The sequence below is a fragment of the Dermacentor silvarum genome, chromosome 8 (assembly GCF_013339745.2).
Source record: "Dermacentor silvarum isolate Dsil-2018 chromosome 8, BIME_Dsil_1.4, whole genome shotgun sequence".
NCBI lineage: Eukaryota > Metazoa > Arthropoda > Arachnida > Ixodida > Ixodidae > Dermacentor > Dermacentor silvarum.
In genome coordinates this window covers 100,761,419-100,822,366 of record NC_051161.1, presented here as the reverse complement: position 1 = coordinate 100,822,366, position 60,948 = coordinate 100,761,419, and the positions used below count along the sequence as shown (strand labels likewise).

The window sequence follows — 60,948 nt, the reverse complement described above, 5'->3', positions numbered from 1 at the left end:
TACATCGAGAAGGTTTGCCTTGAAGTGCCCTCAAAATCTGGCGTAAAGAGAGTATTCAGGATATTAAGAATATTTTTCGCTCCAAGGGCGTCAATGCCGCAGTTGTACATGCCGAGCTTGTGTGTTCTGACTTACCAAATCAGAGAACAAAGAAGTACAGGTTGAAAGAAAATTCATGTGTCAATTATCTTCCCATGTGGGAAGCAGAACACGTGTGGCTTTGAATCAGAGATGCATAGCGCTTTTATTTACGAGAAATATTTGCGCATATCCAAGCACAGTAGCCGGACACAGTGCTTTCTTTCTCTTCGCCCTTCAAAGGTCGTCCACGTCATTCTGGCAAAGCTCTTTCGAGTACTCTTCCTCAGATACATCACAAATATCTTCGAGATGATCCAAGCAGTGCTGAGGAACGTTTTCTTTCACTTCCTTTGCAACCCAAAGCTGGCATTCTGTTGATAACAAAAGCACTGTTCACTGCATCAAGCCCTGGTCGGTATTCGCTAATGGTCGGTCTTAGTAAAAACACTAAATTATACCTCCACGACAGTGAGCAAACAACAGAGTGCGTTGCACATTGAATATTTATATTTTTTCAGCGCATCTATGTTGTGTATCACTGACTCGTGAGCTCCAAACTTGACTCGTTCGTTGATGCACACTCCCACATGCATATGAGCACCACAAAGCGCAAGGCCCCGAATCTTGTTTCTCGTGCACTGTGCAGTATTTCTATAGTGATGACATAAAACCAGTTGTGATTATGAGAAGTGGAGGGCTCCAGATTAATTTTGACCGCTTGGGGTTATTTAAGGTTCACTACAACGCTGAATTGTATATATATATATATATATATATATATATATATATATATATATATATATATATAGGGTGTTTCAGCGAACACTTTCAAAAATTCTTAAAGGTTGCCTGTGGCAGATAGCACAATTATAGTTCATGAGTTGGTCTACTCGAAGAGGCGGACATCACATGCACAGAAAATTGAAATTGATAATCAAATAATTAACAGAAATTTACTACTTAAGTTTTTAACTAATTACCTGGTGGCCCATATTGCAATTTACAAATTGTAGCCGTGGAGTGCGCAAGGCGGATCCACTTGGAACGAATTCTCGAGATGACACCAGTGTCGAGATATTAATTCCCGAACTTTGCAGATAAATGCATTGGCGTTCCAGTTAGGTTCTTAACAAAACGTCGCTTTATACAATGAAGCAGAAAATTAACTGGAACGCCAATGCATTTCTCCGCAAAGTTCGGGAATTCATATCTCGAAACTGGTGTCATCCTGAGAATTAATTATAAGTGAATCCGCCTTGCGAACTCCACGGCTACAATTTGTAAATTGCAATATTCAGGTAATTAGATAAAAACTTAATTACCAAAATTTTGTTAATTAGTCGATTATGCATTTCATTTTTTGTGCAAGCAATGTCAGCCTCTTCGAGTAGACCAGATCATTAACTAGAATTGGGCTATCTGCCACAGGCAACCTTAAATAAATTTTGAAAGTGTTCGCTGAAACACCCTGTATATATATATATATATATATATATATATATATATATATATATATATATATGCATGTACACACATACATGCTCTTCTAGGCCCTCCAATTCCCTTTCTACCTTGCCCACGTGACCGGATTCGCCCACTTCAAAGACACACACTTTTTCCACTTTGTTACTCCAATGCTAACCGATGAATGGGATCAAAATGAATTTTCGGGCCAGTGCTTGATAATACGCATCAGAGAAGGCTTCAACAGTTGTATGAGAACGAGTTCCATTGCCCCACAATGGAAAGGCTGCATAAGCTAAAATCGAAATGTTTTTAACTGCTCAGATCGTGTGTATTATAAAATTCCTTCATAATGTGTAATTATTTCGATTAGTAAAAGGCGGTCGTTGCCTCACCGAGCGGGTTAGAGCCCTCGCTTTGAATAACCTTAGTACCCTCCTAAAAATATTCTGTTATACTCACGTTAATAGAGGCGTTAATCATAGTTTAAGAAGTGTATAGAGGTCTCTATAAAAAATTTATTGAGGAGAGAGCTCAGAGAATTGTGGAATCGCACTAAGTATGACGCGCCACAGCAGTTGTAACTATCTTATCTGGCTCTCGTAAAAGCATTTGTCTTCTGGACGTTCTGCGCATTTCTCATTCTCATTTAAGAACGAACGAGTATCGCGCAATATGGCATTATGATTCCTAATCTGGGATGACATCTACAATTGTCTCTTCTGCGCATGATTTAGCTTTACATTTTCTATGAATTTAGATAAGTGCACATATTAAAATTGAACTCAATTAAAATTACCGCTCAAACATCTTGTTGGAGTTGCGAGTATTCCCTTTCTGAAAAAAATAAAGCGAAGAAGAACCACTCAAATAAGCTGTTCCAATTCCAATCATTCCCAGGAAATTCTAGTCGCCTTCTGAAATTAGATATTGCCCACTACAATTCACACACGTGAATATCTTGGCAAATATCTGCAAAGATTCCACATCTGCCTTGGTTCTCTGCAAGCAAAGTACAAAGTTACCTGTAAAGAAAGGGGTCAGGCAAGGAGACGCAATCTCCCCAATGCTATTCACTGCATGCTTAGAACTATGCAAGACTGGGAATGCTTAGGAGTGAGGATCAACGGCGAATATCTCAGCCACCTTAGGTTTGCAGATGACGTGGTCCTATTCAGCAACAATGTGGACGAATTACAACAAACCATCGAGGACTTTAACAGAGAAAGCGTCAGAGCGGGGTTGAAGATTAATATGCAGAAGACAAATATAATGTTCAATAGCCTGGCAAGAGAACAAGAATTCAGGATCGCTAGTCAGGCTCTAGATTCTGTAAAGGAGTACATTTATATAGGTCAATTACTCACAGGGGATCCTGATCGTGAGACGGCAATTTAGAGAAGAATAAAATTGGGTTGCAGTACATACGGCAGACATTGCCAAATCCTGAGTGGGAGGGGGGCTTACCACTGTCGTTGAAAAGAAAAGTGTACAATCATTGCACTCAACCGGTGCCAACATATGGGTCAGAATGTTGGAGGGTAACAAAGAAGCTTGAGAGCAAGTTAAGGACAGGACAACGAGCGATGGAATGAAAAATGTTAGGCCTCACTCGGTGTGGATCGGTACCGCATTAGCGGGTCGGCTGTTGCCGCGACAAAGCTTGCCGTAGATAACAGAATGGCATGGCGATAGACAGCAGCGTTACACGTGAAAGCTGCCATTGACATCGACCATCGCCTAAGATGGCTTCTGCCATAGTCTTTATTATTGTGTTTTTTTTTTCTTCTTTTGAGTGTTACTTGCCTAATCTGGCAGTCGGTACGCAACACAGTTAACCTTTTAACTGGCAGCTCAACAATATTATTGACCTAACAAACGCATCTGCAAAAAACTAGAGAAATTCAAATATTAGTCTGTGCCTTTTAATTTACCTTTATTTATGCCCCTGCTCAACTGTGGTATTCAATAAAATGTCAATGTCAAACGTAAGCAGTAGCAGATGTATTGGTCACAAAACGTGAAGGCTTCGTCGTTATCTTATTAGTGCCCGTGGGGGTCATATTCACGCCAATGCGAACTGTTTTTTTTTTTTTTTCTTTTTTAAGCAAGCTCTTATTTCTTAACTTCATAGGTTCTTAACTCCAAGAACATACACTCGCCTTGCCAAAGCAAGTGCTAGAGGCCAGTTTTGGGTCATACTCGTACATATACCGGTCACCACCTGGTCAACAATAATTTTGACCCACTTTATCTCTATTAGTTTTTAGAGAACCGTTTAATATTCCAATTGATTTGTATTTGAGCAAAGTAAAGAAGAACTAAAGTAATAAAACCATTCTAGGTCGTCTTTCTTATCCTGCCAGTTAAAGGTTTAAGAGGAAAAAATGGAGCCGGGCAGGTCCATGTCAGAAATGGATAACAGGTGGACAATTACAGTTACGGATTGGATACCAAGAGAAGCGAACCGCAGTCAAGGACGGCAGAAAACTAGGTGGGGTGAAGTTAGGAAATCTGCAGGCGCAAGTTGGAATCAGCGACCGCAAGGCAGGGGTAATTTGAGATCGCAGGGAGATGCCTTCGTCCTGCAGTGGACATAAATATATGCTGATGATGATGATGACCATTCACATTGCAACCTATTGCAAAGTTGTAGCCAAATTTCTGTGCCTTCTATGGCTCAACTGCATTGCAGCGTCGCACTGTCAGACGCATCTTCAAAGTGTTCAAGCCTTGCAGTGTGGTCGCTGGCAATGGTGACTCACTGTTCACGCCTTCTCCAATGCAGTTTATCAAGCGCTCGCCTGAATTAAAGCAATCTTTTAGTGCCGACGTAAACTATATCTTGCGAAGTCCATCTTAAATAGTAATGAGAGCCTAAGATTGGTCCATCTGAATATGTGTTCTTTGGCCGAAAGAGCCATCCTATCAGTCACGACAACCCAGACACGTGTGTCAGGTAGAACTGTCAAGCTGTAATAAAACAGAATCAACGCTTTCGGAGTGGAAAACTATATCCGCGGAGGAGACATTTAGTGAACGCTAATGCATAAATATATGTATATATGAGAGTGTTGTGAATCGGAGATCAAACTAGAATAGCCGATATTCGAATGGAGATTAAGAAAAAAATGGAGCTGGGCAGGCCATGTAGAGAAGAAGTACGCAACGCTTAGAACAAGTTTTCAAGCTCTTAGACTGGGAAGGCTTAGGAGTGAGGAACAACGGCGAATATCTCAGCAACCTTCGGTTTGCAGATGACATTGTCCTATTCAGCAACAATGGGGACGATTTACAGCAAATTATTGAGGACCTGAACCGAGAAAGTGTAAGAGTGGGGTTGAATATTAATATGTAGAAGACAAATAAAATGTTCAATAGCCTGGAAAGGGACCAAGAATTCAGGATTTCCAGTCAGCCTCTAGAGCCTGTAAAGAAGTACGTTTATTTAGGTCAATTACTCACATGGGACCCTGATCATGAGAAATAAATTTATAGGAGAATAAAATTGGGCTGTAGTGCATGCGGCGGGCATTACCAAATCCTGACTGGGAGATTACCAGCGTCGTTGAAAAGAAAAGTGTACAATCATTGCATTCTACCGGTGCTAACATCTGGGGCAGAAACTTGGAGGTTAACAAAGAAGCTCAAGAACAAGATAAAGACCGTACAAAGAGCAATGGAACGAAAAATGCTAGGCCTAACGTTAAGAAACAGGAAGAGAGTGGTGTGGATCAGAGAACAAACGGAAATAGCCGATATTCTATTTGACATTAAGCGGAAAAAGTAGAGCTGGGCCGGCCATGTAATGCGTAGGACCGATAACCGGTGGACCATTAGAGTTACAGAATGAATACCAAGATAAGGGAAGCGCAGCCGAACACGGCAGAAAACTAGGTGGGGCGATGAAGTTAGGAAATTTGAAGGCGCAAGTTGGAATCAGGTAGCGCAAGACAGGGGTAATTGGACATCACAGGGAAATGCCTTCGTCATGCAGTATACATAAATATAGGCTGATGATGATGAATGTACCGTTAATTTTAAGGCGAAAGCCTTAGATCTCTGTTGCAAGACGGGTTGTGAGGTATTGAAAGCCACGTTACCCAAGGAAGGCCAGAAGTGAACCAAAGTCCAGCAGTGTAGAAGAGGTTATTAATGATTAGCAAAGTTAATTAATGACTCATTAGTAATGGGATTAAGGTCGATTAAGGAGGATAAAGGTGGATTAAGGTCAATGATGGAGGATTAGGGTGGATTCATCATCATCAGCAGCAGCCTATATTTAAGTCCACCGCAGGACGAAGGCCTCTCCCTGCGATCTCCAATTACCCCTGTCTTGCGCTAGCGTATTCCAACTTGTGCCTTCAAATTTCCTAACTTCATCATCCCACCTGGTTTTCCGCCGTCCTCGACTGCGCTTCCCTTCTCTTGGTATCCATTCTGCAACCCTAATGGTCCACCGGTTATCCATCCTACGCATTACATGGCCTGCCCAGCTCCATTTCTTCCGCTTAATGTCAACTAGAAGATCGGCTATCCTCCGTTGTTCTCTGATCCACACCGCTCTCTTCCTGTCTCTTAACATTACTCCTAAGATTTTTCGTTCCATCGCTCTTTGTGCGGTCCTTAATTTGTTCTCGAGCGTCTTTGTTAACCACCAAGTTTCTGCCCCATATGTTAGAACCGGTAGAATGCAATGATTGTACACTTTTCTTTTCGACGATATTGGTAAGCTCCCAGTCAGGATTTGGCGATGCCTGCCGTATGCACTCCATCCCAATTTTATTTTTCTGCAAATTTCTTTCTCGTGATCAGGGTCCCCTGTGAGTAAGTGACCTAGATAAACATACTCCTTTACAGACTCTAGAGGCTGACTGGCGATCCTGAATTCTTGTTGCCTTGCCAGGCTATTGAACATTATCTTTGTCTTCTGCATATTCATCTTCAACCCAATTCTTACACTTTCTCGATTAAGGTCCTCAATCATTTGTTGTAATTCGTCTCCATTGTTGCTGAATAGAACAATGTCATCTGCAAACCGAAGGTTGCTTAGATATTCGCCGTTGATCCTCACTCCTAAGCCTTCCCAGTCTAAGAGCTTGAATACTTCTTCTAAGCATGCAGTGAATAGCATTGGAGAGATTGTGTCTCCTTGCCTCACCCCTTTCTTGGTAGGTATCTTTCTACTTTTCTTGTGGAGAACTAAGGTAGCTGTGGAATCCTTGTAGATTTTTGCTAAGATATTCACGTATGCCTCCTGTACCCCTTGAATACGCAATGCCTCTATGACTACTGGTATCTCTACTGAAGGGTGGATTAAGGTTGATTAAAGTGGAGTAAGGTGTAATAAGGAGGATAATGGAGATTAAGTTAGATTAAGGTGGGTGATGGTCGGTTAAGGTCTATGAAGTAGGATAAAAGCGGATTAGGGTGGATTATAGTGGGTTAGGGTGTATTGAGGTGGGTTAGGTTGGATTGAGGTTGATTAAGGGGGATGAAGGATGATTTAGATGTATTAAGGTGGACTCGTCTGTATTAAGGAGGATTAAGGTGAATTACAGTAGGCTTTACAAGGCTTTCGCCTTCGCGCCTCTTAGGCGATAGGTAAGGACACCTAGGAATTCTTTCTTACGGTCTCCGTGGTAGGGAATCTCCACAATGACGCAGTCTTTATAGTCCGTGTACACGAAGTGGGCAACCATGGCGTGTTCGGTGTCTGCAAGATACACATCCGTAGTCGCGTTACCTACAGCAATAGAACTGTACTATTTTAGAAAAAATTAGGGAGAAGCCATCTAACGATGCATGTACAATGTAATTCGATTAGCACTAGAGACACATTCACAACCACTAAAACGCGTCACGCATGAAGCGTGTATGCAGCCGGGCTTCTCTCTCGCGCTTCTCACTAAACCCGCTCGGCCATCTCGCGGCACTGTGGTGAAGTCCACGCGTGGCGCCTGTGTGAATACGCCTTGAATATATATGTGACGGGTTCGTTTCCACCCAGCACCAGATAAATTTTGAAGAATTTTTTTTTCATGGAAGATTGGCGAATACCCATGGTACATGATCAGTGACCCAAGTTGGCGTTAAAAAGATTTGTTGAAGTTATGTTTAAGATTCATTGATGTTAAGTTTAAGAGAACCTGAGGGCTCTATGGTACGTTACGAAGTTGCTTCATTTCCCGCCGCTATGACTGATAACAGTCAGAAATATTTCAAGATGTCCCATATTGAAGTGAAGTTTGGTGCTTAAGAGAATATAGGCAGCAAATAGTGGGGTACTTACCATTATTGAAGGTAAAGACTGCCTTGTCCGGTGCGTCGCCCGCCGATAAATGCAAAGCAAGATTTTTTCTGCACAAGAGGCGAAGTTCATATTACCCGGGTAGTAAAACAAAATAGGCATTGCAGCCGTAAATAGCCTTCCAGGACTAGGAAAGCGCGATCATTGACATTTCCGCATATTCCTGCATGTATTCAAGTATTCCAGTATTTGTGAAGAGAGGCTTACGAAGGCCTAGTCTTCTCAAACAATTATCCAGTTTAACGTGTACATTTGTGTTAAATCGTCCCCATTTCAGTTAAGTTATACATTAAGTAAATAGGTCATTCTACCCAAATTTACTAATCGCTAATAGCTTAAAATGAGGAAGTACTTACCTCTCGCTGCCGTTATGGCCTTTGAACATCCAGACGTACGTGGCTTTCTTAGCGATCATGTCCAATTCAGTTCGCTTGTTCGTCAGGCATTGAAATTCCGGATCGTCGCCTGAACTGTACACCAGCACAACGTAAGGGAACTTGTCGAACAGCTGCAAAAAAATGCTGAGATTTAGCTCTTGTAAACCTAGTTATCATGAGCGAAAGGTGTGCTTGGCTTGGTTTGGTAAAGACTATGCCGACAGGTTTTCATTAGAGCACGCTTCCGCGCTTGGTAAGCTTCTCTGTACCGTACTAATCTGGCCTCCCTTTGCTCCGGTGTCTCAGCAGCGAACTTTGCTTGAGATTTCGCAGCCTGCCGTCCAGCTATATCTAGTGGGTAATTTGATTCAGCCTGTCGCTTGCGCTGAAGCACACGCACAGACAGCCCAAGCGGCGTGCCATCCATGGCGAGACTGAGCGACCATGCGCCGGCGTAGCAGCCGTTAAACCCTCGCCTAGTCGCGTGGTATCGCAGCGGCGAGGCTCCGAGGGATCGCAGCTGCGACGCCTCTCCACAGCGGATCACGTGGCGTGACGTCACACCTGCCACACCCGCGCTCCGGCGGTTCAAGCTCCTCGCGACGCGATGAATGAGCTTGCGTACATGGTGTAGTAGAGATTTCGCTCTAAAATGCGCGCATGCACACACAGGGGTCAACATTAACGTGACCAGACGTCGCGATTGAAGCGATACACGTCCTGCTTTTACTGCCGCTGCTTCGCGGCTTCCCAGAACTCATGTAGAATGGTGTTTTGTTTCGTTTTCGCCTCTGCAGCTCCGAGTTGTCCCTGAAGGCCTGCCCCGTGGATTCGAATTGGCTGTTCATTTTCTCGGGTGCATTGGCACTACCTTTGAAAACGGAGACTCACGCTACAAAGCGAAACACTGCTGGGAAAAAAAGGTAGCACAAACTGCGACCTGGTTCGGAAAGCGAACTGTTGTAACATCGCGCTCCTTCTAGAACACACGACCACTTACCGCTTGTGCGTGTTCTCAATCAAGCTGCAATATACTTCTCAATGCAATAAATGCCGAGCCGTAGCCGAGCCCAAGAGCACTCTTGCTTGTCATGCATGTGGTTTAAAAGTAGAGGGAATAATACCAAAATGAAAGTGCGAATACACTGAATAGACTGATAAAGGCTTCCCTGTCACAAGAACAAAACTCGGAATAAATGTTGAATCGCGTTTCTATCTCAGAATCTCTCTCTTGTGCCGCTTTGGCAAGCGAGGAATGGTGTCACACTAGTCAGTATTCTCTCACTAGATTCTAGCTAATAAAGCAAAAAAAAGTACCATGCTAGCTCCATTTCTGGGCACGAATTTTACGCAACACATCCAATGGAAGGTATATTGCATTGTTTAGCAACGCGTGTATATTTATTGTTTTGTTGGCAGAGAAAGAAAACTCAGATCCATTCCACTCTGTGAGGGTGAATGACCAGCGGAGCTGTATATAAGGTCTATACATGACCGATGACGCGTCGTGGGCACACTAATGTTTGTGTAACATTGAATGCCGCACCTTTCGAAGAGAAACGCCCCAAACCACTTTCCGTCTGGCCGAGACACGTCCACGTTGAAATCACCCACAATTACGATGGGAGAGGAGTCGGTAGGGGTGATCCAACCAAAGGTGCATACGCTTGGCGTTTGCGGCACGATCTTCGTTCGTATTACGTGCCGCCCACCGTCGCCGCGCACATTCCCGCTTCTGTTCACGACGGCGTTCTTCGTACGCGCACTGCTCTTCCGCAGTCCTCAACGCACGCGGCCTACCCATTGCATGGGTGGAAGGAAACTGAGATAAGGTTACGTGATTTGCCTATAGAGCCCGTGACGTCAAACCGCTACCTATACTAAGCAGTGTCTCTTGCTGTTTTACTTTTTTTATCACAATATTTTTTATCACAATACGTTTTGACACCTCTCGCAATGAAACGCAACTGGTGCATAACCGGCGAAATGTTTTTATCACCGTTATTACCACCAGGATTGGCTGGTCCTGAGCTCTGGGGTGGCAGCCATCTTTTTTTGCTTACGCACACAAAGCGCAAGAGCATAGCGAATAACAGCTTCGCTGTAATAACTTTTGAAAGGGCTGATTTTAGAAGTTGGAGCAGCTCGGAAACTCGCATATACGTACAGTGAGCTACAGTAGTTCTTTTGGTTAAAAACAAGACAGCAAAGCTTGCACAAGGCCACACAATTAAAGCTCGAGACACAGCGAAGCTGGCCGATCGATTGCGTCATAACCTAAGAGATACCTGGCATAACCAAGTTCAACTCAGGCATAGCCGAGGCCGAACCTAGCTGCTACCAAGTTCAACCTAGATACAACCTCGTTCAACCTCGACATAGCCAAGTCCAACCTAGCTACTACCAGGAGACGCAATCCGTCGGACAGCTTCGTTGTGCCTCGAGTTTTGCGCGGCCTAGTGCAAGCTTTGCCTCCCCATTACGGCGACAGAAGAGTAGTGAAATTGTACGCCGGAATGATTTGCGGCCACGCAGCCAGATATGGAAGAAGACGACAACGACGAACGCGGGAGCAGTGGCACGAACGCGGGCCGAGCACGAGTACGAGCGCTAACCGAGGGGCGCCAATGAGCCTGCTGAGGAAGAAGACGACGACGCTCGAGCCAATGCTGATGCTGATAGTTTCGTGAAACGCGCGCGGGAGCAGTGGCACGAGCGCGTGCCCAGCACGAGTACGAGCGCTAACCGAGCGGAGCCAACGAGCCATCGCCATCGCGCTCCCGCAACTCGGGGTCCGCGGCTCTTCGCTCACGTTTCGCCTAGGCTTCGGTAGCCCTCACGCTAGAATCGGCAGGTCGACCACGAGCCCTTTCCCTGACGAGTTCGCGGCGCCGTTGCTCAAACGCAGCCTGCTCCTCGGCGGAACGCACCACGCGTGGCCATCCCATTCGGGCGCCGAAACTGATCTCAGATGAGGGAATCCCGGCGAAGTGCACGCCAACTCCCTTTCCATCCCTTTCCCTCCCCGCGACACTCCAAACGACCCTGATTGGTCACGCGCATCACGGGATCCGGCGCCGCCGCAGCTTTCCCCGCGCCAGCTTTCACCGCCTCTGGGAACAGCCGGGTTTTAGCGTGACACCAACACCACCACCAGCGCCGATACTTGGGAAGCAATACAAGCTTTACTTGAAAAAAAAAAGTTATATATATACATATATTCGTCATATTACACAACAATTCAACTGCACTTATGTTGTGTGCTGGAGAATAATAGCTTCTTATTCGCGCATGTTTTTTCTTCGCTTACTAAAAATGTTTTAAATTCTGGGGTTTCACGTGCCAACACCACAGCCGTGGCCTAGTGGTAGAGCGCCCGCCTCGGCCGCGGAAGGTTGTGGGTTCGATTCCCACCACCGCCGGGCACCCACTGTTTAAAATGGACACAAGCGAACCCCAGAATGGCGTTCGGCTTCCCTCAGGGGTCGTATGCTCGGGAAAGGAGCCTGCACCCTAAATTTCCGTCGATACCCTCGTGAGCACCGAAAAATTGATATAATTCTGCAGCATGCCGTATAGTGGTGGACTGATTTTGACCACCTCGGCTTCCTTATTGTGCACTCAGCACAGTACATGGGCGTTTTTGACACGCGGCCGCCGCTGCCGGGATTTGTTCCCTCTCCCTCAGGCTTAGTACAGCAGTGCCAAAAGACAGTATACGCGACCAGGGCGGGTCCACATACTTAACTGGTGTTTTTGTTTTTCCCGTCTTCATAGTTAGGCAATTAGTACTACCGACAAATTTATATCAATGCGCTGTGGCCAGCGTTGAATTGCAAGTTTCCTTTCTTCCCGCTTCTAGCTTTGTGAAATAGTTGCCTTCTAGCAATAATATATAATATAAGAACCTAAAGTTGCAATGAGAACTTTACCGGCTGTGTGTTGCACGAAAATGCTAAATGTTGCTCGTTCAGGGCATGAAGCCTCACATAATACAACTGCGTGTCGATCACATATGGCAATGCACGCGGAGGCTCGTATTTTCAGTTCACCATGCAGATAATTCAGAATCATGCGCCCTGTCATCCGCTTACAATAAAAGCAGGCGTACCTCTAGAGTGGATTCACAGTTGTAGGAAAGGAAACTTTGCTTTCGTGCATCCAAGCACTGCAGCACTCTTCGTCATAACTAACATTTAGCTGTGGAAAGCACGTGTCGGCTCATAGACAGTCGTAACTGTAGTACTTCGCATGCGTTGTGTTGAGTATATCTCCAATTTTTACGACATTTTCAGGCAGTAGCCACTCATATTGAGCATAGAACGCCAACAGCACACGACTGAGTTAAGGGTGGCATACAGTGAATGACAATGGGAGCACCTCGCAGTTATATTTCACATCATGCCTTCACTAATATACTCCAAATATCTCTTCGGACTTGAAACTCTGGTGTTTTTAACGGATATATGCAAGATTATGGCTTTTTGTGTCAATGTCCCTTGCTTTCTCCTCTTACTATATAAGAGATTTCAAAACGCAGATATCGCTGTCCCGCTATATTACCAAAGCAAAAAGGAATACACGTACATACATAATTTATTGTGCAAATAAAAGTGATACATAACCTGTAGGCCGCACGAATCTGCAGCCTCATAAGCAACAACCGACCTTCTCTGGGACGGGAGTAACTAAAAACCAATATTTCTTAGGCGTTCAATGTGTACAGACGATGTGGGATTCCCGAGATGGAGTATATGATACAAAGCCTAATACGCAAGTACACAGCTGATAAAATTGCTGCAAAGCTACCAAGAGTTATTTTCAGCCTGTAACCACAAGAAACGCTCAGTGGATTTATTGTATAGCGTTTGCGAAAGCTATGTAAAAACTCCAGACGTATTTGCATTATGTGGGTAGATAACGCTAAGCCCCTTCCGGCGTACTCAACGCTAGAATCTTATTATTACTCAGTCATCTGGCCATCTGCCAAAAGTATACTTTCCAAATTGTTTAAGTGATTGCTAAGTTTTAAAAATGCGAATTTGCACTACCACATCACTATATGGATAATTCAGTAAGAGAGCAAGCACCACTCCAACGGGTTTTCCTTGGAATACACAGAGCTGCATACACGAGGTATTTTTTTTTTGTATGTCGAACGCTTTCCTTTACATGAAACTGCCATGCCCCTGCCATTTTTCCAGATAAGCAACGTAGCTAGAAGGACATTAGAAGCAAGCAAAGTTTAAATAGTTTAGATAAATTCTCCTAATTGATTTCATAATCAGTCACTTAAGGCCACATGTTGCATTCCAAAAGAGAAGCCGACGGATAGTGAAGTCATGTATGCTTAGGCGCAATGCCAAGGCTAGCACAACATTCTACAAATGCGGCCTGTTTCATTAGATCTTCAGTGAACTTCTGATGTGAGTTTTTTTTTCTTTTCTAATAGATCCTCTTTTCATCTGGCTGCCATACATGACTATTTCTGTTTTGAATAACAAACCAATTATTTCGTCACGTTCTAGTCACGGTGAATAACCAGATAGTACCAAAGTTGTTAGTCACAAGTGAAAATTTTTATTAGCCTAGGAATACAAATGAGACTCAAAGCCCAGCGATAGCGTCGTGCACAGTTGACGGTAATCTAAAATTAATTATATTTGGAGTTTCACTTCAGAAAAACAGGATGTGATTACGAGGCACCTCCTAGCGAGGGACTCGGCAATATTTTGACCGCCGCGGCTTCTATGCTTGGTACCCGATGCACGGTACCCGAGCATTGTTGCATTCCAGCCCCATCGGGATGCGGCCGCGGCGGCCGGCATTGAAACCACGCCCTCAGCAGCGAAACACCTAAGCCACTTGGTTATCGCGGTGGGCGTCGAAAGTTTGATCTGCGGGCCAACTGCATCAGCTATAGCACATTGCAGCGTAGTACATTCCAGCGTAATCGCTAGTGCTCGGTTACGTTCCACTATTCGCTTCGCGCACGAAATTGGATTAGGCAAGGTTATTTCGCTTAAGAATCGGCCACAACAATCGATAATGTTCCTATGCATGAAGGCGCATCCTGCGTCGAGCGATACCTTTGTACCAGTTGCTAGCCGGGGAAATACAGTCACCGGCAAAAGATACACAAAATATACACGTGTGAAAATGCTTGCGGTGTGGCTTAGTCAGGCCTTCGGCGTTTAGCGCTACCGCGAGCTCTTGTGCATTACAGACATACAGCGCTTTGTTTGTTTTCGCATAAGCATTCCAGAAAGAAAATGTGCTATCAAGTACATTGCCGTTTCAGTAATTAATTTTCAAAAAGCGTCCTACCAGTAGTCCGGGACAGCCTTAATGGAACACTGAGGCATTTTGTTATACATATTGTGGGGCGTGCATCTCGAAAGTTGTGCTATCCTTAGAATTTCCGCTATGCAGACATGATCTCACTGCACGTCAGCTTCAATTTCGCAATCACATGCGCCCTAAATCTAATAATTTTGAAGCTATCTAACATATTTATGATAATTACCGAAGTTATCGTGGAAATTTTTCTTGCTGCCAATATCCGCCGAGCCACGTAGCCTACATGTGAAAAACGGCAGGGTCCTACAACAGCTTCTATAAAAAAGTTGCAGTGGCTTAGCTCGGCTATGTCAGGATATACGTAGCGTTAGCAAAGGTTCAGCTGATTATTCTTAGCTTTCCTGGTTGTCTCCTACGCTCAACCGCTAATTGCCAGGCAACTACTTCGGGATCCGATGAGTCAAGCTTCTCCGTTCTTCTGCGCTGTTGAGCAGCATTTGCGCTCTCCTTCTCCATGGCTATACCACACTGGCAAACGCCAGTCAGAAGCGCAGCGGCTCCAGCGCAGTGTCAGACGGCGACTGCACAGCGAGCGCGCGCGGGCGCCAGTGCGTCTACCACGGCTACGACGTCACTCCTCTGGAATGCGCAGACCGGCGGCGGTGAGTCGCGCGCGGCGGCGGCGGAGTGCGCGAGAGGTTCCGGTGCGCAAGCCGTGTGACATCACTGATCCTTGCGCATGCGCAGCACGGCTCTTGATGTGCCGCGCGAAACGGGCTTGGCCAGGCCAGTGTAGCTAACGCTACAAAATAAAGTGTTATGCGCAACAAGAAAAGCAGACCTGCAATATCTTAGCATGCATTCCCGGGTTTGTCAAGACGAACATTTCAAGGTTTGAAAAACATGGAAGCTGTGCTCATTCCCTACAGGCTACTCACCTCGAACGTATCAGTCAAGTTACGCTGAAGCTTGTGCTGTGCCTTCGCCGAGGCAGGGAAAAAAACGAACGACGCATGAGCAATGGCGATGGCCAACGCAACGTACAGAGGCCGCATGGTGATGCTTTGTCCAGACTGTTTCTGAGCTCGAGCTCTACTGAAGGGTCATTTTTAAACATACGTGACAAGTGTCGTGCATGTGATGAAAGCAAATCCTTTATTGCAATCTTTAACATACTATGTTTCTGCTTCATATTCAACAACGAAAGTTCTTTTTTCGCCTTTTGCAACAAACAAAGCGAGAATTCTGTGCCGCCTTTTAACTGATGTACTGAGCCATGTGTTTTGAAATTAAATCTCTTATTAGACTCTACAGACGGTATAGTAGGTTGTTCGCCGACCTTACTCAATCACCTGATAATTACGCCATACCCTGTTAGCTGAGAGAAAGAGTGGCACGCAATTAAGTGTGTCAAGCGAACATGGCCGACATAGCCTCTCGGTTTATAAAAGAACAGAGGCAGGATAGCATGTCTGACGTTCATTTTCATGGCTGAGTGTGACTGGCTAATATTTCGCTGACGCAGCAAGTAAAACAAATTTTATAGTCGGCTTACGGCTCTGCGAAACAAATTTGCACATATGGTTGACGAGAACTGGTAATGAACTCTGGGACTACAGAGTAAGTCTTGCTAAATCTAGCGTATATGAGGGTGTCAAGCAGAAAGCACTGAATACGAAGATTAGAACGCGGAGACATCTCTCCCAAGTTATACAGCCGACAGCCAGGCATAGTGAAAATTCAATCATGAACGCGAATAACAAGCCTTGCGCAAGCGTTCCAGATTAATATTATTTCCATTGTGGAATTCCACGTCAGAGCGCCATGGGATCAATTGTACCGATGCATTATGAACAATAGATTCTTTATATGTTCAAAATGGGGGGAAGTGGTAAGTCATTTTCACGTCATGACAAGACAGGAAGACAAAAGAGCAATGGCGAGTTGGCATAAACAAGCTACAGGGCTTCACTACGCATCGCCGACGTGGCAGGTTGCATTGTGAACTCGCATGGGCGGACTTTTCTCCTTCTTCTCGTTCAAATTTTCCACGTAGAAAATTGTATAGGCCCCATATGCGCCACGAGAGAAGTGTAATGAACGGTGTAAATAAATGTAAAAGTTTGAGAGCGTGTTGGAATATGCTCACGAGGCCCCCTAGTGTCTACGCGATGTTCTTATTGCACGTAAATATCAGCGAGCAATTGCCGTGCTAAGCAATATCTGAACACTTCACTTAAGAGAAAGCTCAGCGTGGGAGTTCCTATCCGAGTACATGGAAAAAGCGAAATTTCTTTTCTCTGCAACCACTGCACTGGCTTTGGTAAGTTTTATTGTACTTGAAGTAAGACGTTACGATCTAGTAGCTGCCATACGTGAATTTTTAATTTGACTTAGGTACATTAAGAAGTATTATTGAAAATTCCAACATCGAGGAAAACTCAAGTTTAACATTTACAACACTGTAACGCCGAAATAAAATCAATACCGCAATTCTGTACACAGTACCAAGTAATGTTTCTAACTGTCGACAAATTTTATGTATTTTACAGAACTTTGATATATACTACTTATTTATGAGGAGGACTCGTGCTAAAACTGCTAAACATTTTAGAAGTTTCACGTAATCGGTAAATATGTATAACACATTTGTCCACTTGTGATCTTCTGGCAAATGCAGTTTACAGGATAGAAATATCTGTTTGTGGTGTAGAAATAAAATTTGTAAATTTTGCTCTTTATACTTTTCACTAACTGAGATTTAACGATTTTCGTTAAAAACATGTTTTCAATCAGATATTTGCTTCTTATAATTGCTAGAGGTAACCTATTTGTTTGAGATGCAAAAAAAAATATTGCTCAAATCAGTCAAGTGGTTTGTCTCAGACAAGCGTATCTATTTTTTAGAAGTACTTTATTAGGAAAATCATAGTTCACCTCGTGCTTAAGCCTCCTCCTAAGTTATACCGTTGCACTCACCCTTTTCGCTTCGTAGCTTACGAAGCTTTTCTTTAAATAAATCAACATGATATTAATGTGGACTCTAAAATTATTCGTGTGTGAACGTCAGAAATCTACGAGAACAGGCGTAATGAAATATTCAGTTGATTCCCATATCTTTAAAGATACTGAATCATCCAGGCATGATATTTTATGTTCACCATAGTATGTATTTCTCCTACTCAGAACAATTATAACCACTGTGAGCGTCCTGAATTATCATATAAAACTTGGGTTGGGACCCTGAAAGGTTATACGAAACGTAGTATCCTAATACTTCGCTGGTCATCTTCTGCTTTCTGTGTCGGAAAAGTGTGACCACGGAGCTTGAAAAAAAGATGTTGGCCTCCGAAAAAGGGAGGGAGGTGACATTAAATATTTCTGTCATGCAGGTTTCTTCGAACAAGACAAATGCGATCGCAATATCGGAAGAATTGCTGGTTACAACAACGAAATTATTAGATTTGGAACATCAAGATTTGGAAGCCCCGAATTTCAGCTTATTAACGCCCTGAATGAACCTCCTTTGCATCAGAAATACTGTTGGTGATACACGTTTCCTTCGACATATTAAAAAAAGTTGCAGTGGCTTAGCTCGGCTATGCCAGCATATACGTAGCGTTAGCAAAGGTTCAGCTGATTATTCTTAGCTTTCCTGGTTGTCTCCTACGCTCAACCGCTAATTGCCAGGCAACTACTTCGGGATCCGATGAGTCAAGCTTCTCCGTTCTTCTGCGCTGTTGAGCAGCATTTGCGCTCTCCTTCTCCATGGCTATGCACCATACTGGCAAACGCCAGTCAGAAGCGCAGCGGCTCCAGCGCAGTGTCAGACGGCGACTGCACAGCGAGCGCGCGCCGGCGCCAGTGCGTCTACCACGGCTACGACGTCACTCCTCTGGAATGCGCAGACCGGCAGCGGTGAGTCGCGCGCGGCGGCGGCGGAGTGCGCGAGAGGTGCCGGCTCCGGTGGCTCCGGTGCGCAAGCCGTGTGACATCACTGATCCTTGCGCATGCGCAGCACGGCTCTTGATGTGCCGCGCGAAACGGGCTTGGCTAGGCCAGTGTAGCTAACGCTACAAAAGGCACACTTCGCCCAACGCCGCGCGACCTACTATACTCGTTACAGCCGGCACGTGAATATAAAAATTTTCCTCTCAACGATCAAATTTTAAAGTCTAAAAGCGTCCTGCACAACAGAATTTCTGTTGCACCTAATTCTAACACGTATTTTTTTCTCTAAATATGATAAATACCTATTATCCCTTGGCAGTAAATAGTTAATTCCATGGAAAAGTGTAAGTTCCAATGAACAGTGAATATCTATGTAGACATGGGTTACTTCAACGATATGTAGCGAAGGTAGGTCTCATATTGGAGCGCTGTGATATTGTCAATAGGCTAAAGCTCTATTTTGGTGCATAAAGAGGGAAATTCAACTTCAATTAAAATATTCGTCCATAGGCAACCTGCTTTTTTAAGTCATCAAAAATACGTGATTATGATTATCTGAATGAAGCAAAACAACAAAAAGTATCTGATTCACGTGGTGTTTCTCTCAGCGCAGCAGATACCAAGCTAAATCAGTGCAATGGCAGCGATTTGACATAGCATTCAGTGATGTCAGAGTAGGCAGTTCAACAGAATGCAGCAGCCGAATGACGACTTGGTCCAATCACCTCCCTGCCATCGACGTTGCAATTATACAACTGCAAGCGCAAAAAAAAGGGAGAAAATTTGCGCACTCGAGCTTACTTTCATTCGGGAGCTGCTCATCATGAAGAAACAAAAAAGCCGGTGAGAATATAGCTTGATTACCACATGAAATCAAACAATAGGCAAGAAAGCATGCGGGGCAATAAGGTGCGTTGATATTTACTGCAGCTACTGCGAACACTCGTTTCGGAAAAAACTGAGCCTCAGCCTCCCTTGCACCTTTGCCCTCACCCCTGTTCAAGCTAGACTACCATCCAAGGCTCCCGGCTCACCAAAAAATTCTGAGCCATTCCACTCTGTGAAGGTGGATGATCGTTGAACACACGACACAGAGGTGACACAGAATTCTGAACAAAGGTACGAACACATTTATTGTCTTGGTTGGTGGTCATCGGGACAATAGGTACGCACACACATTCTCGTATCACCTGTTTTATTATATATTGATTCCATCGTATTCGCGTATATTCCGGACTGCCGAAGAGCAACGCGCCTACGAAGAGCAACGGCAAGGAGGGAGACGAGAATGCAGTCGTCGCCGGCGGGCAGCAAACACCACCGATGAAGATCGCGCACGAAACGCCAAGCGCATGCGGGACGGCACTCTTCCTAGGCGAATTGCTCCTCGGGAGTCCGGACTATACGCGGCCTCCCAATTACGACGATAGAAGAGAAGTGAAATTCAAAATGGAGAAAGGCAACCTGTCTTTCTGGTTTTTTCCAGCGAAGCTGTATATGACTATGAGATTTGTCCGTCTGTCACCTGTACGCAGAAACTATCATCATCAGCAATGGCTCGAGCGTCGTCATCTGCTTCCACAGCTGGCTCGTTGGCGCCCCTCCTGCCACTGCTCCCCCCGTTTATCGTCGTCGTCTTCTTCCACAGCTGGTTCCATTTCCGCTCATCATTCCGGCGTAGAATTTCACTTCTCTTCGGTCGCCGTAATGGGGAGGCCGCGTTTACGGGGGTACGAGCCATTCATGGTCTTACCGTGACGGACAGATTTAATTTTGAAGCAAATTAAATTTGAAGAATCGCAAGAGGCAATGGGACAATGGCCGAGTGCGGGCTTACCGTCAGTGACGTCGTTTTCTCCGTCGCAGCTGAATGTGTGTGTAACTTCATTAAGAAACGCAAAGACGTGACCAATAACTGAGAAATACTTTAATGTACCGTTGGGATTAACCCAGTGATAAACACCGGGGCCGCACGTTTCAGCTTCACTGGTTAAGCATCTCTACGGAGTGCTTGGGCGGTGATTCTTTATATATATATATATATATATATATATATATATATATATATATAGTACTGCTCCCACTGCTCCTTATTTCACATTACTATATATATATTCTCGCGCGCACGACGGGACCACCGCCCCAAGGAGCCGGAGGTAACTAGAGACATGTGATGTTTCAATGGCACCGACACCACAGGAGAGCGGAAGGAAAGGAAACCAGATACGGAAGCTCTTGGAACGCCGACAAAGAGAGGGCGGTGCGAACGCCGACACGGCCGACGCTGGTCGGTCTTTTGGGTTAAGACCCAGTAGTCTGTTGGCAGAAACCGAAGACATGGAGGCCTACCTCTCGGGCGACACGGTGGGCGACTTCCAACAGACGTCTACGCCCCTGCAGTCTGTCTGCTTGGGCGCTAGGAAAGCCTCCCGTGACTTCTCCATCGCCTAGGAGCTGCTGGACCAGGGTGCCCGCATCACCTGCGAAGAGGCCTCCGTGTGAGCGAGGAACCGCCACTCGCTCTATGGATTGGCGCTTCATCCATCGAGCGCAACTCAAGCTCCTGCCTTAAACAGCACACATATTTGGTCACCCGCCACCTACAAGAAATGCAGGTGCTGCGGGTACGGGGAGGAGACTCTGCCGCATGTCCTATGCCACTGCATGGGGCAGAGTCAGGCAATGGCGGAGCACCACAAAGCCATCATTCGCACCCGTCAAGAAGGCTGGCCTGGCAAAGTTTACAGTCATTGCGGAGAACTAGCACGTCGGCACCACTTATCTCAAGCCCGAGCTGGTGCTGGCCCGTGGGGTGGAAGCCCTCATCCTTGACAGCTGCTGTCCGTTTGAAAACCAGCTGCGGGCGTTCCAGGAATCCCGGAACGTCAAGCAGGAGAAGTACGCCACCGTACAGGGGTATCTCCTCCAGCGGTTCCAGCGCGTAACAGCTGACGCCATCGTCGTGGGCTGCCTGGGCACGTGGGATCCGAAGAACTATCGTGTGCTCCGCAGTCTATGCAGTAGACAGTAGGTGCGGACTATATTAGTGACATGATATACTCTTCGGCGCATCTACAAAGCTCATATTTGCCAATGCTAACAAGCTTTTTTTTAGAGAAGCGTTGTTTACACCTCAAACAGATGTAATCGTTTAGATGAATAACACTACTAAGTACAACTTTTTAGACATTTTTGCTGATATTTTATTGCATGTACTTTAATCGTGTTCTCTTTTTGGTTTTGTAACCCAATGATTCTGGTGTTTGTCATTAGCATAAATAAAAATTGATCTGCTCTTACCCTTGTGCCTGGGACCTCTTTGGGTCCCAGGTGGGACAAGGGCAGTTGAAGGGCACGTTACAGGTCCCGGAGCCCACCAGCCAGAGTCCACAGGGTTACGTGTCATTGAGCTTGGACCCTTTCTGCACTATCCCCAGGGCTGGCACACATTTTTGTTGGCGGAGAACAAAAATGCACGGGACACTAGCCATAAACAGCTTCGCTATAATTATGGAACCGAAGCCGTCGACGGTTACTGTCGATGGCTTCGATGTCTTAGAAGCGGTCGGTTATAGCCGAACGCTTCTAGAAAGCTATTGCTTTATTACCAGAGCGGCACACTTGAAAGCTCGTATTTTTTTGCAGTGAGGGTATTTAGAAAGCGGTTCTTGTTTTTTTTTTGCGTAATTCCGTAGACAAAATACATCCCAGCAATAGAGCACTGCACGGGCCGAATTTTGCGGCCCGGGCCCGGCCCGGGCCCGTTTTTACATTGGGCGGCCCGCCCGAGCCCGATCAAAACTTTTATGGCGAGACCCGGGCCCGGCCCGAGCCCGGAAATAATCTACGTTACCCGCCCGGCCCGGCCCGCCATCCCTTTACCTTAAACCCGAGCCCGGCCCGAGCCCGACTCGAAACCGGCCCGAACCCGGCCCGAGACCGAAAAATACATGTTTTTCAGAGTTGAGAAGCCCGAGAATAACTCGCAGAAAGCCCGAGCCCGGCCCGGGCCCGCGTCAAAAAACCCGAGCCCGGCCCGTGCCCGGGTCAAAAAGCACACGCCGTGCCCGAGCCCGGCCCGAGCCCGTAAAAAAACTCCTCTACCCGGCCCGGGCTTTCGGGTAAGCCCGAGCCCGTGCAGTGCTCTACCCAGCAATTAACCAACACAATCTACAGTGGTACTATAGGTGGTTATACTACATAACCAGATTCCTCATATCAGTGTTGTCTCCAGCGGCCAAAGCGCTGGCGTGAAAGGCGACTGCCAACCTCCTCTCCCACCTTCTGAGCCTATAGCCACCACAGGGGGAGAATATATATACGCAAATTGCCGCCACAGCCGCCAAAGAAGCAATACACACAAATTTCCGCGCGAATGGCCGCTCGAGGCCATTATTTATTCCGCCTAATTACGAAATTAGACAGAATGCAAAAAAAAATCTGGGTATCTCCAAGAGACGGTGAACAACATTACCTTGGTTCTGTCTAGCTCCGTGGAATTTGCACATTTCTGATGTTTGGTGCAAGTTACGTGGTACACCCTGTACAAAGGGCGCGAGTGATACGCGGCTTGGTCAGCCACTTCTGCTCCTTGCTATCCTTTTGTGTACGCGTGATCAGAATTTTGCTGCTTCTGACTGACCGTCTTATTATTGAAACCGTGGTCAAGACATTTCTCATTCCTTCAGGTGTATGGTTGATGCAGCGACCACCCAAAGAGCACAAATAGGGGCTGCATTTGTAGCCGGCAGTTGCCCTGGCCAGAATGGCTCGTAGGCTGACCGTGAAAGGTGAACGAACTGGCTTTATGACGGCGCAGTCTTTTATTGCGATAGCAATTAGATGGACACTTCAACCGGATTTCTGCCGTCGGCGTCGCCGTCGCCGTGAGGTTCCCTATAGATAAAATCTTCGCCGCGCGCCGTATGCCCGAGCGGAAGCGTGCGGGGACGCACGCTATCACGGAGAGCGAACGCAATCTCTCACGCGCAAGCAAGGAAGCAGGAAGCCAGCGCCGGAGGGAGCGGAGGGGGGGAGGGGAGCGGGGGCGCACTTCTACTCTGCCAACAACCGCGCTCGTCACTCGTCCGCACCGTCTCCTATCTCCACACGGCTCTGACCTTTATGCGCCGGGCATTCGCCGCTCAGTTTCCGTTGAAGCGATAGACCGCACGTACCTTCGCCCGCTGCGGCGTATGCTTGCTGCCAGCGTTTTGACAGTCGTTGTCTGCAGTCATTCAGTGTGATCTATTCGTGTTTGTTTGTGCGCGCTCACACCACGCTTGTTCATTCAGTTAGTAATAGTCGGGCCACATTTTCCAATGCACGCTACACATGCAATGCTGCCCGGATCGGCAGTGCAGCGCTACAGGTGTGTCCCTTCGCACGCGCTGCCCACGGGAAGTGCTTCTCATCAACACCACCGTTTCATACACGCCTTCTCGTGGTCATCGAGTCTCTCTTCATGTCGGTCTACTTACGCCGCAGCACACCTGCTTACTTAATCAGCTCATGTTTACTGCAATTCATATTGCTACCAAAGCCGCTCACCTTACTTCGTTTGACATTGCTGTGTTGCTATCGCATTCATTGCTTCGCCCTTAGGGCGAAACTGTGACATTTTTTTTCACCTTGGCGCGCCCTGTGTTTCCACGTGGCGTACCGGTGTAGCTGACCAACTTTTCACGAATATGATGCAACTTCCCTTCTTTAGAAAACAAGAGACTAGCAGCATGTATGAAGAGATCATTCTTCTTTAGCCCCTTTAGGTGGTCGTCGCTGCCTGGTACACTTCTTGGTACTGCCGGAGTTGACGAAGGTGGTGCCGCCGCCACCGTTGCGGTCGGGACAGGGGCTCGAGCGCTTGTTTGTACCTTAGGAAGCTTTCGCGTAACTCATCTTGCATCTATATTTCCTAGAGTGCATGCTCCGTGTACGCCGCCTCGCGTTTGTCTGGTTGCTACATTCTGCTTCTGATGTCGTCGTCACTCTCGCTTGATGCTTTATGACTGTCCCCGGCTTCAATGGCGAGTAACAGGTACCTTCTGTTCCTGCGATGATGGTGCGTGATATTGCATATCACTCGATAGGGACGCGTTGCCCGTGGCTCTAGCATTCCGGCTTTTCGCTCCCCGCTGGTGTTGTCATGGAGCTTGACTACCTCACATCGTTGCACTCGTGTTAGATGGTGGCCCTTGGGTGGTCTGCTTGTGTTTCTTTATTGGAAATAACGTCGTAGCTCCGAAGTGTGGCCACTATCTTTGTCTGCCTTCTCCCCATGAGTAATTGCTTAGGTAAGCAGCCATCTTCTAGAGGAGCTGCATGATAAATGAGAACGGCTAGCTATAGATCAGCTTATGTAGGACCAACGCTTAGACGAAGCACACCGAAAAAAGAACGACACAGTCCTTGAGCTATCAACCATATGAGTTTATTGTTTGTTCCTGGTGGAGCGCCCATCCCAAGCAGTAAGTGAGCTCAGGCTGGTGAGCTCATCACAGACACTCACAACGTGGTCTTGGGAGGCACGGCTTTCCGAGCTGGCACTGGAAAGCCAACTGGCGACCCTGGACCAGGCCCGGCGAGCCGCCGCGGCCAGTCGGGCTCTACAAGAGGGCTCCACCCGAGATTAACCACACCACTCTTAGTACAATAAAGTTTATTCATCATTGTTTGTCGCCTTGAACTTGAAATAAAGTTCAAGGCAAGAATAAATAAACGCATACGGTAGCTAGTCAGTGCTATGAGCGTGTCGCGTTTTTCTGTGTGCTTCGTCTAAACGCTTGCCGTCCATGGTCTGAACTATGCTACAGCAACTGGCCCCAGCTTTTACATTATTGATGACTAGCCAATTGTCTTTCCCTTGCGTCGCAGTTTTCAGTAATATGCGCTTCGTGATTTCAATTCCATTTTTGGGAGCACATTATGAATCACCGTGTCACGTACTTGGTGCGACATGACTGCAGTCATTCGCTGTACCAAAGGGCAAAAATAATAAAGGTTCCTGGCTACGCCACTGACTCCTTTTGTTGTGCATGTGCGAAACTCTTGCCCACTTGGCATATCATCTACTCACGAAGGCTTCCATATCTCCGTTCAGCGTTCAACATACGCTGAGCTCTCGCTTTGTACTTTGATATTCCCTGATGAACTTCATGCAGATGAATCAACGCATCATAGTGCATTGATTCGGGCACGACCACTCGACTGCATCGGAACGCTACACCCCATAGGCGACAGGAGGTCCCGCCTATAGAACTATTTGAAGAAGCCTTCAATCTAGTGGTTATTACCAAGACTAGCGGACACCTGTAAAAAACATGTAATCGAGCTCGCTTTCTACGATTACTTTTCTGAAGGTTTGTGGCTACACCAGATCGAACAGGACTCAAACGGCACGCACCTCGACGTCCACTGCACTGTCTTCAGGGTGTTCGATACGATTGGTTTTCTTTCTTCACAGAGTGTCTGCGAGAACGAGCTGCGATCCTGTCACGTATTGCGTAACGAAACAATCTGATGAAGTTCTGCAACTGAGAGGGCACGTCATTTAGTGCTTTGAGGTTGGTATCAAGGTTAGTAGTCCATTTCCCCCCAAACTTTGCCCCGTGCACAAAAAGTTGAAACATTTCGCAGTTGAAAACGAGACAAAGCGTCTTTTGTATATTTATTTGGGGATAGCGGGTTTCAATTTCGGTAAACGCTCCCGACGTGCAGGCTGTTCGACTGAGCGGGGACCGTGCCAAAATTATGGCGCGTAGTGCATTGTGAATAAGACTTTCAGGGCATTCTTATCCTTGTTTTCGCGCAGCATGCACGATGTTCGTTTCTTTAAATTTTTTTATGTTTTTTTTATTTTTTAACCCGAGGTTTCTAGATCGATTTGCTGTTTTGCAGCTTCGGATGGCCGAGGCTGCAAAACAGCAGGATGGCTGACTGTGCCATGTGTTAGGCGGCTGCCTGAGAATAATGACAGGCAGACTGACGGTGAACGAACTGACTTTATTTTATCGCAGCTTTTATAACCTTGTACGCCCAGTGTTTCCAGGGAAAGTGTCAGTGTAGCCGCCCATTTTGGATGGATTCGATATTATACTTATAAAAGTTTAGTACTATGAATTTATTTATTTCTTATCGTACGTCACGCCGAGTGGTCAATCACAGCGATAAGGTTTGCGCAGATTCCTGAGAATTTTTTATCACGTATGAACACTATGGAAGACTAAATAAATATTTAGGAAATACGACATCTCACAAATCGTTATAATCCTTACAAATTAATTATTTGTATTGCGTAATATTAATCGGACGTTTCGCGCTTTCGCGTGAGTAAAATACCGGCTGCAAGAATCACAAAAAAAATTACAAAATACGACACCCGAATTTTATAACGACCATTTCAGTTTCCCTTAATGCCTAATAACACGTCGCTCCTTGCTTGCTTCCTATACCATGGCGCATATCCACCACGGCGGATTGGCCAAGAAGCCGGCGGTTAAACAGGTGGGTCCTACTAGTGAACCTTGCTTCTTCTTCTTCTTTCTGGGGTTTTGCGTGCCAAAACCAGTCCTGATTATGAGGCACGCCATAGTGAAGGACTCCGGAGTAATTTTGACAAATGAGTTACGGAGGCTTTTAAACCTATGACAAACGGTGAAAAGAATTTAAAAATAAAAAACGAATGATTACAAAATACAGGCACCAATGCAAGAAACATTGATTTTTGCCCTAAGGCTTGGGCTGTAGTCGGAAAAAGCAAACATGCGCGCGCTTCGGGAAGACTCGTCTTTAACTCTGTTGCGTACCGACTGCCAGATTAGGCAAGTAACACTCCAAAGAAGAAGAAAAAAACAATAAGAAACGATAAGAAAATGAGGCATCGCACGCATTTGTCAAATGCAAGTTTGGCAACCGAAGTCATTGCGTTATCAGTTAAGAGTGCAGCACTTCACTGGCGCGCAGAGCACAATCAACATTAGTTAAGTTCAACCTCCGTAGTTAGGCAGTTCTATTTGAGTAAATTTGCTGAATACATTTTTGCGCGTAGCTAAGTGATTCACGGCAATCTAAATCACTAACGAGTGCAGGTAGAAGTCAAGTTTCTGTCAACCTCGCTCTTCAAGTCTAAAAAAAATGAGCGTAGGATCTTGAATTCGGGGTACCTGGCCGCTTTATTAAAGAGAACTAGATTGAAGCAAGGAAACACACACAGTCACCGGGCGTGGCAGTATTATTTTCCTTGCCACTCAGAGGTCGTCCACGTCATTCTGGCAGAGCTCTTTCGAGTACTCTTCATAGGAAACGTCACAAATATCTTCCAGTTGGTCCAAACAGTACTGGGGAATGTTGTCTTTCACATCCTCCGAAACCCAAAGCTGACATTCTGCGACGAGAAAAGGATGGACACAAGAGCGATGTTCACTCCGATCAGTTACCTTTGTTGTTATTTGCTCATGCTCGGTATAAGCAACAATGAGAAGTTCTACGCTCCCAATAGTATGCAAAACTTTACGTAGCATACCAGAACTGCAATGTGGGCTCGTTTTAATGTATGGACGTTTCCCTTCTTAATAGCGCAAGGAATACAAAGACAGAACACAAAAGGACGGGATAAGGGCTAACTTTGAGCTAAACTTAATTTCCGGCAAACACCATATTTTTGACCGCCGTCGCGAAAAAAAAAACATAAAAGCAATATACTGAAACATTGCCTATCACACCGCTGCTCCTTCAGGTACAAAAATAACGTAACACGTGAAAGCAACCGCACGGCATAGCACATGCGCCTGCACAAAGGCGTAGACACACACATCATGATTAAAAAACACAGCATGATTTTTTAATCATGATGTGTGTACCAAACAGGAGTTTTCGAGGAACTCCACTTCACTGTTTAGTAGGGTTATCGAATACACTTAGGACTATTTTCTTTCTAGATTAGAAATCCTCAACAGCTTCGCGAGTTAACCTATTTCGGTGTTGGAATACCACTGGAGGGCACTGCAGCAGCGCTTCACATCTGCAATTGTGAAAATGACGAGCAAAGGGTGCGATTAAGGAGTTTCCTTGACAGATCTGTGGTGCTTCCTGATCTTAATACTCAGGCAGCGACCTGAGTATGCCAAATGTGACCGCGGCTCCGGCAGCTGTCAGCCGCTTTGAAGCTTCATCTATGGAGATGCCTCTAGACAACAGTCAATCACCGCAGCCTTCTGATAGAGCAAAGACAAGGAAAGCGACTGGTGCTGCAAGACAAGAAATTTCCAGACCTATCTTTTCAGACACGAGAATATATATTATTCAGAATTTAAACCTGTCATAAGACGAAGGGCAGAAAAGAGATGTGGGACACAAAACCATTCGTTCTGTGTGCCACGTCTCTTCTCTGTCCTTCTTTCTTTTTACTGGTTTAAATTCTCAAGAATATGAACCAACTCACTCAGATCGCAACTCTACTGCAATAGATATAATGTCGCAATCACTGAACACGTGCTCACGTGAGGTAACGAGAAAGCTTTCGCGCGGACAGCCGATCACCGACCGCTGCTGCATGCAATTTATCTGTCAATGTTAAAAACTGCCTGAGATTATTATCAAGCATTTACACAGGACAGCACTTTATACGTTTCTTTTTCATTTTCAGGACAAAAGTAGACGCAACCTTTTTGTCCCCCTAGGAAAGTCCTGCAACGAGATTTCTAGTGGTTTTGACGCGTCATAAAACAATAGGTTACGTCTTGGGCTGCGCAGTCAAACTGTGACAAAATAGTACCAGCACAAAAAAGAGTGAAAAAATGAATCGCTTGACGAAACGCAAACACTTGATGCACTTCTTACGATCTCCGTCGAGGGGAATTTCCGTGACGACGCAGTACTTGTAGTCCGTGTACACAAAGTGGGCCGGCGAGGAGTGTTCGGTGTCTGCACGATATGCATGAAAACTTCATTATTCTTGTGTGCTGCATCAGTGTGGCGGCCCTCTATTAGGCTTAGAATATTGCTCAATATTTTACTACAGGATACCTCGCAAGGACGAGAGCCAACGCACTTTTAAGTGTGCATAGAAATACTACCCTTGTTTCAGTGTTTGCGTCTTCTTCTTCTTCTTCTTCTTCTTCTTTCTGGGGTTTTACGTGCCAAAACCAGTTCTTATTATGAGGCACGCCGTAGTGGAGGACTCCGGAATAATTTTGACCACCTGGGGTTCTTTAACTTGCAATACAATGCAAGCACACGGGTGTTTTTGCATTTCCCCTTCATGGAAATGCGGCTGCCACGGCCGCATTTTGCGTCAGGTTATCTTTAATAACCATATAAAGTATAGATAGCGGCATAGAACACTGAGATGAGATGACCACTATTTGCTCCACACACACTTACACTAAGGGATATTTTAGAATGGTAGTGGTTTGAATGATAATAGCAGCAAATAAAGCAGCACTTACCATTATTTAGAGTGAAGACCGCCCAATCCGGCGCATCACCGGCAGATAAATGTAAAGCTACATTTTTCCTGGTGGTGTAAGAAATAGATATAGACGTTTTTATAGGCATAGTGATTGTACCAGCAAATCTTTTTTTTTATGACAACATAAGTCCAATGCTTGATAAATACTAGCACTGATATAGATCATTAGTATTGTACACATTTCAGATATACATTACATACCCAATATGGAAAGCTTTCCTCGGCAATATTCCCATTGTAACGTCAGCGTTTACATTCGCGAGTGTTCGGTTACGCGATTTGCGAGCGATCTCATATTTGGTAAGAGACCTTTAAATGACAGAATTAAGTCATAGCCTATAGTTTAAAGTGACGCATTTACCTCTCACTGCCGTTATGGCCTTTGAACATCCAGACGTAGGTGGCTTTTTTAGCGTCCATGTCCAACTCAGTTCGCTTGTTTGTCAGGCATTGGAATTCCGGATCATCGCCCGAGGTGTACACCAGCACGACGTAAGGAAATTTGTCGAAGATCTGCGAAAAAGACGTAGCGGTTTATACCGTTTCCGTCAGCTAATTAAGCAAATGCATGAAATTGAGCAAAGAAAAAAGAACCACTTTGAAAGCGCTCTTTTCTTTTCGTTTTGTTCTTTTCCTTTTTTATGGAAGGAGAGGGTGAGGAATGGTCTTTGCGAGAGAGGTACAACGCTAAGTATATTTTAGTATGGTGTGTAATCCGCTTAGTCAATTTCTGTTGGCAGAGAGAAGACGTTCTAAGGAAGGCGATTTCATAATTTCGTGCAGCAGTAAGTTTTCATATGCGCAATGGGCTTATGATAAAAAAATCTGAATATCTCAATATGCTGCCTTAGACGCCACTCTAGCGAGAATTTTAAGTGGGCATGTTAAAGTTCTCGTTATTTTAGCCTGCACCTATGACAAGTAATCTCTTGCCCTATCGTCTATCGGCTCCGCAGTGCTGATATAAATATCGGCTGACTTCCACGCTTCCACCAGAGTTCAACTTATTTACTGCCACAGAACCAGGCTCTTCCTGCTGTCATTGTCATTTTCTGAAAAATAGGTTCCTTTGCAATGCAGACAATAGGGCGTCATTGTCCACTACAGTATTGCCCATTGCGGCTTCCGAAATGCATAAACCGAAGCCAGCACTCCCATTGTCTGCCCGGGCCTACAACCTTGCGCAATTTATCGAGCGCGAGCGTTGCAGGATACCGCCGTGGCTAGCGTATCCCACTCCAAATTTCACGTTGACGCAGGTGTAGGTTACAGAATTCGGTAGATAACTCAGTATTCTGAGGTATAAAATTATTACTTTTTTTAATGATATTGGTCCGTCTCGCCAACTGTTGAATGTCACCTTTTGCCGGTTTTAGGAACGGTCGGGATTAAAAGGTAAAGAAAGTGGCTTGTTGGGCGAGTTAGTACATGCTTTTTGAGCACGGTAATGCCAGCCAACGGGAAGGAAACCGGAAAAAAATATTGAAGATGTATATACCCATTTAAGCAACTGGTACATTATAGACAGTAAATCAGGGCCACGATTTTGTAACGATGCCTTTTCCCGATGCTACTGTTTTTCGGCACTTTTTGCATTCGTAAGTGGCCGCGTTCAAATCACTTTACCACTCACGAATGCCAAAAGCGCTGAAAAGCATTAGATCGGGAAAAGTCATCGCTACAAGATCGCGGACCTGTATAAGCGAGCTCTGACACCCTCAGGAAGTGCTAATCGTATGTGTGCTGTTGGTTCTTGGTGACTATTCGCCACCGACGCCCGGGCAATACGGCCACTTCGGGACTCCCAAGCAGGCAATCGTTTCAGGGTGGCGCTGTCCACCTGCACCGTCGCAGTCATACAAACTCCTATTTGATCTCAGACATGGAGCCGGTGAAACATGGCTTGAGAAACAAAAATTATGGGATACTGGTTTAAAAAACACCGCAAAAAACATGTCTATTCAAGTGAGGCATATCGCAAGGTAACTTATTTTGTAATCATTGATAGTTACGTTACAAAGCAAAAGTTTGGGACTCTGACGCCAGTTGCGTCGCTGGCTTTTTCACGCCGAGCAGGCCGCCGCCCGCCGTTCTTCCCCACACAAAAACAACTCTGCATAATAGCTTCGCTGTAAAACTTAAGGAAGACGCAGGCAAATGTCTATGCAGCGTGCTAGAATAAAAAATAGTCAATTTCATAGAAACGGCGTTCCTCAGAGATCGAACTAATCACGTGTCACAGCAGTGCATCTCACTGTGTCATCCTTATATATTTTCTTTTCTGGTGTCATTTCGGTTAGCTGCCATTCCCCTGATTGAAAATAAGTGACAAGGCTCCATCACCTAGGCTGAGAGACCATTCAGCAAGAGCGGAAGCTCCACACCAGCAGCTTGCTCTTGGGCGTAAGAGGCCTGCGGACAGTATAACTCGGCGTTTGAGAACACGAACATTTCAGTCTTGACTAACATACGGCAATTTTACTCTTTCTCGAAACTTAACTCACCTCGAAGGCATCTGCAAGATCGCGTTGAAGCTTGTGTGGTGACTTCGACAAGACAGGACTATAAATAAACGTTGCCTGAACAATAGCGGCCGCAAACGCAATGTGGAGAGGCCCCATAATGATGCTTCGGCAGACTTTTCTCCTTCTGAACTGCCGGTACACAGCGCCGATATTTAAGTAAGTGATCACGTGATGAATGAAGGGACAAGAGACACAATTTTTAATAATATTTTTGGCTGTAAATGAAATAAACATTCTATGACGCTTCTCTAAAATTAGTATTGGGCCACAATTCAATCATTTTTTTAGGCAGTACACGCGTACCTTATCTTTCGGCTTGCAATCCCACTGAAGTACCTGCTATGCCTGATTCTTGTGGCAGGTGCTATTACTTTTGGGAAATAGCGACTTGCAATTAGGTTGGTACAATTGATAGGGGTCGTATATTTCACTCAATTCGCCGAGAGGGCAAGCCAAATTGGTTGTGTGACACTTTTTTTAGGGCAAAGTATAGCGACTGACACAAGTTCCATTTCAGGTTACAGCTGCCTAAAATCAATTAGTCCATGATAGAAAAGTTGTCTCTATCATGTCACACCAAACATCAAACTCTTTATAAAGCATACATGCAAGAGACTTCCGCACGTAAATCACTTGAGCTGACAAAACTAGCAGAGACACTTGACCGGCAGGGTACCGTTAGAAACATGCCAGAGGGTCAACTTCAACCTCAAACGCCAACAAAGAACAAGTGTTCCAGAAAAGACTGATATTAAAAGGGCAATTCCATCAAAAAACTTCCTCGAAATTGGCTAGTGCAAAATATTTTTTTTTAAATTTCAAGCGAAAGACGAGGTAACTCGTAGATAATTTTGAGAGCATTGAGGGAAGTAAAAATAGGAAGTGTTATAGCTCATACACTCATGTGACAAGACTTCACTACGCGTCAGTGCGGGGCAGCATTGCAGTGCGTGCAATCCCATAGACAAGTGTTTTTCCGTTCTCCACGATTCCAATTTCGAGTACAGCAAATCGAATTGACCTGCTTGCGCCAGCGACGTTGCTTCAAAAGTTTTTATTTTTTTAACTCATCTCGTAACTTGCCTGTGGAGCGCAAATGTGTCTATCTGTTGTTCGCATTTCATATTGGTACAATATGGAAGTCACAGATAAAGATGTATTTACAATATATACAGAGCGGCAGCGATATAACAAACAAGATGGCTGTCGAGACAAGTGTTGCGGAGTGACAACTCCACAATTGGAATGGCTCCGGAATCATTCCACATTTTCGCGACACCGGGGTGGAATGGAATGGCGACAACGCTTGGATGAATGGAATGGGAATGTAATTAAGAGCATTTTGCCTGAAATGGAATGGGAATGGAATTGCGTATTTTTCCGAAAATTGAGCGCTTTTTCGTCCACGCGCTGTCTTTTGTCAAAATCGCATGCCGAAGAACCAACAAGCCCAGGCTCAAACATTAGTAAGTCAGAGCCTCGAATTTAACCATAAAGCAGTATCTTTTTTTAAATGACTTGGCTGATTACAAGGACGGTACACTTATAAGCAACGCGCCTACTACCATTATGCCCTTATAGACTGAGTAGCTCCGAAGTTGGTCTCGATTCCTCGCCTAGCCGCGGCTCTGTGCCATTGGAATCCGTCAGCGACTCGGAGACACATTCGAAAAAGCGCTTCTCTAAGTTGTGATGCTTATTGACGCTGGCGCGATGCTAGTGTTCACTGCAAGCTTAGCATACCAGCTTGCACGGCCGCCGCGCTGGCGCCAAAGCCCAACGGTTCATTTAGTAGCTCGCTCACACTGTGAATGCTTGACAACGCTTCCCCGAAGCCTCCCCTCGGCTTTCTGTGCTACCACACCCACCCTCCTTTCCAGCCTTCTGTCGAAAGGCTTCCATAACGCACTGCCACACTGGCTCCTGCGCCCAGCGGCTCATGCACGCAGTTAGAGATGGGTCGCTCAGGAGAGCCGGATCTTGCGAGCGGCTCTTTTTAAAGAGCGAGTGAGCGGTCGTTCAGTAAAAATGAGCGGCGGTTCTTTTGGAGAAAGGGAGCCAGTTCTCTCGCGTTAAGAGAGCCGTGCCGATGCGTTCCGTCAGAGCTAGAGTGACCTAGAATATGGGAGAGTCACAGAACACCCATACAAACTTAGAGAAGGGAAACTGTACCTTCCACAGTGCAACGGAAATAAACGTAGCGGTGGCGTTGTGAACTAAAGTATGCGACCGAGAGATGGCGGTGGCAGAATCGAAACTAACATCATCATCATTACGTAGTGAGCAATATGGCCGCTACGGTAGCGGTTCGTAGGGCTGGTCGCGCTGCTCGCTCGCTGGTTTTGGACGTTTTGTTACCGCTTTCGGGGCGGTATTCGTGTGTACTGTACTATAACATGACTACAGATATCTGTATATGTCGCCAGGTGACCGAGAGGCCTCAACTGGCAATAAAACACTTCAAACAAGTAAGCTTACATTGTTTATTGTCAATGGTGAATGAGGCAGTACATGCTCACAATTTTCGTACAGCTCAGGTGGACTTAATGTTGTCCGTCACCGAGTTTACAACATACAGAAACACAAATAACCATCTATTTAATGGAACGCAAAGCTGAAATCGAGCGAAGTTTTCTCATCGTGTTCGGCGTGCCGTAAAGCAGGGCGAACGAAGGTTCAGACAGTGATATGTATGCTGAGCTGCCCTCGTACTTGTATTGCGTACAGTGCTGCTTGACGTTTTACATTCTCTGCGTTCGACGATTTCAGCTAGAGTAAAGAAAGGAACAGAAAAAAATGCTCGGCAAAAACGTACTGTCAGCAAGATGAGCTCGAGCTGCAATGTCCCATTGCTCTCGTAGCACGAAATGTAGGGGGGGGGGGGGGGGGGGGGCGTTATGCTAAATTTTACACCACATATTTTGTGCTCTGAATATTCTTCTGCTGCACATTTAGTGCTCAGGTGAGGTTTCCCGTGCTCGTCCACTGTTGATTAGCTGAATGTTAAGCTGAACTTATTCTGCGAGTACATTTCAAAATCTTTTTGGGAGCACACGGCGCTCAGGTTTGTCATCTGCTGTTTGAAGAGAAACAATATTTGTTTTTAGTGATTTCTCAAGTTTGTGAAGTGTGAAATAGGCTGGCCGGTTGTGTGAGCTTGCCTTTTCTAGATATCTCTTATGGTGCAGTACTAGCCTAGTTATTGATTTCATGCAAACTGTATATGAGCCTCTTGTAGTAAACAAATGTAAAATAATGCGTATTTCCAGATCTAATTCTAATCCTAGCACTTGCCATGTTAACGTTCCCTTAGATTTTGTCATGCCATATAAATATATCGGTGTAAACATTACAAATAACTTAAATTGGACCATTAATATAGAGTGCATCATTAGCAATGCTAATAACATGCTCGGGTACTTATGGCGCAACTTTTCCAAAGCACTGTCTACTTTAGAACTACAGCTTTACAAGACTAATTCGCTCGAAACTTGAATATGCATCTGCAATACGGGATGCCAGTCGCGTTAATCTTATTACTTCACTTGAACTAGTACACAGTAACTCTACTCGTTTCATTATTTCTAATTATAACCGTACCGCAAGTATAACTTCAATGTAAACTAGTCTAGCACTCATTCCACTAGCTAATCGCCGCAGAGTCGGCCATCTTTTGCTATTTCATAAAATTTTTTATCGCACCACACTTCATGACGACTTCATACTGCGGCCTCAGTGCATTTCAAATTGCGTCGATCATCGCAGTAAGGTAGGGATTGATTCAGGTAACACGAAGCCTTTCTTTCATGCCCCGTACATCTCAGAAATGTAACCACCAAGTATCGTAGCCATCACAGATAACAAACTTTTTACAAAACATTAGCTAACATTGTATAATCAGGAGAATCATTATGTTACAAGAACTCACTGCACTTGTTTGTTTTACTCTACTACTTTGTAACCACTCCCCTCTTTAATGCCAGGTGGTCCTGAGGGTACTTTAAACAAAAAATAAAATGAAGAGTGACTGCCAGAGTTTCGGTCAACATGAAGTGTCATTTCCTTAAAATTGCATTAGGCGCTTTTGATCATTTTAAAATTCTTTGCATTTTCATGTAACAAAGTATGGTTGTGAGGGAGCATGTGATACTTCATGGTACTAATGCCCGTCAAATTGATTTGCACAGAGCAGATGACAGAGTTTGTGCATTAGCAAGTAGGAGCTTGCTACATTGTTTCTGTTCTGGTCTTCACGGCTATAATGACTGGAAAAGAAACAAGTTGGGACTCAACATGTTACTTCCCCGATTGTCATAAAACGCCCTTAAAAGCAACTAAGCTTGTATGTGAAATTTCTCATTCCCGCTCGGTACGATACAGAACTGTAGACTGCTGCTTTCCTAACAGGGCTCACACCTCTCTATCTGGTAAACTTCCAAACATTTCATAGTGAGGCACGTAGTTCAAGAGGACCTGTTGTCATTATGGTGACAGTTGAGCATCTTGTGGCTTAGCGTGGGCAGCTTGCAGACAAATAATCTCTCTTTTGTCCGTCTTCCTGAAAAGAGAAATGACAAAGCCATGACACACATGCAAGCAAAAAATGGTGAAACAAAAGTTTGTCCTATAATGAATAAACCACGGTTCTAGTTGAAGTGTTCAAATACATACCCTGTGATGATGCTGGCCCTTGATGTTACTTCCAGTGGTGACACATTCACGGTTGACTTGTATGTTCAGAGACAATAGAGTCCAAAGGGATGAGTCCAAATATGAGCAGCGTCTTGGAGGCTGGAATCGAAAGAAAAAAGAGCCTCAATTACTATGGTGGAAGTGTGCCTGAGTTTGTGATTCATGTATGACAGAGAACAATGCACGAAACGCTCCATGACAGAAAAACACACACACCAACTGTTTTGAGTGTGCATTTCTTTCAGTGGTGTCCTTGTGTGGGCTGTGCTTAGTCAAGCCTCGATTAGATGACAATTGTTTTTGCCAGATACTAGTAATAAACACAGTCATTTTATTGTCTCAAATGCAGTTAATCTAACTGTATCACCGGAAGTACACTTCTCACTAATGTGCAGTGAACTTATCGCGGTGTATCATTTATGCAGAAACAGCCAAAACTTTATTATCTATGCCGTACTCATGTTAGCAATTTTAGCAACTTGGCAAAATAGCAAGAGCCTCGTTTGAATTGCTTTGGGGGGGCAATAACTTTATAATTATTACTATTTTCTACTTTTAAGAAATGACGACAGGAATCTGCTTTATCCGCCTCGCACGCAAAGAAATTCAAAGTTGAAAATGCGAAGCACTGCTTTTTTACTCACCGGCGCACAAGCCCAGGGGCTGCAAGGTTAATCCGCTTTCGTGGGTAGTCTTCAAGCAGACTGTGCTCAGTTCCAGCGATGAATTTTCGTGCTGGCCAGCACTTTCTTTTTCGAGTAACACGTCATTACGCGGCCAGACGCGGCAGATCACAAACGGCGGAAGCCGTGCATGCAGCCGTTATGCTAGTGAAACGCCGCCAGCTGATAAAGTTTACCGTCTTTAAACAACTTCGCTTGGTGGCAGCTATCGAATTTTATACGCATAAACTGGCTGAGATATTACTGATAACTAATTAAAACGAACCTGCGTGATGCTGCTCAACATAAACGACCACCCCGCTCGCAAATACTACCGCCGTACAATTTGAATCGATAAACGGCACGGACTGCAATCGATACCAGTGGGCTGCTGCTGATCACACGTGAGTGAGGCCTCAAAACCTTTATTCAAGAAACAAAGCAAGGAATTTAATAACAGAAGTCAAATAAAAACAATACACTACTTATTTTGTAAACAAATGACACCGTAACTGTGTTTGTTGGTTATTATATGTACATTAATAGATCAAATACTGAGCCCCGTTGAGCGCCCCTAGCAGAAAAAACACAAACTAAAGTATGCGACCAAATTACAGTAGCTCCACTTGCGCGCTTATGCTGGAACGCGCCGCGGTTGATTTTTCGCCCTCTGTGGCCATTTGGTGAACTCGAGAGTTTCCGGGGCCTGGGAGAGTGTCCAAAGCGCCGGCTCCGGCGAGGGCCTTTTTCTGTGAACTGCCGCGCCGCGCCGCTGCTGCTCCGGACCCGTGGGCTTTTCGCTCTCGCGAAGCGCGCGGGAAGCGAGGGTCGTCTGCTACGCGCTGTAGTTTTTTGCGTTCCTTTTTCACGCAAAGCACTTAAACTCTATTTAACTTCAACAGTGTGGTGCTGCATGGAGCTTACCCATCTTTGAGCGTTTCTTTGTGCTTGGCCAGCAAGATAATGCAAAGACTAACGTATCAAACTCATCAGCGCGGCCTAGCTCCGGTGCTAGAGTTCAGGAACGGTATTACGGTAACTGTGCGTGCGTAGAAAAGCGCTAAATGAGCCCGTGCAAGGAAAGAACTTAAAAAGGAAACGTTATTCGCATAGGTACGCGGGCAATAGCACCATGCTTGCAAGAATAAGAGTAACGAAAAAAGTTGTCGCAGTTTCACCTGAAAGATGAAGCATCAATTGCGATAGCAAATTTGAAGAGAGCTATAGGGAGTAATGATAGCAGCTTTATCAGCTGTATAAACTTGGACATGCAGCAGCACCGGCAACACGCAGAACTGTTGTCGACGCCGTCGGCGTTTTGCCCGCGTTCGCTCAAAATGCGTGCGGCGTTGGTTGCTGTTGCCGGACCCTCTGATATAAATAGGCACTTGGTGCCGCAGCTAAACGACGCCTCCCTTCCCTCCCCCTCCCCCCCACGGCCTTTCGTGCGTCGGAAGAAGGCACGTTTGCTCTACATATATGGTGATTGTAGAGGAGGAAAGAGACGCCTACTTCTGCAGCCCTGAAAGGAGCACAGAGCAGAACGCGCGTTTGTTCTCCGCCGTGCGTTCACTCCCCGTGAAAGCGCGCGTCCCTCGCGCCCTTTCACTCGCACATACAGCGTTCGGCGCGCGGCAACGATTTCATCTCCATTGACGTCATACGGAACCTCACGGCGACGGCGACGGCGACGCCGACGGCAGAAATCTGCTTTTGAGTGTCCATATAATTGCTATCGCAATAAAAAGTAAATTACTCGCGCAGTCAAGTGAAATACTTACGTGCGTGCAGTGACCGCTCCGCTCACCACTACGCGCATTTCGCTCACGGTCAGTAGTGGTTAAAAGCCACATGCATATGTATTTATTCATAATTTTTTTAGCCTCGACAATACTTTATAATGAACAAAGCGCCATGAGAAGGTGTAAGGGAAGCAAGAGAAGGAGCGGAGACGGCCCTAACGCCGCAATTGTTGGCATATTTCGCTTCAGAGATAGCGTACACGAACAATTCTTGCTGTACGCTAACTCTTCAATACAAACTTCGCGCACGATGTACCTTAAGCTTCACCGTGAGCGAAGCTGCTTTCAAATTCAGACATTCGAAAGAAAAGCCATTCCAGCCAATAGGTTAATAAACTTAAAAAAGGTGAACAAATATACATTTTTCCACATTGAAATGAATAGATAGCTACTACTGGCCTAGTTATTCACTCATTTCTTATGCAAACGTTATTGCAGCAATATCCTTGTTTTATTAATCCGTGAATCCTCTCTGAAATTACCAACATAATTTCTCATGATATATAATAGTTATTGCTTAACGTGTGATTTTTTACATAAACTAACAAGCATTCATGGCGCGTGATAATGTTTGTGCTTGCATTATATTGAGTGGAAAATCGTGTTGAATATTGTAATCTTTGATGCACTACAAATATCGCTATTGATTCTACATATTCCTAAAATAGTTACCTTCAATCAGTAAAACATGAGAAGTTTATGTTCTGGTGATTAGTTGCCTCTTTCATTACGTAACTACAAGTATGTAAATATTTATCAGTAAGTATGTACGAACCATATGTATTTATCAGTAAGCTGTGTACGAACCAGCGAGCATACGCAATAAATATTCCTAAAGTTGCTTTCATGTTAAAATTCGCTTAGTGTTTGCGCTCTTGCAACGCAGGAAGACGAAAGACGAGTTGCACATCCGTAAAGCGTCATGTTCGTTTTCTGACGTTCGCTCGTAATTATGAAATGAGATGTACGTACACAATGTTGCACTGTTAGCGTTTCCTTTATTTTGGTTTGTCTTGTTTTTTGCCACGTAAATTCCTCACGTACCCTTTACCTACACGCCGTGGTAGCTTAGTGGTTTTGGTAGGTTGGACTGCTAAACTCAAGGACGCGGGCTTGATTCGCGGCCACGGCGGCTTACATTTCGATGGAGGCGAAATGCATAAAACACCCGTGTACATAGATATAGGTGCACGTTTAAGAACCCCAGGCGGTCGAAATTACCGGAGCCCTCCAATACGGCGTTTCTCATAGCCATATTTTGATTTATGGAAGTAAAACCCCAGAAATTATCATTACTATTATTACCCTTTACCTGTGCTCTTAGTTCTTCATGATATATGAGCAAGTTCGACACGCTGGGATCGAGATTGGCATTCAACACGTGCTTATCGTCACACCCACACCATCAGAGGGATTTCTGGCCGAAAAATGCGGGTTTGCACCACACGTGATATTGTTGTCGTTAATCGCGACGTGAATGCAAATATGTCAAGTTACTAATGCCATGACCCATCAGTCATCTTAGTCACACATTTGTGCCTTTCCACGCTATACTTTGGAATATATACCAAGTGAACGAGACGCGAGAGTTACGCGGTTTGTATTTATTTTTGGTACCGCGGCCCCACCGACGGACACATTACGCTTCCCAAGAGCCTGTTAAGGATTTCGCCTTAATAAAGAAACAGCAGAGCGCGGGAGGCAGTCCTATAAAACAAACCGAATGCACGAAATAAAAGAAAGGGAACGATAGGGTGTAAAAGCGTTAGCATGAGCTAACCATATCTTCCACGTTCTCCTGTTTGTCATCGCGATTTCCAGCTTATTTTCTTCTGCAGCACGTTCACGTTGCTCATTTACGCATAACTAAATGAAGTAAGCGCGCGGAATGCGTTACTCAAACAGCCGCGTAAGCGCGGACCAAGCGAGCTAGAAGGAAATATACAAAATACCCGTATTCACAGCCAGCAAACGCGTTCTCTGTGCGGTGAGTCACTGCGGTATTAAGTTTCGGTGACGTGGAACTTAATATATACCAAATTAATGCGATGTTGGCTAATAACAACCAAAATATCAGGCTCGTAGCAGACGCCCGCCGCCTTGGCGCGGCTTCCGCAGCGGAGAAAGCCGACGGGTCCGGTACAGCAGCGCCGCGGCGCGGGAGTTCACACAAAAAGGCCCTCGCTCCTCCCATGTATTCGCGCCGCGCTTTGGACAATCTCCCATATTGTAGGTCACTCTAGTCAGAGCCGGGTTAGAGTGACCTAGAATATGGGAGAGTGTCCAAAGCGCTCCGCGAATGCATGGGAGGAGCGAGGACCTTTTTCTGTGAACTCCCGCGCCGCGGCGCTGCTGTACCGGACCCGTGGGCTTTCTCCGCTGCGGAAGCCGGGCCAAGGCGGCGGGCGTCTGCTACGAGCCTGATATTTTGGTTGCTATTAGCCAAAATCGCAATAATTTCGGATATGTTAAGTACCACGTCACCGCAAGGTAATACCGCAGTGACTCACCACACAGAGAACGCGTTTGCCAGCTGTGAATATGGGTATTTTGTGTATTTCCTTCTAGCTCGCTTGGTCCGCGCTTACTCGGCGGTTTGAGTAACGCATTCCGCGCGCTTACTTCATTTAGTTATGCGTGGAATGAGCAACGTGAACGTGCTGCAGAAGAAAATAAGCTGGAGACCGCGATAATAACCAAGAGAACGTAGCAGATATGGCTAACTAATGCTAACGCTTTTGAACCTTATAACCGTTTCCTTTCTTTTATTTCATGCATTCGATTTGCTTTACAAGACTGCATCCTGCGCTCTGGTGTTTCTTTATTAAGGCGAAATCCTTAACTGCGCTCTTGGGAAGCGGAATGTGTCTGTTGGCCGATGCCGCGGTACCAAAAATAAATACAAAACACGTAACTCTCGCGGCTCGTTCACTTGATATACCAAAGTATTGTGTGGAAAGGCACAAATGTGTGACTAAGATGGCTGATGGGTCATCCAGGCATTAGTAATTTCACATACTCGCACTCACGTCACGATTAACGATAACAATATTACGTGTGGTCATATGACGACGGCTAGAAATCCCTCTGATACTTTGGGTGTGACGATAAAAACGTGTTGAATGCCAATCTCGATCTGAACGTGTCGAACTTACTCAATATATCATGAATAATGGAAAGCATAGGTAAAGGGTAATAATAGTAATCATAATTTCTGGGGTTTTACACCGAAAAATCACAATATGGCAATGAGAGACGCCACATGGAGGGCTCCGTTAATTTCGACCACCTGGGGTTCTTTAACGTGCACCTAAATCTATGTACACGGGTGTTTTGTGCATTTAGCCTCCATCGAAATGTAAGCCGCCGTGGCCGGGAATCGAACCCCCGTCCTCGAGCTTAGCAGTACAACCTACCAAAGCAACTGTATAGGTAAAGGGTACGCGAGAAATATACGCGGCAAAAAACAAGACAAACCAAAATAAATGAAACGCTAACAGTGCAACAATGTATACGTATGCCTCATTTCATAATTACGAGCAAGCGACGCGTCAGAAAACGAACATGACGGATTACGTATGTGCAACTCGTCTTTCGCCTTCTTGTGTTGCAAGAGCGCAAACACTAAGTGAATTTTAACATGAAAGTAACTTTAGGAATATTTATTGCGTATGCTCGCTGGTTCGCACACAGCAAATATACTTACTGATCAATAACTACGTACTTGTAGTTACGTAATGAAAGAGGCAACAAATCACCAGAACATAAACTTTTCATTTTTTGCTGTTATTGAAGGTAACTATTTTAGGGATATGTAGATCCATTGTGAAATTGTAGTGCATCAGACAGTAATTTTCAAGACGATTTTCTCCTCAATATATTTTCAAGCACAAACATCGTCACGCGCGCCATGAATGCTTGTTAGTTTAGGTAAAAAAAGCAGACGTTACGCAATAAGTATGGTATAATGAGAAGTTACATGTTGGTAATTTCAGAGAGGATTCACGGATTATTAAAACCAGGCTATTCCAGTAATAACTTTTACATAAGAAATTAGTAAATGGCTAGGCCAGTAGTAGCTATCTATTCATTTCAATGTAGAAAAAATATATTTGTTTAGCTGTATTGGCTGCATCGAATGGCTTTTCTTTCGAATGTCTGAATTTGAAAAAAGCTTCGCTCACGGTGAACCTGAATGTACATCATGCACGAAATTTGTATTGAAGAGATAGCGTACAGCAAGAATTGTTCGTGTACGCAATCTCTGAACCGAAATAAGCCAACAATATTGCGTCGTTAGGGCCGTCTTTGCTCTTTCTCTTGCTTCCCTTACACCTTCTCACTCTGCTATGTTCATAATCAAATATTGTCGGGGCTAAAAATATTCGAATAAATACATATGCATATAGCTGTAAACCACTACTGACCGTGAGCGAAAAGCGCGTAATGGTGAGCGAATCGGTCACTGCACGCACGTAAGTTTTTCACTTGACTGCGCGAGTAATTTACTTTTTCGTTACTCTTATTCTTGCAAGCAAGGTGCTATTTCCCGCGTACCCATGCGAATAACGTTTATTTATTTACGTTCTTTCGTTGCGCGGGCTCATTTAGCGCGTTTCTACGCACGCGCAGTTACCGTAATACCGTTCCCGAACTCTATAACACCGGAGCTAGGCCGCGCTGATGAGTTTGATACGTTAGTTTTTGCATTATCTTGCTGCCCAAGCACAAAGAAACACTCAAAGATGGGTAATCTCCATGCAGCACTACACTGTTCAAGTCAAATAGACTTTAAGTGCTTTGCGTGGAAATTGAACGCAAAAAACTACAGCGCGTAGGAGACGACCCTCGCTTCCCGCGCGCTTCGCGAGCGCGAAAAGCCCGCGGGTCCGGAGCAGCAGCGGCGCGGCGCGGCAGTTCACAGAAAAAGGCCCTCGCCGGAGCCGGCGCTTTGGACACTCTCCCATATTCTAGGTCACTCTAGCCGGGTCTCCTGCTGGGTGCGACATCCGCGCCATCTATTAGCGGTACGAGAAAGCAACTGTCCTCCCGCCCTTCCTCGCAAGAGCCGCCTTCACCCCCTCGCCTTCCGCTGAAGAACGAAAGAACCGCCGCTCACTTACTGAACCACCGCTCCCTCGCGCTTCAAAAGAGCGGATCAAAAGATCCGGCTCACCCCTGAGCGCTCAGGAGCCAGTCGCTATTTTGAAGACCGAGGGAGCCGTGGTTCAGTAAGTGAGCGGCGGTTCTTTCGGAGTGAGGAAGCTGGTTCTCTCTCCTTGAATGAGCCGTGCCGAACCGTTCAGAGCTGGGTCTTCTGCTGGGTTTCGATGTTTTTTTTCGATTTCTGACCGACGAATGGTGGCCAGTGTGGGCCGACTCGCGCTACTGGTACTCGCTCGCAGTATGTGGTGTGCGCAGCAGTCCCCTTGGTTTTTTGTGCGTCTTATGGTGTGGCACCCGATGCCACCGAGGGGAGAAGTAAAGAAGTCTTAATTGGCAAAGGATGGTACCGTTCGTTGCCTGCTGCTGTTCGAACGATGTCGCACGACTATCACCGATCACACATCGTGCGCTGGTCCAATAACACTTCGAAGATGGTCTTCCGTGTCTTTAAAGGGCCCCTAAACCACCTCAGATATTTTTTGAACATTTCAAGTAAACGCGCATCGAGTTCAGAATGCCGTCATGATCAACGATGCCAAACGCTGCAGCGCTACGTGCTGCGGGAGCGCCAAAAAAAATGTCGTTGTTTCGCCCGAAAGGCGAAGCATCAATTGCGATAGCAAATTAGTAGAGAGTTATTCGGAGTAGGGATAGTAGTTTTATCGGCTGCATAAACTTGGACATATTCGCTTACTAAATGAATTAACAAGCGTGGTGTCAGCGCGCACAAGCAAACATGAATAGATCACACTGAAGGACCGCAGACAACGACTGTCAAAACGCTGGCAGCAACGCCTCAGCGGGCGAAGGTTCGTGCGGTCTATCACTTCAACGGAAACTGAGCGGAGAATGTACAGCGCACAAAAAGGTCAGAGCCGTGTGGAGATAAGAGACCGTGCGGGCGACCGCCACAGTCGGGCAAAGTATACGAGCGCGGTTGTTGGCAGAGTGGAAGCTGCACCCCCCACTCCCTCCCACGCTGCCTTCCCGCTTTCTTGCTTTCGCGTGGGAGATTGAGTGTCCAGTTCCCCTTCGCCCGGTTGAGATACGCCTTTGGTACCGCAACAAAGTGTCGCCCCGCCTCCCTCCCTCCCTCTCATACCCCCACGGCCTTTCGCGCGTCGGTCGCTTTTGCTTTCCGCCGTACGTTCGCTCTCCGTGATAGTTCGCTCTCCGTTCGCTCTCCCGAGCACGCGTCGCCCCCCCCCCCCCCCCCGCGCTTTCGCTCGTGCATACGACGCGCGGCGACGATTTTGTCGCCTTTGGGCTGTATACGGAACCTCACGGCGCGGCGACGACGACGGCGACGGCAGAAATCCGGTTGAAGTGTCCATATAATTGCTATCGCAATAAAAATCTGCTTCTGTGTTGGCACTGGACTTTTTGTACACGAGCGAGTACTTGTAAACGGACAACGTGACCACCATTCGCTGTAAGCGTGCTGCTGCAATTGGTGGAATTCCTGTTTTTTGCCCCAGAGTTGTTTGTAATCGCTTGTGGTTCGTAATGAACGTGAAACATCTTCCATAGATGTAGAAATGAAACTTTTTGACGGCAAAGATAACGGCCAGCGCTTCCTTGTCTAGCTGACTGTACTTTTTTTTCGGCGTCAGTTAATGTGCGCGACGCATAAAACACGGGCCGAGAGCTTCCATCCTCAGTTACATGAGACAGTACTGCGCCCACACCGTACTGGGAAGCGTCACATGCCACTTGCAAAGGTTTATCTGGGTCGTAGTGCGCCAGGATCGAGGATGACGCCAATGCATTCTTGATTTCCTCGAACGCCCCTTGACACGATTCATCCCAGAGCCATGGCTGGTCGCGATGCGGCAGTTTGTAAAGTGGACTCGCCAGAGTAGATAATCGAGGAACAAACTTTCAGTAGTAATTTACGATGCCCAGAAACAATTGTTGTTGCTGCTTGCCTGTGGGTGCGGACGCTTTCATCAGAGCTTCTATCTCGTCTGGCGTTGTGCTGACACCTGCTGCACTGATAACATGAACCAGATACTGTAATTCCGTTTGGGAAAGCGAACACTTTTCTTTCTTTACTCGAACCCCGCGCTCCGTCAACCGCTTCAGAACCGCTTCGAGGTTCGCAAAGTGCTCGTGTGACGTCTTGCCGGTGATGAGAACGTCATCCAAATGGCAGCTGACGCCTTTCAGGTCTTTCAACATTGTGTCCATAATTCTTCGGAAAATGGAAGGTGCCGAAGAAACCCCAAACGGCAGCCTATTTACGGAAAAAATTCCTTTATGAGTATTTAGTGTAAAGTACTTTCTTGACGACTCCGACATTACTACCTGCTGATAGGATCTATTTAGGTCAATCTTAGAAAATTCTTGGCCCCCTGCGAGCGCTGTGAACAACTCGTCGATTCTCGGAAGTGGATACCGGTCAGTTTCAAGACAAGGGTTTAGGGTGGTCTTATAACCGCCGCGTAGTCTTATGCCACCGTTCTTCTTTACTACTGGCACAACCGGCGTGGCGTAGTCACTTGTCACGACTGGTGAAATGACTCCCATGTCTTCCCACTTCTTAAGCTCAGCCTCGACTGCCGGTTGCAATGCAAAGGGCACACTTCTTGCCTTCATAAATTTTGGCACGCTACCTTCTTTCAGGGACGATTCCGCTCTTTCTTCTGTAATTGTCCCCCGTTCGTCTTGAAACAAACTTTGATACCTGTCTAGAAGAGCGCGCAGTCTGGAACATGCGCAATCGTCCCACCTGGGAATAACGTTGAGCTTGAACATACGGCTCCAGTCGAGTCGGATGGCGTGCAACCATTGTCGACCTAGAAGAGGGGACCCTTTTCTCGCGCGATGTAAAAATGTCGTAGTTTCGCCCGAGAGGCGAAACATCGATTGCGATAGCAAATTAGTAGAGCGCTATTCGGAGTAGGCATAGTAGTTTTATCGGCTGCATAAACTTGGACACATTGGCTTACTAACTGAATTAACAATCGTGGTGTCAGCGCGCACAAGCAAACATGAATAGATCACACTGAATGACCGCAGCCAACGACTGTCAAAACGCTGGCAGCAAGCGCAAGTTCGCGCGGTCTATCGCTTCAACGGAAACTAAGCGGCAAATGCACAGCCCATACAAAGGTCAGAGCCGTGTGGAGATAAGAGACGGTGCGGGCGACCGCCGGGCAGAGAAGTTGTTGGCAGAGGAGAAGCTGCCCCCCCCCCTTCCTCCCTCTTCCCGTTTCTTGCTTTCGCTTGGGAGATCGAGTGGTAAGATACGCCTTTGGCGCCGGAGCACAGCGCCGCCCCGCCTCCCTCCCTCCCATACCCCAACGGCCTTTCGCGGGACGGTCGCGTTTGCTTTCCGCCGTGAGTTCACCCTCCGTGATAGCGCGCTTTCGCTCGCGCATACGGCGCGCAGCGACGATTTTATCGCCCTTGGAATCTATACGGAACCTCACGGCGCGGCGACGATTTTATCGCCCTTGGAATCTATACGGAACCTCACGGCGACGGCGACGCCGACGGCAGAAATCCGGTTGAAGTGTCCATATAATTGCTATCGCAATAAAAAAAACATTGCCGTTCTCCTCCCCTCGCCTTTCCCCTATCCTCAGCGGTCGTCACGATGTCAGCAGGGGGAATCTGGTGATGTCAACTGCGGAAACGATGTCCATTGGTTGAACAAGAACCTACGACTTCCGGTTAGTCTGCTAGCAGGTACGCGCTCTTTCTGCTCTTCCTCGTCGTGTTGCTCGTTTGTGCGCCCTTGCGAATCGGTAATTACAACTCGCAACGCAAGTACCAAATCACTCGCGTTCCGACACAGTCGTGCTTAGCGGTCTGATTAGCTGCGCGAACAGAGTGCGACAGTGTTGGCCTTTCCAGACGTGCGTGCAACACAGGGTCTATAGCGGTACGCTTCGCATAACACGGGCCGGCACCGCAGCAACAGCGGGTAGCCGAGAAGCGCTGAGTCCACGTTACCGGCACGGTAACTCATCGCACGCCGTTTGCCATTCGCGGGCCGCCGTTCGACAGCGGTTCTTGCTCGCGAACGGCGAGATTTCCTTGCCGTACGTAGAGAGGATGAGACCGGGACTCATTTGTGCGGCAGATTGACCGCCGCTGATCGCTCGACGGCGCCGATATCGTCGCTAGGCCTTTTCTGGTTCCCTTCAAAGCTAAAACGGACGGCGCTTTAAAATTAAATACCGACGCTCACAAGCCGCAATATTTTCTTATCGTTGTTATCGCTCTTCGCAATACTTGTGCACAAAGAAGGAAAATACACGCTGATATTAGCGGCGCCGTCGGCTGCGATGCGAGCACAGCCGAGCCCATCGTCTCCCGGCTGCAGCTGATGTTTTCGTTGCCGGTGGCGGAGGTGCGCAGGTTCGCGGTCGTCGATTGGGCCATTGATGGTGCAGCGGGCGGGGCGCCGGCTGAACTGCCGTCTACTTTGGACACCTCTCGCGCGGTAGACGTTCTACGGCACTGGCGGACGGTTCGCCGTCAGTATATGTCCCGCTAGCGTGGACGTGACCGGAAGTATGCAGTGTTTTGAGAAGCGCGTTGGCGATGACGAATGTCACGTGACCTTTCGAGAAGCACTCGGCGAGGAGGGGAGACCAGCCGATGAGGAGAGCAGCGAAGGAAAGAGCGAAACGAGTGAGGGGCGTTTTTCGGTCATCAAACGCGTGTAACTCCGCTATTACGGCACCATTTCGAAAAATTCTCGCGGCTACGTGTTCGTTGTAGACTCGTGCACAACTGCAACACCACAACAAAATTTCGACCTCTGTGTGGTCTTTAGGGGCCCTTTAACGACAAGAGGTTAACGTACAGTTTACGACCTGGTCTTCATTTGAGCTAATTAGTGTAGTCATGAAAATGTCGCCCATGACATCCACTTCAGTGTATTTTCTGAGCGTGTATCATTAGCACGTCAATAAAACGAGGCCAATGATCTGTCGTGTTGTAATAGAATTTCATTTCTTTTTTTTTTTTGTCCTGGTGTATGATGGCATGATCGCCAGTATCGCGCTTGCACTCAACAGAAAAAAAACCGAAAGGTACGTGCGGCAGTTTTGTGGATCTTTCGTATGATTTTTGTATTGTACGTCAAGAAATGATTTCTACGTTCATTTTGCATGGCGTTACAGCTTACTATTGTCACTACTACGTGACAATAGTGAACGTACGTATGTTAATAAATGAATAAAGTTGAAACATAATGTACAATCATTTTGTGTTCGTAGTTTGACAAAAGTTGATTTTGAAGTACCACAAAAACGGACAAGCTTCTGTAATGACGATGAAGTTACATATTTTTTTTCTGAAAAAAGTACGTCGCATTCTGCCTGTCACAGTATCATAAGCATTTTATCCCCAATATCAGAAAAGAAAGCTTCATTACAACTAAAAATTCCCGCTTTTAATATATCTAAAAATATTCTCTACACATAGCGAAAATATCAATAACACGGTTATTAAATTATGCATATATCGTTTTTTTCTCAAAGCTTAATAACTATACAATATGCATAACACAGGTTACACGTTTAAGTGAACCTGTGAGCCGTTCAAATGAACCGGTTCATTTCATTGAACTGAGCCGTTCCGAGCCGCTCACTGAAGTGAGCCGTTTTGCCCATCTCTACACGCAGTTTGTCCGCCAACATGGCACATTGGAAACAATGTTTTTTAATTACCCGCGAAGAAAACTAACAAGCTGCACGCTGCAATCTTTGCTCCGAAACTATACATGCTGTACTCGGAGTTTTATCGAATTTGATTCGGCGCCTAAAAGGAAAGCACGAACGTAAGTACACGCAACGAGAGAAAGGGCTGGCAAGCCAGCCGAAGGTAACGTCGGCCTTCACCGCTGGGTGCAGCTGTGTGCCTGTTCATTCAAAGCCTGTTCTTGACGACGCCCTTTCGTATTCTCGAGGGGGAGGGATTCAAACAATTCGTAACGGTAAGTTTGACAATATTATAAGCCGCCTTTCATAAAAAAAAACTGGTTTGTCATTGTCATTTCATTATTATCGTTATCCTTTTTCTTTGCATCTTTTCTTTCAATCAATCAATCAATCACTTTATTTCCACTTCAAAGAGCGGAGGTCCCGGAAGTAAAAGCCCTAGAGAGCTTGACAAGGCTTCCTAGCCCCTGTACAGCCGCTGCAGCTCGGTTGGTACGACTCGGCACATGCCCGCGTTCGGATCGCTAAGCAAGGAGGGCATTTAGGGGGAATATACTTGGCTACTTCCTTAACTGCTACTTCTGTAATATCATGCTCAAATTAGTCATGTAGGCCTGAGTACGTCTTTTCGAAGTCGAAGGCCACAACGCATTCTCTAGGGTCCACCTTTAATTAGCTAAAGAGAAGGGTCGGCGTGGTGTAAAAGTATGAACGATCTGATAATTTGTAAAAAAAAAACCCGAGACATAAGTTAATGTACAAACAAATGCATTATCCAAGCAGATACTGAAGGGAGAAAGAAATTATCCCTGCGCATTGGTTCCCATTGAGATCCCCACACGAAAGTCGCGAATACTCTATGCACAGCTTTAACTTTATCTCGCGCGCAGTTTAGTACCTGACGCACGTAGATGAGCTTTGCAACGAGGAAGGCATTGCATATCTATCATCATTTTAGCATTAACACATTTAAGCTTAAACAATATTAAAACATCACAAGCCGTTCAATCATGCTGACCAAGCAAATACAACAGGTAGCGGGAGAACTGCCCCTATGGGAATTGGTAGGGTGCCCGGCCATTCCCGGAGTGGGAAGGGGCTGTTTTTTTCATTCCGAGGAATTGAAAAGAATGGAATTGCGGCAAGTTCTAATTGCCCTGGCATGGAATTCGAATGGAAATGTGGCGTCCATACCGCAATGATGATGATGATGATGATGATGATGATGCCTCAATCAATGGCAAAACCCACTGTGGGGGATAGGCCACGAACAGGGTGGTATTATGATCAAAATTTAAAATAAATTAGTTTAGAAATAAATAAGTAATAAAAATTTAAGGAAAATAAATGAATAATTAAAGATGGGAAACGAACCGATAACAAAAAGTTAAGTAGCCTATACTAAGTTAGTCAGCCTTGCCTAGATAGGAATAGTAATATGAATTTAATAAAATAAATTAAATACAGTAAAGGATAGACGTAAATTTTGAATAATAATATTAATACTAATATAATTGGGATTTTGTACAGATTACTTTTTTAATTTGCTAAGTATAATTTAGTGAAGGACAAATAAATCAATCATGGCAAAATGGGAAAATATTATTAAGGCAATCTTTTTGTGTGACAAAGAAAATTATAGATGGCTCGGCAAACATTGCCGTGGCTATATCTTAACACCGTGGCTTCAAATGAGAGTATAACTGAACTGCTTTAAGGCATTCCTAGATTGCGAAGTGGGATTTCCAAACATCGTTGTCGATTATGAGAAAACCGCCGACACGATAATAAAAATGTCGCAGTTTCGCCCGAAAGGCAAAGCATCGATTGCGATAGCAAATTAGTAGAGCGCTATTCGGAGTAGGGATAGTAGTTTTATCGGCTGCATAAACTTGGACACATTGGCTTACTAACTGAATTAACAATCGTGGTGTCAGCGCGCACAAGCAAACATGAATAGATCACACTGAATGACCGCAGCCAACGACTGTCAAAACGCTGGCAGCAAGCGCAAGTTCTCGCGGTCTATCGCTTCAACGGAAACTGAGCGGCAAATGCACAGCCCATACAAAGGTCAGAGCCGTGTGGAGATAAGAGACGGTGCGGGCGACCGCCGGGCAGAGAAGTTGTTGGCAGAGGAGAAGCTGCCCCCCCCCCCCTTCCTCTCTCTTCCCGTTTCTTGCTTTCGCGGGGGAGATTGAGTGGTACGATACGCCTTTGGCGCCGGAGCACAGCACCGCCCCGCCTCCCTCCCTCCCATACCCCAACGGCCTTTAGCGGGACGGTCGCGTTTGCTTTCCGCCGTGCGTTCGCCCTCCGTGATAGCGCGCGTCCCCCGCGCGCGTTCGCTAGCGCACACGGCGCGCGGCGACGATTTTATCGCACTTAGAATCTATACGGAACCTCACGGCGACGGCGACGGCGACGCCGACGGCAGAAATCCGGTCGAAGTGTCCATATAATTGATATTGCAATAAAAAGTGATCGATGGATTCTGGTTCATTGGAGAGGTAGCATAATGGGGATGCCGCCAGACCACATCTGTGCAAGTAAAAGTTTACTCGTGGAATACGGCAACGCAGCCTTGTAAATGTTACTTCGAATTGCCGGTTAGGACACCACTGTCGATTCCAAGAATAATTTCGATGTATAAAATCTGTAGATTTTGCTAATGCGAGGTTTTTCTTGTCTTCGGTCAAAGAAAACTGCCTATATCTGGCTGCAGCGATATGCGCAGTTGCCGGCAGCACAGATATCGCCGGACCTTTTAAAGAAGTTCGTGCTAAAGAATCAGCTATTTCATTAAGTTGCATGTCTCGGTGGCTTGGTACCCATACTAAATGAACTAAACTTAAGTGGAACGGAGCTAATGTATAAAACGTGTTCAAAGCTGTCGACTTTGTAGACGCGTTAAGCACGCTGCATACAGAAAGGAAATCTGTGACGATAACAACTTTTGTAACGTTTAGCGGTAACTTTCGCAATGCAAGAACTATTTCCAGAAGTTCGGCCTAAAAAACATATGTGTAATCTGGCAGGCGAAGTGAAAAAGACCAATCGAGGAATGGTGAGTAAATTTCCACGCCTGCCTTCTCTTCACACGAGGAAGCATCAGCCGCTATTACATTTATTGGGAGATGGGTCAAATAGTCTTGTTAAAGAGCATTCAAATATTTTAGTGGCAGCAGTTTTGTGTTATTGGGGAAAATGTCCGCAAATTCTATTTTAAGAGACAATGTGGACTCATCAAACAGAATGATTTCCCTAATGCTAACATTTAAAGCTGCTAATTGTGCCTGCACAAATACAACCTGTGGGGTATGTAACCGTGGCCACGTGTTCTCAAAAAATGAATTTGGTTCACTAATAAACATATATTCTGTACGTCTAAGAGGAGATTCATAAGTAAAATTATGGGGTTTTACGTGCCAAAACCAGTTCTGATTATGAGGCACGCCGTAGTGGGGGACTCCGGAAATTTGGACCACATGGGGTTCTTTAACGTGCACCTAAATCTAAGTACACGGGTGTTTTCGCATTTCGCCCCCATCGAAATGCGGCCGCCGTGGCCGGGATTCGATCCCGCGACCTCGTGCTCAGCAGCCCAACACCATAGCCACTGAGCAACCACGGCGGGTAGGAGATTCATGTCTTTGAGTATATATATATATATATATATATATATATATATATATATATATATATATATATATAGGTTTGAACCGTAAGCATGCGGAATCTCGTGTGAAGAGACGGTAATCGAGCTTCCTGGTATAACACGTTATTAGCAACGAATTTAGGCAGGCCTAAACATAATCGAAGAGCTTGTCTTTCTAAAAGAACGGGTGGTCTTATTTTATATTTTGCACTTCCGGAAAACAAAACACAGCCAAATTCTAGAATCGGTCGTACATACATACTGTAGATCATAATTAATGTGTCACTTCACATACCAGAACAGTCGGTTACTGATTCTACGTAATAAACCTACCGCTCGTGTCCCTTTCGTTGCAATATTTTCTATGTGAGAACGCCAGTTAAGTTTTTCATCTTATGTGATACCCAGGTACTTGAGCGACTCTACCTGTGGGATGGTTCTCTGATAATATACTAATGATAAATGTATCGGCCCGGAAAGCGGAAAGACAGGAACTGCACTTTTGTTTACGTTTAGTGACAGCTGAAGGGTGTGAAGCCACTTCTCTAAAATATATAGGTACGTTTGCAAGGACATGTAAAGGGAATTGATGTCTCTAGCTGTGGCGAAAAATGCGATGTCGTCTGCATAGACATAGAGATGAACTTCCCGGCACAGTGGAATTCAATTCATCAACAGGTCAAATAGTACAGGAGACAAAACAGCCCCCTGGGGCACCCCTCTCGTCTGATCGAACGTTGTTGAAGAAAAGCCGTTTTGAAAACAATGAAATTTTCTGTTTCTTAGAAATGCAAAAATCCATGTAGATGTATATTTCGGAAAATTGTACGACTATAATCTGTCCCGTAGTAGTGCGTACTCGACACTGTCATAAGCTTTCGCCACGTCAAGAGTCACTAAAGCACTCAATGCTTTTCTATTCCGAGCAAGTTGGATGCGACTTTCCTAGTCTAGATGCGCACACCAAATGGAGAGACCAGGTCGGAAACCTATTTGGCTTGTGCTCAGTAACAAACTTTTATATATATGATCCATCATGCGATCATATAGAACTCTTTCAATAAGTTTTACCATATTTGACGTAAGAGAAATAGGCCGAATATTGTCAAGATTGTAGCCAGCTCCTTGTTTTTTAAGTGGCGGAATTATTTTGGCTGTCCTCCATTCATGAGGAATGCAAGAATTTTTTTAGAGAATAATTCACTGTGTTCAGAAGTTCTTCAGGAGGCATTGCAAACAAAATTTTTAGCATGGCATTGGAAATGTCATCAGGACCTGGGGCTGAGGCAGGCAATGATCTAGCGATATTGGAAAGCTCTGGCACTGTGATTTCCACAAAGTCATCCGCGATGGGAGGTCTTAATGGCCCATTTGGCAAACATGATGTTAAGCGTTGTGCTAAGCCCTTTTCTATGAATTCTAATGAAGCAGATATCTCGCGTGGTGAAAGAATTACCGACGCAGTATTCGCTGGTGTTGGTATAAACTTTCTATACCTAAGGAATCTGAACAGAGCTTTTTTCTTGTTAGGCTTAGAGAGGAATGCATGATGTTTTTCATCATATTCGTTTTTTCCATGTGATACTGTTCTCTTGAATGTGGCAGCTGCAAACTTATAATCACTCCAGTTATTCGGAGACTGATTGTGAAGTAGTTTTTTTTTTTTCAAGCGGCTTTTCGTCGTCTATAATCCCGCGTGCCCTCCGAATTCCACCAAGGAGAGTGAGCACTTATATCTTTGGTAACATTAAACTGAGACCTTTTAGAGGAACTTTTTAATACAGCGTAAAGGCTTACGGCTTTGATGTCATCCGGCACCGTTATCTGGGAGTTGAGGGTCGCTTTTAAGATGCTGAAATTTCTGGTAACTGACAAAAATGCGCGCCGGAGACTCTAAAGAAGTAAGAGGGCACACAATATCAAACCGAATTGGTAGATGGTCACTGTTTGAAGCAGAGTCGACTGTAGACCAGGAAGTGACGGACATCCCCGAACTGGTAACTGTTAGATCCAATGCTGATTCATAAAAGCCTTGAATAAACGTAACTGCTTTCGTGTTTAAGCAACAAAAACTTTGATTATTTGCCCAATCCGACAATCTCTTTCCACATGAGTTTCTCCTGAAACCCCAAGCCACATAAAGCGAATTAAAGTCTCCCGCTATCACAATTTCTTTCCTACAATATTTCACAACGGTATCAATATATCTAATGTCTTGAACACCTGCGGGAAAATATAGATTAACTAAAGAAAACGAGGAACAACCAGGATTAGTTACATCTAATGCCAGTATCTCCCACTCCGTAGACATATACTGATCTGATATGTTGGCTTTGTGGCATATTTTAGTTGTTATCAAGAAAGTAAGTCCTCCGCCTCTCGATGGACGGTCCAATCTAAATAAACGATAGTTATTTGTGTGGAAACCTTGGCCATTTGAGAGCCAAGTCTCCTGCAAAAGAATAATGTCGGGAGAAAATCGTGAACAAAAATATATTAAATCTGTAGCTGCAGAAATAATGGAACGGCAGTTCCACTGTAGTACCTTTAAAACACCTATGATGAGTTAATCCCTACTTTATAAATCACTTGCTCTAAAATACTGTTTTTACCGTGTTTAGTGGGTTTTTATTGAGGGATAGAACTTGAAGAAGTAGGGTTAGCATCTGTCTGAGAAAGACTATCTTTGACAACGTTTTCGGTTTTTGAGTGCGGGACAGAGGTGGATGAATTATCATTAGGCGATCTTGTGCGTTTCTGCGTCGGAAGACCCATTTCTAAATCCTGGTTGTTTTCCGACACTGATCCAGAGAAGCATCCGTTGTCGGTCTGCGGAGTTGAAGTTGATTTCCTTGTATTTTCAGCGTTTTCTGCAATGATTGGCGAGGGATCTATTAGCTGCCCAGCGTTTGATGTAAGGGGATGTGTAGGAGTCTGTAAGCTAGTGTTAGAACTCACTACAGAACCGAAAAGCTGAATCATTTGAGATGTTATCACATGAGCTGGAGTCTCCGGCCGGTTTGATGTTGGTCGTTCCATAGCTTTTGACATCGCTTTTTCGACCGCTATCGCAATAGCATCGGAAAGGGTTGAGTCTGCAGCCATTTGTTGACGGGCAGTCACTTGAGGAGGTCGCGTGACCATTTGCGACTCGCGAACAAAAAGCGACCGAAGGCGACTGATGTTCACACCGGCAAGCCCGGCTGAGCGCGACCTGCAAGTCGCAATCCCGGACATTCTCGTTCTTCAGCGAGAATTCTAGGGATCTACGCAGTTAGCGCGCACTTCGCTGGCACTGTGTAAATTGGTTTCGCGTTCCGGCAACAGCCATGGATTTTGATTCAAGCGAACAGGAAGACGTCGTCCTTGTGCTGATGTGCTCCGCCGGGGTGTCAGCTGTGGCAGAGCGGAAGCCTCCGAAGAAAACGCGACGCTCATGGGTGCGCCCGTGCCTCCGCTCGCGTGAAGTGACCGGCCACGCAACCCACCTCCTGCCAGAACTTTGTGCGCATGACAACGAGTATTATCGAGAACAAGTTGTAATTTCTAGTTCGCATTGCGTGTTATTCGGTGCATAATATTAAAGCGAAGCTGTTCACCCGCTGTTCACCTTTGGGTGGCATGCTCATCCAACGAACGCAGCTGGAAAAAGAGTTTGTGTTGTGCTTTCTTTTTCTGCTGTTTAGCTTCCAGCGAATGCGACCGCGTACATTCGACACGTTGCTGCAACTGCTGCGTCCCAGAATCACAATACAAGACACCAATTACCGGCCTGTAGCCTGCATATCGTGACGCGGACATTGCATTTGGCGTGGACGACGACACACATCACTTTCGGCGCAGCGCTGATTGGTTGAGCAGCTTTGCGACCATGGTCGCGCGACTGAAAAATCGAGCAGTGAGCGACTGGCCCAAAATGGTCGCTTTTCGAGAATAAGCGACCATTTGCGACGATTTGCGACTGGTCGCTTTGCGACCAACTTGGTCGCGCGACCACTGTCAGTCGCCGGTGTGAATGAGCCTTTAGACCTTCCCTGGACCTCAGCAACAGCATCACGGCGTGAGCAACGTCTCCTTTCAATTACTTCTACAATTTGAAGTTCCTGTATTCTCGTAGGACAATTCGAGTAGTTAGCGGGGTGACCACCACTACAGAGACAGCATTTCTCTTCTTCGGACGAGTAATCACTAAAATTGTGGTTGTCACCGCACTTACGGCAACGTGGCGCAGATCTGCAGCCCCTCACGTTGTGACCGAATCACCAAGAGTTGGCGCATTGTAGAAAGCGTGGATCCAGAGCTTCAACCTTGTATATTAGGGGCCAGACCTTGATTTCTGTCGGACGCATTGTCCCAGCACATGTGATTATCACTGACTCAGTTGGAGTCTTCTTATTGTCAATCACTCGGCTAAACGGAGATGCCACCAGCCACCGAAAGCATCTCTAAAACTTTTCCGTGTTTAAACTGACGTCTACACCTCGTAAAATGCCTCTAGAGCATGCAAGATGCGGTGGGACGAAATATCTCACTGGATGTGAAGCGAATGTTGAGCAATTAAGCAGTTCCTTGGCACAGTTGTGGTCTGGTGAGCAACATAATATACCTCTCCTGCCGAACTGGCGGACCTCAGTGAGCTGCCTGAAGTGAGTTGATGCCTTCTGCAATTCCACCTGAGTCGTCTTCGGTTTCTTCATGTTGATTATACTCCCGCCGGTAGGCACCATGGTTACGGGAATGGCCACGGCAATACTGGTCGAGACCGATTCCACCGCCACACGTCAAATCGTCTTCTTCTGACTGGCGCCACTCTCAGTTGCGCCGTAACATAACCCCCGTCTGTAAAGGCGTCATCTCGGTGCTAACTATAAGGGACGTCAACTCGCGGCAAAGTAACGTTTCAGCCGAGACACAGGCACAACGGCACTTTTTGTGCCCCCGAAGAGAGGAAAAAATAAAGAAAAAATGAAAGGGGAAAGCCTGCACCACCAAATAAGTATAGCAGGCATAAAACCAATTAAAAATAAACGAAAAGGGGTTCGCGCTAGCAACCAAAACAAATTTCGAGAAAAAGCAATTAATTATAAAAAAATCCGCAGGGCAGCCGCATAAAGCTGTATGATGTATCACGGGAAGGAGGGAAAGCCACAGCGTAGTCTAACGACTTGATCCATGTGGGGACAGATGAATCCCGCGGGACGATCTCGTATAGTTGACATCACCCAGCTGACGCAGTCACATGTAGGGCTCAGTGTAGCGCGACATCAGCTTTTCAGACAAGCGGATGCGGCGACATATGGTGTCCATAAGAGGACAATGGAGCCAGGAGAAATCGAACGTCCCGATGTCGGCTGTCGTACCCGATCTCCGGTGCGGCTTGAGACTCAGTGAGCCGGGAGCTGGCAATCTGGCGCGCGGTGAGAGCCAGGGCGAAGACGTCTTGAGCATATTGAGTGGGAGAGTTAGTCGAGGAAGGAAGCAATGTGTCAAAGGGCAGATTAGAGTGGCAGCCGAATAGGAGGCAAAATTGGTGAAAAGCCAGCGGTCTCGGGACGAGAAGAATTATAGGCGGAGGTCACAAAGGGTAGCGTGCTGTCCCAATCCCAGTGGCTGTCAGAAACGTACATAGCATTTCTGTCAATGTGCGATTGAGCCGCTCCGTGAGTCCGATTGCCTGCGGGTGGTAGGCGGTGGAAAGGTTGTGCTCGGCAGAACAGGAACGAAATAAGTCTTCAACAACTCGTGACAAGGTGCGGCAGCGATCAGCGAGGAGCTGCCGGGGTGCGCCGTGATGCAGGATGACCTCATGTAAAAGGAAATGCGCCACCTCAGTTCCACAGCTTGTGGACAAAGCTCACGCGACCGCACCCCTGGTCACGTAGTCAGTCGCGACAGCGACCCACTTATTGCCAGATTTCTGCGTCGGAAAAGGCTCGAGAAGATCGAGACTGACGCGAAAGAAAGGTTCTGAGGGCAAATCTGTGGGGTGGAGGCGTCCAGCCGGCAGCGCAGCAGGTTTTTTGCGCCGCTGGCAGAGCGCACAGGCTGCAGCGTAGCGGCGCACGAAACGGTACAGGCCTGGCCAGTAGAAGCGGCGCCGTACGGCGTCGTAAGTACGAGTAACTCCGAGCTGCCCTGCAGTATAGGTGCGTCATGCAACTGCTCAATAATTCATGTACGGGGATGGCATGGCGCAAGAAGTAAATCTTCTGGTCCTTTGGGGCCCAAACTGCGACGGTAGAGAACGTTGTCGCGGAGTACGAACATGTGCAGCGTGGGCTCCGAATGTCCAGAATTGAGACGATCGATGAGAACACGTAAGTAGTCGTCACGCCGTTCAGTGCGAATGTCACGCAGATCAGAGATGGCTAGGAGGAAAGCGTCGCTGGCATGCGCATCATATTCAGGGAGGTCGACAGGATGACGGTAGCGGCAGTCGGCGTCCTTGCGCAAGCGGCCAGACTTATACACTACAGCAAATTAATATTCTAGGAGCCGTAGTGCCCTTCCACCCAATCGTCCAATCGGGTCTTTAAGTGACGAGACACAGCACAAGGCGCGGTGATAAGTAACAGCGGAAAAGGTGTGGCCGTATAAGTAGGGGCGGAATTGGACTACTGCTCAAACTAACGCCAGGCACTCCCGTTCAGTAATTGAAAAATTCCTCTCGGCGGGTGAGAGGAGGTGGCCGGCGTATGCAATCACGCGGTCTGCGTTATGCTGCCATTAAACAAGTACAGCCCCAATTTAATAGCCACTGGCGTCCGTGTGAAGTTCAGTGGGAGCAGATGGATCATAATGAGACAGTAATTGGG

At 46.0% G+C, this 60,948-nt stretch overlaps 2 protein-coding genes across 2 annotated transcripts; both read right to left on the bottom strand.

The window, feature by feature from the left end:
• Positions 1–222: 222 nt before the first annotated feature.
• On the bottom strand, positions 223–15,628 carry LOC119462320 (uncharacterized). The gene is made up of 5 exons (XM_049655135.1): positions 15,471–15,628; positions 8,212–8,363; positions 7,838–7,905; positions 7,178–7,261; positions 223–452 (listed from the first exon to the last, which is right to left on the bottom strand). Exons 1-5 carry the CDS (start codon positions 15,585–15,587, stop codon positions 316–318), a joined length of 558 nt encoding a protein of 185 aa, XP_049511092.1. The 5' UTR covers positions 15,588–15,628; the 3' UTR covers positions 223–315.
• Positions 15,629–27,522: 11,894 nt separating this feature from the next.
• Positions 27,523–32,590, bottom strand: LOC125939752 (uncharacterized). The gene is made up of 5 exons (XM_049655133.1): positions 32,455–32,590; positions 30,312–30,463; positions 29,928–29,995; positions 29,320–29,403; positions 27,523–27,865 (listed from the first exon to the last, which is right to left on the bottom strand). Exons 1-5 carry the CDS (start codon positions 32,569–32,571, stop codon positions 27,729–27,731), a joined length of 558 nt encoding a protein of 185 aa, XP_049511090.1. The 5' UTR covers positions 32,572–32,590; the 3' UTR covers positions 27,523–27,728.
• Between the last annotated feature and the right edge of the window lie 28,358 nt (positions 32,591–60,948).

Coding starts and splice junctions, on each gene's coding strand:
- LOC119462320 (XM_049655135.1), bottom strand. CDS start 15,587: ATGCGGCCTCTGTACGTTGCGTTGGCCATCGCCATTGCTCATGCGTCG. Junction 7,906..8,211: donor GGCCATAACGGCAGCGAGAG/GTAAGTACTTCC, acceptor CCTCTTGTGCAG/AAAAAATCTTGCTTTGCATT. Junction 7,262..7,837: donor AGTCTTTACCTTCAATAATG/GTAAGTACCCCA, acceptor TGTATCTTGCAG/ACACCGAACACGCCATGGTT.
- LOC125939752 (XM_049655133.1), bottom strand. CDS start 32,571: ATGGGGCCTCTCCACATTGCGTTTGCGGCCGCTATTGTTCAGGCAACG. Junction 29,996..30,311: donor GGCCATAACGGCAGTGAGAG/GTAAATGCGTCA, acceptor TTACACCACCAG/GAAAAATGTAGCTTTACATT. Junction 29,404..29,927: donor GGTCTTCACTCTAAATAATG/GTAAGTGCTGCT, acceptor CATATCGTGCAG/ACACCGAACACTCCTCGCCG.